Source organism: Camarhynchus parvulus, chromosome 6 (genome assembly GCF_901933205.1).
Source record: "Camarhynchus parvulus chromosome 6, STF_HiC, whole genome shotgun sequence".
Classification (NCBI taxonomy): domain Eukaryota; kingdom Metazoa; phylum Chordata; class Aves; order Passeriformes; family Thraupidae; genus Camarhynchus; species Camarhynchus parvulus.
In genome coordinates this window covers 31,969,662-32,020,938 of record NC_044576.1, presented here as the reverse complement: position 1 = coordinate 32,020,938, position 51,277 = coordinate 31,969,662, and the positions used below count along the sequence as shown (strand labels likewise).

Genomic DNA, 51,277 nt, shown 5'->3' with positions numbered 1-51,277 from the left:
CTCTGTCCCATCAGGAGAATATTCCTGCAAATCATTATTGAGAGCATCGTTGCAATGCATCACTGAGGCTGAAATAGCTGTTTGCATTATGGGCTCACCTTCTGGAATCCAAACCCACTGTTGCAACATCATTTCTGAAATCTGGGAAGAGCCAGCTGCCTTGATTGTATTATAGGATTTGAGGTGTTTAACACCTATAACAAAGGAGATTCAGGGTTGTGGGATTTTTTGTTTGTTTGTTTGTTTGTTTACTTTGTACTTTTCCAACCAATGTTAAAAAGGAGCTTTCAGATATTTGGGGTTTTAAACCTGCAGTTGCTGTTTACAGCAAAGCTCATTATACCTGGGTGAGGAAGTGCATGTCCCACCACACAGATCTCAGGTGTGATTCTCTGGAGAGCAAACAATGTTCTCTCATTGAATTTGTATCAGAATTATTTCAGTTCTACACTGGCTGTGAAATCTGTGAGCCCAAAGAGTCAAATGAATGGGCAAATGAGGGGATGAACTGAAATCCCTCACTTGGAACCACTGGGTTTGTTCCCAGGAGTGCAGGGTGAGGCCAGGTGTGCAGGGCACAGCAAACAGGTACCTGCAAAGCTGCACAGCTGAGCTGACACAGCCTCTTTGGAGTTATTTTTATGTAAGGACAAGTTCTTGAATAGCTTTTCTGGTGCATTAGGCACAGCAGGCTTCTCTCCATCGCTGACAGTGGCTTCCATGTATTTCTACATTCCAGGAATGCACTGGCAGCACTGTAGCCATTGTGAGGAAAATCTGCCTGTGCATATACTCTGCTGTGTCTGCTTTGCTGTGAGCCAGGGTGCCTGGTGTAAGGCTGCCAAATTTCCTGTTATTTCATACCAGACAAAATCTTTAAGCGTGGTATTTAGCAACATACAGCAAAATTTTCAGTGTTTTGGCACCGGGATTGCTTCCCTGATCTTAGCATGCCGAGAGGTGCAGAACATGGCTTGCTGCAACAATAACTGCTTCATTTTATTGGCCCTCCAAGCATTTTAATGTATGGAATCATCTCCTGTAAAATAGGAGAGCACAAAGAAAATAATTGGGCCAGGGCTTTGCAAAGCCATGTGGAGATCTGCCTTTGAATTCCTGTTGCTTGCTGCCTTTTGTGGGATGAGAGGAGGGGGAGGCTGCCCTGCACAGCCTCACCTGCTCTGGGTGGTGCACGGCTCTATCCCATGCTTTGGCTGCAAGTAGGTTGAGCATGACCTAACCCTTGTGGTAGCAGCTAAATTGAGGAGCAATTAATGGCTACCAAGGGCTTTCAGTGAAAGGGGATGAGGTGTTATAGCCTCCAGACAAAGGAGGAAAAGGAACACTGGCCTGTTTTGTTTAACACAAATAAGGGAAAAGCCAACCTGCAGCTTAATTTCCATTTGTTAGGTAACAGTATAGCTTGAAATGAGCCCATTTCTCTGTTACTGGAAATTAAGCTGAGTGCTGTCAGGCAAACCAGCTGCTGCCAGGTAACACATAAATTCTGGGTAATCACAAGGGCATGAGCCCGTGCTGGAGAAGCAGAGCTAATAGAGCCCAGTGAGGGAACAGACACAAACCTCAGCACAGTCACTGCAGCAGCCAGGTATGCATGGACAGTGTCATGTGTCAAGCAGAGGTGAGGACAGTGTGCTTATATAAAGAAATTCTAGCTGTTGATAGGGCTGAGAACTGAAATTCAAGCAGAAGGATCTTTCACCCAAGTTTTCAGTAGTGATTAGCCTTGCTGGGTGCTGCCCTACCCCAGGGCTCATCAGCTCCATGGGTGCTGCACTGCTGCTTATCCAAGGTAGGGCGATGCTTTGGGGCATGTCTGCAGCTGCCTCTGGCTTTCTGGATGATGGACAAATAACTCTGGGCTTATATTAAACCAATTGAGACCCAAATGTGGCTGACAAAGTGATGAACACATCCAGGCTCCCTTATGTATTTCATGGCCTATTTATTTTATCCATCAATGTTTCCATTGCTCCCAGTCTGGGGCACCCAGATCAGGTGTCACACCCTCTGCCAAGGCAGGGAGGGAGGCAGCAAGCACAAAGCTGTTGCATGTGTGCAGCAAATGGCCTGTGACATAAAAAAGGGATTTTTAAGTTTGGTGGAAATCCCACAGTATGCCAAATGTAGTCAGAACTACACTCCTCATCTCAGCCCTCTGCACAGCAATGCTTCACGTGTTTAGGGCATCTGTGATTCAGGTACTTCGTGACACAGAGCACATTGATCATATTACAGAGATAAGCTCATTCCCTGGCTGTGAAATAGTAAAAATACTTCTGCTTGCTGTTATAAGGATTTTGTGGACTTGAGGATTTCCCCTGAAACTGAAGGGTGTTCCTGGAGACCTTTGGGGTAGCCAACACGTCCCTGTAAGTATGTGGCTCCCAGCACAGCTGGGTGACTGGGACATCAGCCTGTGGCTGGGACACTCTGACTCTCTGGCCCTGGGCAAGCCCTTACCTGTGTTCTTTGCCTGCCAGGAGAAGCAGGATAGACACATAAATAACTGGGATGGCTCAGGTGCTTGGAAGGACAGCTCAGAGTCCTTGTGAAAGGCACAAACTTCTGAAATTGTTGCTAACCTTGGTGCATACGACATGAATAACAACAAACTGGAGAGACAGTGAAGCATTGGAAAGGCTACATGGAAAGAAGGCTGTAACTGCAGCCAGATCCTGTGTACAGAGAGTGAAGGAAATGCTGTCTACCCACAGGGCTTAGCACTGCTACATTGACATGTCTTAATGGCTTGGGCCCCAGAATCACTTCAGAAGGACCGTGGGGATCATTAGATTTTTTCCTATCCACTGTTTCCATCCCCATCGGGAAGGCTCCCAGTCAGTGGGTAGCAAAGGCACTGACATCTGAGACAAAACCACAAATTAAATCAGCTCACAAATGAACTGAATGAATTTTCTCTCCATGAAGACTAAACTCTCTTGGTCAGTTCTCTAAAGCTTGAAAGTTATTTATTTTCTTTTCCCCCCTTCTGACAAAGGGAAGAAGCACTGTCCGGAACCAGGGCCTTTGGGCAGCCAGTTATTTGAACAACATTACTGAAAATACTGTCTGTGCAAAACAGGTTTGTGCTTCAGCAACAGGCTTTCACATGTGCTGGGAATTCTCCACAGCCAGCTCATCTGCTGGGAAGCACAGAGGATGAGAGGCAGAAAATGCTGGGTTTGGAGCGAGCTGCAGAAGCAGACAGAAAACAACTTTCTGCTTGAGTCTTGGAGCCCAAGGCTGCCACGGGAATGGATTCAATTACGCTCTGAGCTTTATTGCTGAAATATTCCACTGGGAAACCATAAAAAAACATTTTCAGACTTGATTCCCGAAGTTCTGGAAAAGGAGTTAGCAAGTGTTTTATTGCTACCAGTCTCAACACGTGATAAGAAAAGCAAATACTGAGTGGGATGGAGGAACATGATGCAAAAGCCCCTTCACATCATCAAACCCTTCTCCCTGTTCATCACCCACTCAGACTGGCCACTTCTGCTTAATTTTATGTGTACTGAGCACGGAGCCACTTTTTTTGAGATCAGCCCTCACTGTGTTGGTGGGAGCTGCTCCTTTGTTAAGTATCTGCCCGCTACTTCTGCTTGCCTCTCTCTTTCTTCACTGCATTAAATACTAAGTGACAAATCTTCCTCGACAGTAATTTGTTGTCCTGGGCAGTGCTCAGCAGGGCAGGACACCCGGAGCCCTGCTGAGCTCACAGCCACAGCCTCTCTTGCCATTCATGCCCTTACTTGTCCCTCACTTGTCCCTGCATGCCGTCCCCAGCACCGTGCCCGGCCATCCAGCCGGGTGGATGAAATTCAGCCCCAGATTCATTCCTGATGGCATCTGTGTTGTCTGCTCGCATATGTTTAAGATTAATGTTTGGGCTCTGTTTTGTAATGAGTCCTAAATCTTCCTTTTAGCTGTCATGTCGTTTCCTTGTTCGCTCGTTACGCTCGCTCTCGGAAGGAGCCCGCATGCTGTGCGTGGTGCAGCCTGGGTGGATGGAAAATGTCACTGAGAGCTCAGTGCTGCTGAAGGCCATTCCCACGTGAAGCCAAGCAGATGTACCTCTCCTCTCAGCACTGCAGGGGACCCATGGCCCCTTCCTAAACAGGCTTCAAGGGAACTGAAGAGGGACTTGGGACAAGGGGCTGGACTGACAGGACAAGGGGGAACAGCTTCAAACTGACAGAAAGTGGGGTTGGATGGGATATTGGGAAGGAATTATTCCCTCTGAGGCTGGGGAGGCCCTGGCACAGGGTGCCCAGAAAAACTGCGGCTGCCCCTGGATCCCTGGAAGTGTCCAAGGCCAGGTTGGATGGGGCTTGGAGCAGCCTGGGATAGTGGAAGGCATCCCTGCCCATGTCAGGGATGTGGAACTACATGATCTTTAAAGGTCTTTTCCAACCCAAACCATTCAATGATTCTATGAAAGGGTGAGAAAAATTAAGGAGCGGGATTTTTATTCACTGGTGGGTGCAGGGGCGCATGGTGTCCATCTGTGATGCGCCAAAACTTCAGCGCTACTTCTCGCGGGGACCCTTCAATGAGCTGCTGGTGCGTCCGCTTCTCCTGCTCCTGCCCGGGCCGGCCGTGCCACCAGGAGTCACTCTCGGCCTCCGAACGGGCGGCGGAGCCCCACGCGAGCCGCGCCCGCAGCATCCCGGGCTGCGGGGCCGAATGCGGGCGCTGATGCCGCTGCCAGCTCCAGCCCGCGGCTCCCCGTCGGGCAGCGCCGGCCGAATCCCCCTTTTTTATTATTTTTGGACTCGCCCCCCCTCCACACACGCTCTTTCTGGCGATGTTTACCCCGGGAATGCCGGTTCGGGGCGGCAGCCGAGGGTCTCCCCCGCCTCCCCTCGCAGCGGGCGCTCCGGTGCGCGGCTCCCGGGGCGGGCGCTCCGCAGGTGCGGGCCGGGCTCTGCCGGCGCTGGCTCCGCTCAGGAAGTGACAAGCACATTTCCTCCTCCTCCTCCTCCTCCTCCTCCTCCTCCTTCTCCTCCTCCTCCTCCTCCTCGCTCCCTCCCTCCGCCCGCCCCGCCCGCAGCACGGCGGCGGCGGCGGCAGCGGAGCGCGGTCGGAGCGGCGCCCACAGCCGGCCCGGCCGGGCCGCTCCGCCGCCCCCGCGGGACGCGCTCGGTAAGCGATGCTCGGAGCGCAGCGGGGCCGTGCAGCCCCGGGGGGTGCCGGGGGGAGCGGACAAAGGGCGGCGGTGCGCCCTGCCCGGGCACGGGGCGGCTCGGAGGGGATGGGGTAGGAGGGTGGTACCCCCCGCCGCCGCCGCATCCCCGCGGAACGGGCTGGGGATGTTCGCCTTTGTGCCGTCGGGGCTCACCCCGCCCCGGGGTGAGCGGGGGGCACGGCGGAGGAGCCGCCCGGGCGGCCGGAGGGAGCGTGCGGCGGTGGGATGTGTGTCCGGAGCGGCGGGGGTGCGGGATGCTGAGCCCGACGTGCGGGGATGGGCGGCTCGCCGGAGTTTGGGAGCGGGCAGCGAGCGGTCCTCACCCGCTCCGAGCCCTCTGCCTTTGCCACTGGAATTATTTCCTGCGAAAGGATCAACACGTGCTTTCCTTTCTCCGGGCTCGGTGCTGCTCCGGGGGGGCTGAAGCTCGGGTGCCGCCGGGCTCGGTGCAGCCCTGCCCGGGTTCGGGGTCTCACGGGGGCTGAGCCGTGCCTGAGCATCCCCGCGGAGATGCTCCAGCTCTCCCAGGGCCGGCGCTCACTTCCCACCGTGCCGTGCCTCGCGTTTCACTCCTGGCACGTGTGAGGTGGCTCGGGGCAGCCGGACAGACGGACAGGCCGGTCCCCCGGGTGCCTCCAGCCCCCGAAGCTGCTGCGGTGGGACGCGGCAGCGCCTTGCAGTGTGCAGTGCCCTGGCAGGGGGGCTGTCCTGGAAAGCCTGAAAGTCTTGTTTCTCCATTCAGTGACGTCAGGTTGATCGGGTTCTAAGGTACGTGAAGGTTTCACGTACAGCTGTACGCAGAGATTTCACGGCTAAGGGGCTTTTCCTCAATAATTTTAATTTACTTGACACAGAGAGAGTTTGTAACAGCGCGGTGCCTGTCACTGAGCTGTGCCGCTGCCTCTCGGTGCCGTGCGGTCTCCACAGACGCTGGTGTACCTTGGCAGCTCATCCCCTCCTTAGGAAATCCTCTGGAGTGAAAAGTGAGCGTAATTTGTTATGAAATAGGCTGATAGACAAAACTTCACTTGGCGATTGAAACCAGATGTGCATAGTTTCCTTTTGAATCCTCGAGCAATACTAAAAGTCTGTTTTGACAGATTAAAAACTACTTGCAAATTGCAGAGGTAGCAGTGTTTTGTGATAACCCAGTAAAAACACGGAGGGCTGCGAGCATCTCTGCCCAGTGTTGGGTATTTCCGAGCACAGGGGATGCTGCTGCCATCACAAAGCACAGATTCCTTTGGCCTGCCTCTATCGTGGGCAGAAATATTTACCAGGGCTTGGCTGAGGGCTGGAAAAAGAAATAAAGAAACCCCAAAACAGTGTAGATAATGTTTCTAGAGAAAATATTTGGGGTGGGTCATGAAACAGATTAATTAGAGTGATAGTGAAAAACATGAATTTCAGAGCGGTTTGCTCTGTCCGTACCTCTCGTGGCTCGGTGCAGGTTTGAAGTGAGCTTCTGATTTATTTCTTCATTTTTGAGAGTCCTGTGGAGCCTGAGGATGCTTGTGGCAGTGGATGTGTCACACCCAGCTGTGGCACGGCCCTGCTCAGGGGGGGCAGGATCGGGGCTGGAGGCACTTTGTCGGGAGAAGCAGTGCTTCCAAAAGTAGGGGGAAAAACCCAGCCAGAACAACCTGCCCTGGAATTGCTTCCTTCTCTCCACTTCACCACCCTGCCCAGCACAGCCACGTGGAGCACGGCCACGCGTGCTGCGTTTGCTGCTGGATCCCTGGCTCCAGCCCTGCTCACTCCCAGCCTCAGCCCAGAGGAGGGAGGGAGGGGAAACTTCTGTGACTTCCAGCTCTGCACAGGGCCGAGGTGTCCAGGAACCACAGTGGTTATAGAAAGCAGATGGCCTTTCGCTGTAAATGCAAAACTTTGCATAGAAAATCTGTGCAGATCAGTTCGGTGGATAATTGATTTGTGCGAGTGAGATCCAGATTTTTGTATATGGAGATCAGGCAGGCTGTGGGACAGAGCCAGCACCAATGTAGGTTAATTTTCAGCTATGGATACCTGCATAAATAAATACATGTGTGTATAAATATGCACACATGCAAATAGGCAAACATATACCAATAAAAATCCCCAAATCTGCATTGGTTAATTATATGCAATATTTTTTTTTCTAGTAGTAGCAAAGGATTGCTTCACTCTCAGCAAAAGTATAAGCAGAACAAGATACACAACTTTTTGCCAAAACACCTGTATTTGTGTGCAGAACTGACACCATGGGCTGTGTCCTGAGGGATGGGGAGGGGAATGAGCTTTATCCCACTTGTCTATTTATTATTGCTGGTAGATTTCTGATTTCTCAAATGGCAGCTGTATGGTTTGAGACTCTTCCTCCTTTTTTCTTTCTTTCTTATAATGTTGCATAGAATTTCTGCTTTTATTTGCCAGGACGGAGGTGGTTTGCACTTGCCTGGTAAAATCTCAGATGGAGAAGAGGACACCCCAAGCTGAAAGGGTGGTTTTGGTTTTGTTCCCTTCCCCCTCCCGTGTCACGTGGTTTGTCAAATGATGTTGCTGGGAAATAGTCCTAATGAACATTAATCTGTGGCAGGGCAGACTTTGGACCAGCGGGCTGGGACAGGGCGAGGTGCCAGAGATGCTCAGAGCTGTTTGGAGAGCTGGGTCCAGTCTCCTTCCCACATCCCAGGGGAGGGACAGGGCAGGCAGAGCCTTTGTGTCAGATCTGCACTCACCACAACTCTCTCCTGGAGTGAAAATCCCTTCAGAAAGACAAGTTTTATTCCCATGGCTGTGGGGGACCAGGGCAGCAGAGGAGCTGGGATGTTGCTCCTCTGCAGCTCCTCATGCAAACTCTCTCCTTGGCTGACATTTTTTGCTCCTTTCTCTCCCAAAACGGGAGGAGGAGGAAGAGGAAGCAAGCCTGCTGACTCGGGGAAACAGAACTAAACAAAACAAAACAAAAAAAGAAAAATAAAAGCAGGTCTGCCGAGCAGCAGAGAGCTGTGGGTGCCATGGGTCTCACGTGTGGTGGGAGCCACAGCTCCCTTTGCAGGGGTCCCTGCAGGGCTGGGCAAAAATATCACCAAAACAACAGCCTGCTCCTCAGAGAGCTAAATATAAACTCAGAGGGCGAAGAGGAGGGAATTTTCCACCGTGCTACTCCTCTGTGCCTGCCAGCCTGCCCAGTATGAAGCCTGTGGCTGCTCCCCCAGGGAAGCTCCTGTCCCTGATCCCCAGCATGTCATGGAGTGAGTGCCACCACTTTCTGCAGGGATGAGGCCTTCTGTGAATTCCTTGGAATTGGTCAGGACACGGGCAGACCTGAGCCCTGGAGCTCTGGTGCTGCCCACAGGTCTCCCCACGAGCAGTGGCCGTGTTGAGGTTGTGAAAAAGGATTTCTCCAAGGTCACACTGTGTGCCTGCAGCTGCAGCCTGGCTGCCCATGACCCTGCTATTTCTGCAGAGCAGCGATGCAGAACGTGGCTCTGCTACAGGGAGCACATCCATGGCCTGGTTTGTTTTTCCAAACTTTTCTGAGCTGGCTGCCTTTAGGGAGACAAAAATTCCCAAGCAAGAGCCTGGCTGGGATGGTGCATCTCAGTGCGGGCTGTGGATGTGTGGGGGTCTTTTGTCATCGACAGGTGAGGTGGGGATTGAAAATTAAGAAGTGTGGTGAAATTCCAGCCAGAATTTCTCCTGGCTTCAGGTGGTTTATCCATGAATTTTGTAGCCTGTGGTGTTGGATATGTGTGATATTGCATCTTGTGCATCTGACATATGCTGTGTAAGATAAATAAGATTTGATGTTTGAAGTTTCTTTGAAGTGCAGGGAGGAGTGAACTGCACTAGACTGACCTGGAGGAGCAGCAGCAAACCCCGTGTAAAGCAAGCCTGCTTCCAGCACTGCTTGCTGTGGGTCCCTGCATGGATGGGTGGGAAGTACCAGGCCAGTTTGCCTCAGTAATCACTTCATTTGAGTAATATTTTAAGAACTGGTTGAGTGAGTGTAAAAAATCTGTTCTGGTGCGTTGAGTTTCTGTACCTCCCCCCCTAAAAGTGTACCCAAGGGAGACTTGGTCATGGTTTTTGCTTTTAGAGGATTAAATATAGCAGCATCATTGGTGTCACTCCTCTGTAGTCCATTTGAAGTATCCCTTGGGCCACATCATTCCCTGGATTTGTGGCTGCTGGCCATGGCTTTTGCTTTCAGCAGCCAGGGCTCGGGGCTGGCTGTGCGGTAGGTACGGCACCGTGCTGAAAGAGGAGTTTGACTTTTGTGCTTACAAATCCTTACCTCTCCTAGGGTTTGTAAAAAATGGGATCTGGCAAGCTCTGATCCAGCAGCTGGAAAACCTGCTCTCCCTCTGTCTGCTCAGAACCAGCCCCTGACAGGAAGGAGCAGGGGTTCTTTGGATGGCTGAAGAGGAGCAGGGCTGGGGAGGACGTGGTGCAGGAGGATGTGGCTGCCCAAGAGACTCACCCCTCATCCTGCTCCTAAAGCCAAGGGCATGAGTTAAAGTGTGTTACTTACTTTTGCCTTAAGGTATCTTTTTTGTGCTTTACCACAGCCCTTGCAGTGACCCCAGAGAAGCTTCGTGCTCATCTGCCCCAGTTGTGCAAGTGCCATCATCACTGTTCTGCACCAATGGGAAATGTTAATTATAAGGAAAAGGAGTTAATGCAGACAACTGGTCTTCTCTGCTTAGGGCAGCCTGGCAGCACAGTTAGGCCAGGTGGAGCTGGCCATTTCTCGTTTCAAGTGATGTGGGAAAGTCACAATAACTGTGATTTTTGTGTTTCTGTGACTGCCTTAACCTTACTGAGAGCAGCCTTCTGGTGTGCTGGGCAATAGTTGTCAATGCTATGAAATGATTTCAAGTGTATATATTATTATCCCAGTTACCAAGTGCTTTGGGGTTTTTTTGTCCCAGCTGGTACAAATGAATATTGTATAATATTTTCGAAAGGACAAGTTTTAATATTATGAACTAGGTGCCAAAAGCTACAATTGTGTGCCAAAGCTGAAGAGCCATTATAATTATAAAGATACAGAAAGCATTGGAAATATCCATTTTTGGGTTTGTAGACTCTCTGTTAACTCAGAAAAACAGTAAAGCCTAGAGAAGCTGTGGCTGCCCCAGGATCTCTGGAAGTGTCCAAGGCCAGGTTGGACAGGGCTTGGAGCAGCCTGGTTTGGTGGAATTTGTCCCTGGCCACGGCAGGGGGTTAGAATGAGATGCTCTTTAAGGTCCCTTCCAGTCCAGGCCATTCTGTGATTATTGGGCTGTCAGTTGTGCTGTAAATGAGATGCAGTGCAATGGATGGTACTTCTCAGAGTGAAAGCATCCTGAATGAAGATGTACATTGCCAAAATATAAATGTTTCATTTAGAAACTCTCACCCACATTTTCGGTCGTGCATGGTTTGTGTTGTTGGTAGAAATTATTTTTCTTGTGGTGGTTTCAGATGTAAGTATTTGAAACTTCATTTAAAGAAAATTTCCAGCCCTGCAGTGTGATGGGTTGTGCTGTCCATGCCCCCCCTGTGCCTGTCTAGTGAACCCCATCATACACCAGCAAGGTGGCAGCTTCCAGAGGAGCTGGACAAGAGCCAGGCCAGCCTGTGGAGGAGCTGCTCTGTCAGGCCACCCCCCTGACCCCTGCACATCCCACCCTGGGACACGGGACTGCTCTGTGCATCACCATTTCTAGTAATCTTATGAGTTAATTCTTGCTAGAGCACGGACTCAGTGATCTTAAAGGTCTTTCCAACCTAATGATTCTGTGATTCAGTGTCTTTCAGAAAGGCCCCCAGTGCAGAGATAAAGCTGTAGCACTGGCTGAGAGCCTCTGTACAGCCATTTGTGATGCTGTAGTTTATTGCAATGATTACTGGCTGTGTTGTTCAGGAAAGAATTGCGCTTTGCCCTTGTCTGGATCTGCATAGCTCCATCTTCCTGCTGTGCTGGGAGGTGTCCCACTGCTGGTCTGAGGGAGCTGCTCAGCTTCTCCTGCCCTCTCTGAGGCAGCCAGGTCACCCTCAGCAGTTACCACTGTTCCCCCTGTCTTGTGCTGTACCTGAGTCTTGATGCCCCCCAGTTACTCCTGGAGTCCCCTCCAGACCTTGGGTAGAGGTGGGGGAGGCTCCATGGAGTGCAGAGCACAGAGGCTGTGCCATCCCTTCTCCTGGAGACCCCAAATTTATCCAACCTCTGGACACATCCCTGCATGCCTGGGTGATCTACTGCACCATGCAGGAGCCTGGGCTCGTGCCCCTGCCTTTGAGGTGAGTGGCTTTTAAGCGATTTAATTTTTTGGGGCGTACCTTAACATCTCTGTCACCAACTGTGCTGGTTGCTTCTCTCTGTTCTGTACCACCACGCTGTTCTCTGTATTTAGCACTTTGCTGGTCTCAGTCACTTACAGAGCACTGGTTTTCCTGTTTCCTTCCCAATTACTGCCAGAAATATTGCATGGCATAGGGTGGCAGTGCAGTTTCTGCTGCAGCCAGTGTCACCAGTTACCTGCAGCTCTGTTTGGGATGTGCCAGTAAAGGGTTATCAGTAGCTGTCATCCACTCCTGTGCCCTTTAATGAGGTGTTTTATACCAGTGCTCCCTTTCACCTGCACAAAGGCTCCAGGTGAGGGGAGAGCTCTTTGCTTGGTGCTGTAATTGTGATTCCTGACTCCCTGACCTTGCTCTGAAACCAGAGCCTTGCTGGGCTCGAGGTCTCACCCCCACTTTTACCAGGCTGCTTGTGCCTGTGCTCAGGCACCATCCGTGCTGATGGCTCAGAGGACTTTTTGGCATGATCTTATAAAACTGAAGGTGTAAATTTATTTGGAGCTGTTGTTTAAGAAGGATCTATATTTAGTGCCTGCTGTTTAATATCATCCCAGGTTACTCCTGACAAATGTGACTGTGTTGTTTTCCTTTCTGCTCAGGACAGTGATGTTTATATTGTCTATTTCTTCCTTTAATGATTCTACCATTCTTTCTGTTGTTGTCAGTGTGACTTCTTATTGTCCTTAACATCTATAAAATCCCCTGTATCTTGTTTTCTAAGAGAACCTGCTGTTTAACTAGCAGTCTCATTCATTTAAGGTGCTGCCCTTATTTGAGGCACTTCATAATGATTTACAAATTCCAGGATTCATTAATCCTGTCGCTCATTAGGGTTGCAAGCTGATACATGTTTTTTCCATGTGATGAAGGTGGACATTTTTGCTGCCCTATTTGTCCTGGGCAATCATTCACGTTTGTGCACTGACAGAATACCTGGCTTGGTTCCCTTCCTGGCAGCTTTGGAGCAGGGATGGGATGCAGCATTTAGGTCAGTTCTCCTCGGGATGCTGTTTCAGGAGTGGCTTTTGTGCTCCACACCACACTGGTGCTGGGGCCAGCCCATCTGTCCTTTGGGCTTCCCCTTTCTGTGGCACAAGGGAATCTGTTTCTCTCCTGATTTTCACCCATGGTGTGAGGGAAAGAGGGATACTTGGAGACTATCCAGAGATAGGGTGCAAAATGCAGATTTTTAATTTCTTTTCCCCCTTTAATACTGCCTATTCACGCTGTCATAAATGAGCTCAAGGAGTGAAGGACAGAACTGTGTTCCTGCCAGCCCAAATAAAACCAGGGGCTGTTTGCATTTCCACTTACTTCTTAAAATTTTTCCTCACCTGCAAAATGGGCTGCAAAACCTGGGCTTTTATGGCTGCTAAGCTGCAGTGGAGCTCATCCTGCCCTGCTCTATGGGAATCCTCTGTGCATTACTTCTCTGGCTGGGCAGTCCCCCGGTGGGTACCTTGTGTGCCAAAGCTGAAGAGCCATTATAATTATAAAGATACAGAAAGCATTAGAAATATCCATTTTTGGGTTTGTAGACTCTCTGTTAACTCAGAAAAACAGTAAAGCCTAGAGCAGCTGTGGCTGCTTCTGGATCTCTGCAAGTGTCCAAGGCCAGGTTGGACAGGGCTTGGAGCAACCAGGTTGGTACCTCAGGCTTGCTGGAGCTGTTCCCCATGGGAAGCATCTCATTGCTGGCCCTCAGGGACCCCTGATGGAGCCAAACCTGCAGAAGGTTTGGGCTCTACGTGCTGCTGACACCTCTCAGGAGCCCTGAGTGTGTTACAGCAACAGATTCCGTATTGTCCCAGCCTCGCAAGCGTCTCCCTGGATATTAAAAACACCAGCTGAAAGCCAAGTCCAAGCTCTCCATGAATGACTCTGTGGAAATGCTGTTGGGCACGTTTCAGTGCTGCTTTGGCTTTGATTTAGGCAGGTAAACACCGTGAGTGGGTGTTTGCTTTGACTTCTCCCTCGTAGCCAAAGACTTCCTTTGAGGGCAGGCGCAGCCTCCAGTGCTGTTCCCCATCACAGCAGCAGCCCAGTCTGCCTGTGGCTGGCTCTTGGCAGGGCCTTCCCTGCATGCCTGGGCCTCGTGCTGCCCAGCAGCAGTGGGAACCCCCAGGATTTCCTCAGGATCAGCGATGCCCCCTGCCCAGGGCTCTGCAGAGCCTGGTGCCTCCATCTGGACGCATCCCAGTTGGGATGATTCTGCAGGGTGACATCCCTGGCTGGCATCTCCTGCTTGTCCCACACTCTCTCTGCTCTGTTCCCCTTGAATCTACCCAAAATCACCTGCAGGGTGGCTCTGACACCACAGATAACCTTTACCACGTGGCAGGTGGTCGCTGGGGGAGGCAGGGTGGGTGCAGCCCGTCCTCTCCTTGCCCTGCTGCACCAAGAACTGTGCTCATCACACATTCCCCATCTCCACCAGAGTTACAAACCCGGCTCCTTGGCAGCCCCTGCACGTAGGAAGCATCTTCTGGTAACAGATTGTTGTGTATTTAATGAACCCAAGGAAAACAAGGCAGGCGAAGGCTGCGGGGCGAGGCGAGTTTGCTCCTCAGTCTGCCAAATTCCCCCTCCTTCAGACAACCCACAGATGTTTGGCTGCTCCTGCCCTAAAGAGATTTATAGAAGATGCAGGGCTTGGAAATTTATGGAAGTGACAGTGTGGGCAAAGGTTTGCTGACCCCATAGGGCTCCTTCCCTCCCTGCCCTGGACCTTCCCCTGGCTGGTGTTGGTGGCAACGGGTGGACAAACAGCATGGAAAGTGCCTTTGGGTCGCTAGGAGGATTAATAAAGGCTCCAGGTTTGTCTTTCAGGAGCCCAGGAGCTCTTTGAAAGCCATTTCTCAGCTGAGGAATGAACCCCCAGAGCCTGCCCAAGAGCCAAAGTATTTTGGCCTAATGCAAACAGTGTGGGGTATGCAGGTGACAGCAGGCACGTGTGTCACCCTGTGTGGGCACAGACACCATCCACTGAAATTCTTTTTATACTGCCTGCTGAGTTCAGGGAAAAAAAATCAATTTTTGGAAGGTTCTAAGTGATCATTTTGTTTGGCTTCACACGAGGGTTCTGCAGTTGCACTCTCATGAAGGGGAGGTGGTAGAAGATAACATGGACTCTGGCAGGTGATCCACGCATCCAGGATTTTCCTGCTTTAGATCCAGGCATGTCCATAAGGGCTGTCAGCCTCTACCTGATTGCCATCTCAGCCTTGCAGAAGGGAGGAATCTGACTTACGAGCAGCATCCAGACTGGCTCTGACAGCGATGGTGGTGTTGTGGGTCTTGGCAAGTGTTCCCCAATTGCTCAGTGAGATGTCCCAGATCCTGCTCCTGCTTCAGCTGGGTGGGTTTTCAGTGGTCACTGCTGAGCAGCAGCGTTACAGTCGGTGCTGCAGCGCTGAACTCGCTTTGCATCTCCAGGATCTGCTTCTCACAGGGACCCTGAGAGCTCTGGAGCCAGCAGGGAAGCCTGGGCTGGCTGAGAATTCCCCTAATTGAGGGTGGGAGGCCCTGGCACAGGGTGCCCAGAGCAGCTGTGGCTGCCCCTGGATCCCTGGCAGTGCCCAAGGTCAGGCTGGACAGGGCTTGGAGCAACCTGGACACATGGAAGGTGTCCCTCTCCATGGCTGGGGTTTGGAATGAGATGAGATTTAAGGTCCCTTCCAAGCCAAACCATTCAGTGATTCTAGCCCTGAGAGCATTATTACGTGCCTGTAAGCAGATGGAGGTTGTTTGACAGAGACAGGTACTCTGAGGGGTTCAGGAGCTATTTGAAGTTGTTTATGCTTGAGAAGTGAGTCAGTAACAGCAGTGTGGTGGGGCTGACTCCAGCTCTGACATCTCAGGCTGTGTAAGGGAAAAGAATATAAGGAAGGAACAAGAATTGGTTTTTGTGTCTGTTTACTAGAGCAGCATGCTCTGAGCAGTAATTAAAAGTAAACCCAGACCGTGCTGCCTTGTTCAGCATCCCTACTTGTTGAGATTAAGCAGCCAAAGCAATTCTCAATTCAGCAATTCCTCAGCTTTTGGGAGCGTGGCCAACGCTCACAGTGTCTCACAGACCACTGCAAATTCTTGTAATAAATCTCACAACTGGGCCGGCGGGGGAAACCCACAGAAAGGTGAGATGGACCAGCAGGCTGGACTGCTGCTGCTGCTGCTTCAGCTGCTCTTCTCCAGGGACAACTCTCCCAGGGACAATACTTCCATGGAAATACCACTCAAAGGTAGCAGTGGAATAATGAGCGGAATAGACAACAATTGCTCACAGAAAATGTGTAATTTCTGTGGTCATTGGGACTGGGATCAGCAGTAGGCTCTGTCTGCACAGCCTCCACTTCCAGGGATGGGGCAGCCACAACTTCTCTGGGTAGCCTGTGCCAGAGCCTCACCACTCTCACAGGGAAGAATTTTTGTTAATATCTAATCCAAGCCTACTCTCTTTCAGTTTGTCCTGCTGCTTCCCAGGGCTCCTGGCTTGCACCCCTCTCTTGCTGGTGGCTGTTTTGCAATGACTAATTTTGCTTTCTTCTTTTCCTTTTCAGTTGCCAGGGAGGAAAAGGCAAAGTCACTGCCAGCACCATTTCCTTCGAGCTAAAGATGTTGAGACAAAGCACCTCTGCCCCTGCCCTGTCCTTTCAGTCCTTCTGCTGCTGGTGTGCCCAGGACTCCCTCCCCTGCCACTCCTGTTCCCTAAGAGCACGGGGGCAATAAACCTGTTACCCAGGTAGTTGCTGTGTAATTTTCCTTAATTCCTTATTCCTTTTCTTGTGAGTGCTTGTTTGCAGTTGAGGCTCAACCCAAGCACGTAGATCTGGGCATGAGCTTGGACTTGAGGCTCTCCCTGGGGATTTGGGGGTGTTTGGATGTGTGGTTTGGGGCTTGGAGTGCAGGGGACCCTCTGCCTTGTGTGACTTTGGTGTCAGGCTGAGGCAGTGCCCAGACACGTGGAGCAGGGGATGGGGCTGAAACAAGAGTTTTGTTTGCTCGGTAATTCATTTATGGCTGTGGGCAGGACCCTGGTGTGGCTGTGGTTCCTGGTAGTGAGGGTTAGCTCAGGCTCCATCTGTGGTGGCTGCACGTGGCAGTTTTGGTTGCTAATGTGGCTCCATGGGATGGGCGCTGTCCTGGGAGACCTCGAGCTCCTTCTGGCTATGGATTTCCTAGTGTGGCTGTAGTTCAGGGAGACAATTTCAATTTTTGGAAGGTTCTAAGTGGTCATTTTGTTGGGCTTCACATGAGGGTTCTGCAGTCTAAAAGGTTTTGTCCATCCAGGCTGTCCCACCCTGGCAGGGCAGGTGAGCTCTGGGTTGTGCTGGTGAGATCCTGTGTTCCTGTGCTGCTCCTCACGGGCACTGAGGTGATGAAGGTTCCTGAGGCTGTGCAACCCATGGAGCCATGCTCACCTCCCACACTGCTCCCCCTTTGCTGTGTTACATGCAGGCAAGTCCTTTACTTGCTAATTAGTGCTGAAAGTGTGTCCTTGCCTTGTTAGCCCTGGAGAAGTCCAGCCTGGGTGCAAGCAGGAGGCAGAGGAAGCCGTTTCCTTGCTCCTTTTCTTTGGCTGGCAGTCTCTGAGTGCCTGGAGCATGGGGCAGCCCAAGGTTTTCCAGGCAGGAGTTGGGCAGGAGTGGAGCGCTGTGTGAGAGCCATGGTGTCCTGGATGGTGTTTGTCCTTCCAGCACCCTGTGGAGCAGCGGGAACTGACTGCAGGCTCAGGGTGGCATGGGCAGGGCTGCAGCCTTTCTCCTCCCAAGGCTGGGCATCCTGGGGCAGCTCTCTGCTCTTGTCAGAGTCCCAAGGGACAATCCTGAAGCAGCTGCCTCCATGGAAATTCCATCCTTTGAAAGCCACGTGGGCTGACTCGTGATCCTGTTTGCTCAGGACTAGTCCGTGGGGCATCTCCAGAGTGTAAAGATTTCTTCTCAGGCCCTGAATGGCATCTTTCACATTTATTGGAGGTTTTCACCCCATGAATGAATTCAATATTCTCTAATGACATAGACTCAAGCAAGGGGAACAAACTGCCCAGAGCTGAGCCTGCTCAGCCCTGTTGCAGAAGACAAATTATTGCCTGAGTGAGGAAATAAACCCTGACTGAGCTACATGCAAATAATAGACTTCATGAATTTTTTCCAAATTCTTAAGACAATAAATCAAGAAATTGAAGATGTACTCCTTGGCATTGTCCAAAGCCCTGAGGGTGAGACAGGCTGTGCCGTGAGGAGATTCAGTGTAGCCCAAATCACTTCTAAGAAGTGGAAGGGGAGGCATGATTTTTATTTTGGGTGAATATTGTCGTGTTATGCTTGCAGAGAGCCTTAAACCCCACAATTTTCAATTACAGTCGCCAGTTTTGGCTTTTGGGAGGGGATGACCAGATCTGCTGTGCCTGGTCTGACTGCACAGAGAAATCAAGGTGTGCATCGTGGAGGGAATTTCTGTGTCACTGGTGGCAGTGGGATGGTGGTGGAGCCCTAGAATCGTGCTCAGAGTTTGGCCCAGAGGGATTCTGTGGGAAATGGATTTGTAGAAAACGTTAAAAATTCGACAGAAGTTTTACATAGTGTATATTTGTATGTAAACTTTGAGATAAGAAATGTTGACTTAGAAATACTATAGTATAGGACAGACATTAAGAGAAAAATTGAACTAAAAACAAATTTCAAAGGATGGCTTTGTAAATAAGATAAGATACTTTAGAGAAATAGAACCATAAAAATGCTATTGTAGTGGGACTTATTTGTAGTAGGACTACACTTATAGTGTATTGTAGTTAGAAAATAGCTTCTGATTGTGATAGTGTGAATTATAACATCTGTATTGTCTCACCCTTCTCATGAGACTGAAAATGGAATAAAATTTTTAAAACACCTCTCAGTTATCCCATCTCTGGTCACAAAAGAGCAGAAAATCCAACAGGATTAGCTTTGGTTCTTCAGACATGTGGGTCTAACCTGCATTGAATAAACTCCAGAAATCTCAGTGGCTCCTTGCTCAGCCATTTTCTTCCAGCACAGCACAGGGAATGGTGCTGGGGCAGGGCCAGGGAGTGGGGTCCTGCTTGGGTCATGGCTTCCTCACTTTGATCAGCATTAAAAATTCAGCAGGGGCAGGTGATTTATATTCTGAGAGAATTCTCACTGTTCTGCTTGTGAGGTGTATCAGTATGCAAAACACAGCTCCAGCTCCTCGTTCCCTGTGCCCTTTCCACTGTAAATAGGTTTTATGTCAGTGTCTGTGGCTGGAGATGGATTATTGAGCTGGACAGGGGTTGAATGTGTTCTGTGCAGAGGGTGGTGATCCCACAGCAAGTGGAAATCTGCGTGATGCTGGTCCTCAGTCATCTCCACAAGGAGCATTTCTGGGGGTCAGACCATGGAATCATGGAGTTGGTAGGGTTGGAAAACACCTCTGAGATCATGGAGTCCAACTGTTTCCCCAGCACAGGCAAGGCCACCACTAACCCATGTCCCCAAGTGCCACATGCCCAGGGCTTTTAAATCCCTCCAGGGATGGGCACTCCAGGCTTGTAACCCTTCCTGTGGGGAGGTTTTTCATCGTTTGCATGGGGATGTGACGCTGGTCACTGCTCATGCTCCCTCCAGCTGTGGCAGAGCATCTGGCAGACAGTTTGCTGAATCCTGAGGTGTTTTCCATGCAGTTCAGCGTAGCAGGTGAGCAGGGCATGGCTCTGTGTGGTGCTGTGTTACCAGTCATGTGTGAGACCTCCCTGCAGGGAAGGGCTGTTTATCCCCCATGAGCAGCTCTCAGGCTGTGCTTGTGCCTCACAAGGAGCATGTTTGTTCCCTAGAATTTATCTTTCAAGCCTGTGGATGAGAGTTGGATGAGAATTAAGTTAATTTAACTTAATTCTTTTCCAAGCCAAACACTCCATAGGTGTGATACTGTCTAGAAAGCAGCTCTGAGAGAAACCTCTTCCCACCTCTGCCTCTGCAAAGATCACGTGAGGTTTCTGCTTGGTCTGTGCTTTGAACCATGTAGAAAGCAGGGTTTGCTAAAATTTGGGGATTTCTGTGCCCTGGAGTTTCTTGGGGGCTTTTCATAAAGCTCAGGAGGTTGTGTCAATCCCAGTGGCCGTGGCTCGAGTCTAAACTTAACCTTGACATCATGATGAAGATAGTTCCTTTATCTGATTGCAAATGAGGAAATACATTTCTTAAAGTAATTAATGGTCCCTGCAGAGCATCTTTTTATTACCATGTGTGTGTGTGTGTGAAAGCATGCAGTCTATAAATACACAGTGGTTTCCTCCTCAGCATCAATAGGGTCCATCCTGGCCCTGCAGTTTGTGTCCCATGGCACTGGTTTGCATGGAGAGGATGTGACAGGGCAGGGCCGTGCGTCAGGAGCCCTGGGAGGCAGGATGGGGAGCCAGAGATCACATTGCACTGGAAAGTTTCCCTTTTTTTACTGCAGTTTCTCCATGGGGATGGTTCCAAAACCCAGCCAAGCAGTGGCTGAAGTTGCTGATACCTGCAAACGCCTCGGCCCCGACGTTGGGGGTGGTGGTGGCTGCCAGCTCGGCAGCACTTTGCTGTGTTGCCTGTCATTAGGGCTGTGTTAATTGCAGGGCTTGCAGAGGAGCAGGGAGGTGTGATGGTGTGTGCTGCATCCTGGCCAGGGCAGGGAGCCTCTGCCTGTACTTGCTGCTGCTCCTGCCTGGGTGTGTACCCGAGCCTGCTGCTGCAGCATTAACCATCACCTCAGGGAAGGGCAATTATTCCTGAAGAAATCATACCTGGTGAATGTGCTTAGCTGCTTTCATGCTGCTCTGAACCCTTGTTTGATCTTTGTGCCAACAGTGCCCCAGTGTCCTCCCAGCACAGAGTTTGTCACTGCAGCCAGCACTCCTGGCTGTGTCAGGGTCAGGGACAGCTGAGGTTGTCATAGATGGAAATCACAGAGTCACACAATAATGTGTTCAGAATGCACCTTAAAGACCATCTCATTCCACCCCCTGCCAGGGACACCTCCCACCATCCCAGGCTGCTCCAAGCCCTGTCCCACCTGGCCTTGGGCACTGCCAGGGATCCAGGGGCAGCCACAGCTGCTCTGGGCACCCTGTGCCAGGGCCTGCCCACCCTCAGCCAAGAATTCCTTCCCAGTGTCCCATCCAACCCTGCTCACAAATTTTATGTCATTTTGACACTCTGAAATGTTTGCTTTTCTATCTGACAGTTTTCACTTGGTCACTGGGCTGCCCAGAGGTTTATGATGAAGTTACCAGTAAGCTGTAAACTATGATTCCATTGATATCCCACAGAAAGCTGGAGACTGGACCAGGCACCCTTGGGAACAGTAAATCTTCAGAAAATGTATTGATTCCCAATCTTGGCTTTGCACTCTGCATGAACTTTGTCCTCATAACATAATAGAAGGTGATTTTTCTTTACCAGCCAGCTGGCCTTTAAATGAGCTACTCTTAACACCACTGCAAGCTCTAATCCAAGTAAACATGGACAGGATGATTCAGGAGCTGGGAAGAGCAGCCATATCAGTTCAGAATAAGGGTTAATACCTAGTGGAATATTTTCATCTGTCATCCTTAAACATCACAATTGGCTTTGACTGGATGGTACCAGATCAGTGTTTTGTGCTCTTTGGATTGTGCAAATGGTGAGTTTGGTTGTTTGCATTAACAAGCAAAGCAGCAAAATAGAGAAACAGGATTAGGGGAGTGATTTGGGGAAAACGCTGATTTCGGTAATCAGATTTCAGTTGCAATCTGTCTGCTTTACAAGGGAATAAATCTGCTGGGGAGGATGCCAGGGGCTGAGGCAGGGCTCATGGTCAGAGCTGGCTTGCAGTTTTCATTTCAGGAGCCTCCTTGTTGTCCAGCCTTAGCTTTTCTTAGCTAAGGAATAGGTGGCGATCAAGAGGCATGGTGTGGCTTTTAGGGTTTCAGGGCAAGGAGCTGTCCCTCCTTCCTTGCAGGCAACTCTTTGCCTCGTGTTTCTCCCTAAAGGGCCCTCCATAGATTGGGAATCATGGAGTGACTGGGTGGGATAGGGGCATCCAGGGGATTTCACAGCCATAATGACGCTGGAGAGGGTTTTTCTGCTGGACATCTGCTCCCAGCTGGTCTGGGGGCAAAGGGTTTCTGTGAGATCAACCCTGGAGCTCTAATGAGCTCTTCTTTCAGTGCCTCTTCTATCTTCAGTATAGGGGATGCCAGTCCCCTCTTCAAATGGAGAATTCACAGGAAACTTTATTAATTTGACTGCAATTCAGAGGAAACTTTATTAATTTGGCTGCAATTCTTGTGTCCCTGTGTAGACCTTGTGTACCTTGTGTGCTTCCAACAGCTCCTGTGAGTGCCCCATCCTGTGCTGGTGGGGAGCAGAGGGACACCAACAAGGTTTAAGATCCTAAAATAAACACATCCCTCAAGCAGCCACCATCAGGCTGTTTTTTGGGCAGTGCTTGCCCCTTGCCCAGTGCATCCACCCCCTAAAGCTGTTGCTGTCTCTCTCTTTGTGCAGGGAGCTTTCCCCACCCCGAGGCTGTCCCTGCACATCCCCTGAGGAGCTGGCAGGGCCCAGCCTCTCCTGGGGGATCATGGACTGACAGAGGAGCTTTGCCAGCCCCCAGCTGCCAGCAGCCTTTGCCTGGACCCTGATGGACTCGGAGGCAGGACTGCATTACCATGGTGATGATCTTAACCAAAACTCGGGAAAACAAAGGTGCTGACTCCATAACATGCAGGACTGAGCTGGTAAGCTTTGTGAAATCTCTGCTCAGAACTCTTTCACTGCCAAGAACTTTGCTGTAGCTTTGTAATAAGGGTTTTCTTTCCTGCAGGTTCTTTAGGTGGTTTGTTGCACTGATTTCTACAAAGCTGCATTAATATCCAAGGAGCAGGTGATTAGTAAATGATTGGAGTGCTGTGGCTTTTGCATATGTGGATTTCAGTAAGCACCAAAGGGGATAAACAGCACAAAAAAAAATCAAATCAATGCTGTGAATAACACAGGTGAGAAGCTGCTTCACCGACAGAGAACAGATGCTGATCATTAATAGGAGGATGAGCAAGTGGGAAGCAGGATTAAGTGGGAGATGGTGAAGGGCAGTGCTGTGGTACTTAATTTCTCTGGGAGCTTGGAGAGGTGCAAATCCACCATGCTAAATGAGCTGGCAACAACAAATGAGGGGTGGCAAACAAACTAAAGGATGCTGTGAGGGCCGAGTGTACCTGTAGTAGGGGAAAATAAGGGGCAACATGGCTGGAGGCAGGGTCAGAGCAAATGAGGAGGTGCAGGGCGATGGAAAGCCATCAGAGCAAGGCTGGCTGTGGCCATTTGCCCCCCTGTTCTCCTAGGGAGATGGGCATGGTCTGAGGAGAAACTGGACCAAAGGCTCTGAGAGTCCCAGATAAGGGTGTGCAGGAAGCTTCTGGCAGGATGAGCCATAAATGGGCATTCTGAACATTAAAGAGATAGAAATGCCTGAGTTTGCTGAGGATGACAGAGTGTCCAGCTGGGTCCCCAGGCAGAGAGCACACTGTGCTGGGGTGAAGGCAGGCTGCCCTGGCAGGGAAAGGCAGAGGAGAAGGTGAGCAAGCCAGAGGCAGTGGAAAATACTGCCTTAAAAGGGTGAGATTTGGGAAGGGTATTGATTCATTAAAAAATACCCTTGCTGTAGTGTTAGCTCCTGCTGGGCAGGCAGCATCTCCCATGGCTGCTGCTCAGGGTGGGGAGGGAGAAGCCTGAACTTCCAATGCCAGCTGTGCTCTGGGCACTGTGTGGGGCAGGTGAAGGGGAGCTGGCTGCAGAGAGGCAGGTGAGAGCAACTTCTTCTACTCCTCAGAGAAGGGCTGGGTGCTCAGGGTGACTGGTGGTAGCGATGCAGAGCTGTAACACAAAACTTTGCCCTCGTGTGTTTGCCCAGTGCTTCCCACAGCTCTGGGGCTGGGTCAGGAGTGCAGGGACAGCCCTGGGTACACAAGGAGAATTGCTGGGTTGCCTGGGTTGTTAAATTGGAGCAGACAATCACAAGAAGGCTGATCCACTGAAGAAAGCAAGAGTTTTTCTGTTGACTTCACGGGGAAGGCCAAAAAGGGAAACCCAAAGGAAATAAATGTCTGAGCACTGGGGCAGTGTCTCCTGCCAACAGCCAGTGGGCTCCTTTGGTTCAGCTCCCAATTTGGTATGAAAATTCTTACAAAATGGTAATTATCCTTGATATGGGACATATGTCAGGCTCCTCTCCCTCCTGCCTTGCAGGCAGTGCCTGCTCTCTGGGGCTGGCACACAGATGTGCACTGGCACAGCCCCTGCCTTCTCTGGGGCTTGTCCCACTTCCATCTCTGCTCCACTTTGGCTGCTCCTTGGAGACAGCTGCCTGTCCTCTCTGCCTCCTCATTAACTCTGCTGATGGATCATAAGGTGGGGCTTGACAGATGGAGATATCCTCACTTCACCTAGAAAAGTGGCACACGCCCCAGAAGTGACTGACCCTTATTTACCTTCTCCACATCTACACCCTGTGGTTGTTTAATGCCTCCCTTTCCCTCTGGACTCAGTATTTCCAACATTCTGCATAGGAAGTGGGAGCCTTTATTGGATTGCTCAGGTGCCATCATTTGGTACATTGTTGTTGTTGTTGTTGTGTTGTTATTATTATTATTATTATTATTATTATTATTATTATTATTATTATTATTATTATTATTATTATTATTATTTTATATAATTATATAATCTCTAGTCCTCATGATGCACTGGAGATTCTGGCACAGAGAAGCTCTGGCTTCTCCATCCCTGGAAGTGTCCAAGGCCAGGTTGGATGGGACTTGGAGCAACCTGGACACATGGAAAGTGTCCTTGCCCAGGTGGAACTGGATGTCTTTAAGGTCCTTTCCAACCCAAACCATTGTGAGATTCCATAGTTATGTGAGCAGGCAACGTGTGAAACGTGGATCAGGAGGGAAGGTGTGAGTGCCGTGGCCTAATGCCAGATCAAACACAATTATGGCAGTGCAGATGGACGTGGGGGCTGTGCTGGTGCTTCCCTCAGATGATGTAAAGCCCCAGTCAGATGGGATGGTGTTGCCAGGATAGACACTTCAGAAGCCAGAATATGGATATTTTTAGGGATAATAAAGGAACAATTAGTATGGAAGTGTATTTTTGCAGGCATAGCTGAAATGGCATGCAGCTGTGGGTAACATATTGATTTATTACATGTGAACCCATCCATGCTCATTTTTAGAAGTCTGATGGTGTCTCTTACGCTGTCAAGAGGAAAATTCTTGGGAAAAAAAACGAGTGTGAAAAGCAACCAGGATTATTTTGTACCCATGCAGTGGCATTTCCCCCTATTTTTAGTGCAAATCAGCACAATCTGAGTGCAGACTCCCCAGAAGTGCTGAGGTGAGGATACCTTGCCTTAGAAACACTTTATATGCTTGAGAAAGCTAAATAGCTGCTTTGTACCTTGGTGGGGAGGCCTTAATGGGCTTGGATGAGGTTCGAGATACCACTTTTGCTCCTTTCTTGCCCAATCCAGGATTACCACTGAATTGCAGCTCCCATTTTAGTTTCTCCAGAGTTTTGGGACCTCACTGCAGCTCTTCCCTGAGGTAAGGGCTGGCTGCAGGACCCCTGATCTGCAAGCTGAGGCCTTGTCAAGGACTCTGCACAGAGTTTAATTAAAGTTGATTTCCTTGAGGAAAGGTGGCTGGGTCTGTCCCCTGGTCCCTGCTGGAACAGGGCCATGGAAGGCTTTGCCCAGGCTGGAGGCTGGTGTTTGGTGCCCAGGTTGAGTCTGTGAGAAGTGAATAGTTTTTCTGGTTGTTTGCAGCACACTCCAAAGATGAGTCAAGGACCTACCCTCTTCTCCTGCGGCGTGATGGGTAAGTACAGGAACTTCTCTCTGTGTTTCCTCTGCTCCTGCTTCCTCACAGTGATGGGTGGGAAGCTGTCCTGGCTTTTGGATGTCTCCAAAGCCAGTCCCCTGCAGCCCACCCCACCACACCTGTGCCCCTCTCCTCCCCAGAGGTGGTTGTTGTGCCCTGTTGCCATTGCTGAGTGGATTGCTTATCTCCTTTCCCCTCCCCTTTGATGCATCTGCTTATTTTCAGAGCTACTCTTAGAGCTGGGACTATAAACATTTGGGGTCTGGGGTTGTGTTTGAGTATCCAGCCCAAGACTGTGGTTCTTGGTTCTGTTTGCATGATGCAAGCAATAAATAACAGCATTATCACTGAGATGTTCTACCACCTGGCACAGAGTGGTTGGGCAGGCCTCAAACAATAAGGAAAATGTCTCATTTTTGCTGTTGACAGTAACCATGATATGTTTGAGACCTTTTATGACAGACCTTGCTATCAGTTTTTATGCTGAACAGCCACCAAAATGGATGGAGGGTTGGCGCCTTGGCTGATGATGCTGAAACACTGATAGTGCCAGAGGATGTGCTGCTGTGCTCTTCTCTTTGGCCTCCCTAGCAGGGAGCCAATCACTGGGCCAGGCCTCAAAACCCAATTAAAATTGTAGGTCAAGTTTGAGCCAAGCTCCTTGCTGTGAGAGCCAATCCTCCACAGACAAAGAGGCTGCCCCTGTTGCTCATGGACACAGCTCTCATTAGTGTTAATGAGAGCACATGCACTGACAGGAGATGTCCCCCAAGCTCTCTGATAGCTCCTGCCATTGGCAGTCTGGGGAGATGGACAGCATTTGTGGGGTTTTTCAGACGAAAATCAAAGTCAAGAAGGGATAGAGACAGCCCCTTCCCTCTCCCCTGCCTTTCAAACATGAGTGAGGAACAAAGAACCCAAATCAGATGGTTTTGTCTTGCACTGTGGCACTGGCAGGCTCTTCAGCAGATACAGAGACTCTGCCTAATTGAGGAGCATCCTGTCTTTGGGAGCTTTTACAGAGCCTTCTGCCAAATTATCCTCCTTCTGAGGGAACTCAATGTCACCTCCTTGACCTCAGCTTGCCCTGCTGTGGTCCCTGGCATGCCCAGTCAAGAGGAGCCCATCCTTCCCTCCTGTGAGGGCATTGCTTGGCTTGGGTTTCATTTTAGTTGTTTTCCCTGAGAGTTCTTGATGTCCCCAAATGCAGGCCACAATCACAGACTAACCCAGGATGAAAACTTAATTGACTTTTTAAATAAATTAGTGTCAAAATGCAAAACTTGGGGAATATTTTAGTTCAAAGGGCCAAGTCCCTGTTGGTGGAAAGCACTGAGATAAACAAACACAGTGAAGTTTGGACTGGTAGCCCAGACAACACGAGGCAAAGACTCACAGTCCTACCTATGTTGGAGATTTGGAGGGAAGCTGGCTGATTTTTTTGGGTTTTAGATAAAAGAGAATCTTAGAAAATAATCTTTCTGATACCTTTGAGGTGAGGGCAGCTTTGGGCAGGAAGGCAGTTTATTTCAGGACCCTGTGGCCATGGGGCAGCAGGGCAGAGGGAAGCTCAGCCTCTGCCAGGGAGAGCATCATCCAAACCCTGGAGCTTTTCTTGTAAGGTACCAAACACTGCAAGAATCTGAAAAAAGATTACAGATTGTAACCAAACTCAGTATATTGAGCAAACCTTCTTAAAGACTTGATATGCTGGATGATGGATGGTTAGATCCAATTCTCAGGGTGACCTAAATAATCTTTTGGCTTGTAGATTTATGAGAAATATTTCTGCCAATGAAATGATAATATTACTAAAAAGATTGGGGTTTATCTCTATATATTTATATGTATTCTCTATATATTTATATAGGTTTATCTCTATATATTAATATGGGCTGTATTCCTACAGCCCTTTGCCTGTGGGAAGATTAAAGGTGAAATGCCTAAAATTATAAATTCAACAACCACTTCTTTCCCTTCTCCTTGATGGGTCCTTGAAACACCCATGAGTATAAGAATTGTCCTGTTGATGGATAGTTTGCTGGTTTGGTTTTTTTCTCTTCCTTTTTTTCCCTTTTCCTTCCTCAGCAGTCCCTGAGGCAGGTCCCCAGCGAAAATATCTGTGCTAGAAAAAGGTGGAATATTGGAAAATTGTGGCATTAGGGTGGTGAGGGCCTGGCACAGGCTGCCCAGAGCAGCTGTGGATGCCCCATCCCTGGAAATGTTCAAAATCAGGTTGGATGGGGCTTGGAGAGTGGAAGGTGTCCCTGCCCTTGCCTTTTGCTATCCACCCAAAGACAGAAAAATTCCAATACAGGAAGTCAAAAGTAACAGATCCCCAGAATGGTTTGAATTGGAAGGGACATTAAAGATGATCTCGCTCCACCTCTGGCCATGGCAGGGACACCTTCCACTGTGCCAGGTTGCTCCAAGCCCTGTCCAACCTGACCCAGTAAGAGAAGCTCAATAGGTGTGTGCTGACAGCTGGGATCTCCTGTGTAAGCAAGAAATTATCTCTGAGGGAAGCTGCAGGCAGGCTTTTATTGAGGCAGTGACAAGGTGCTTGTGCATGCAGGATCCCATGATTGGAAAAGGCAGCAGGAGGAGGAGGATGGCTTTGAGCCACTGGGACAGATCCTGCACTCATCCTCTGGGAAATGCTCTTTTCAGAGCAGCCATCATTTCCATTTTCCCTTGGAGGGCTCTCTGAGTTTGCACTCCTTGGGTGCTGCAGCAGAGCAGGGTGAGGGATGGGGCACTCAGGTCAGTTTGTCTGTCCTTTGGCACTCTCACATCACTCCTCCACCACGTTTGGCAGCATCATTGTTCTGAGCATGCCAGGGCAAGGCTGCAGCCTTGGGCTCACTGTTGCACAGCTCTTTCTTGGAAGTGGCTTTTCACCATCCTTGGATGACAGAGGAGAGCCAAGAAACCAGGAGAAAAGCCAGCTCATGGAATCATGAAGCCTGGAAAAGGCCTCCAAGATCATCAACTCCAACCTTGAACCTTGAATTCAAGGGGGTGACGGCCCTTGAATGCCTCCTGAAAGCACCTGCCAGGCTTGCATGCCTCCTCTTTCTGAACCAGGGCTTTCTGGATTCTGGGGTTTTTTTGGAAAGGCCATCAGTGGTGCACATTCAAACATAGTCACCCTGCAGGGAGAAAAAGCTGCTGGGGGAATTGTGCTGAGGTGTATCTGGAGCAGGCTCACCTCTCCAGAGGATCCCACTGAAGAGCTGGGCACGTTTCACTGTCAAGGTTGGGATTTCCCTCCCCCATGCAGGCTGTTGGCACACGGAGCCCACAGGTGTGTTTAATCTCCAGAGCAGATTTTGGGGCTGTTGTTTTAATTTCCCGTTGAAGCACAGCTCTGCCCATTGTATTTTGATCTTATTTCTGCACTAGGAAAGCTCCCTGGCACTGCCATCAGCTAATTACAAGCATTAAATGTGTCCCACACTTAGGAATTATCTCCTGAAAATAAACAGGGGGCAATGGAAAATGCAGGCTGCCTTTTCCCCTGTGCAGGGGGACTGTGAGACCAAAATTCCACTCGAACAACACGGAAAAAAAGGGAATTGGATGTGCACCTGTGCCCAGACAAATGTTTGGGTTAGGTTCCAAACAGAATTTATCTGCCAAAAAGGATAAGGAAAATTGATTGAAACCTCTAATTGCTTTACAAGTTGCCATAATAAATTATGTATTAATGTAAATTATTTCATGGGAAAAGAACGTAGAGGAAACTTGAGCAGAAGGATCATGCATTATGTATAAAAAGGAACTGTAAAAATATTATAGCAGCACATTTGTGTCGCTGTAGTTAAAGTTGTGTCAGCGTTTTGGTTTTACACCCTTCTCTGTGGTTATGAGTGGCCAGTAAAATTTACTCTGTGTCACCAGAGGGGCACAGCAGTCATTTAAAAAGCCCAGGGCCATCACTGAGCTGCCTGATGTGTCTGTGGGTGCTCCTGGAGCTCAGCCTTTGGAAACCTGGCTGTGGTGCTCTGAGGGCGGATCCTGTTCTCTGTGGGGCAGTGCAGAGCTCTCAAGGAGGGAGGACAACACCCATGTCCCCAGTTTTGGGCTGTGACTCCAGTCCATGTGCACCACGAGGATTTGTTTGATGCAGTGAAGGTTTTGTGAGAGAACAGCTGGGTTTTGTTGAGGTGTCAGTGTTTATTTTTGCAGTTTTAAGTCAAAATCCAGAAGTAAGATGCTGTTTCATCCAGGGACACTAACAGCCAAGAAGGACCTGTTTAAGCAGGGCAAGAGCCCCTCAGGCTGCACTTACAGCGTGCTCTGGTTGTCCCTTTGTTCTCCAATAGGCAAAAGAGAGTTTTCCAGCCAGGCAGCTCACTTGCAGACCAAGGGGTTCTTGTGGTGGGTTTTATCCTGGAACAAATTGCTGCCTCAGGGTAAACCAGGCTGAGGTTTGTAGTTTAAGAAAATTAATACATGTTTAACTGCAGCAGAATTAATGGCTCCAGTGCAATTATTGTTATCAATGTGCACAGGATGGGACTCTTAGTCTTTAAAAACTGAGCAGAAAACCAGCTGCTTTTCCTCACTAAGGCTTTCCAGAGTTCTTTAATTATACCCTCGGCCCTTAGACTACTCCATTTCCAATTTTTTCAGGGCAACCTGCTTCCTACTTGCACCAAAAACCCATTTTCTGGGCTATCTGGAATTTTGGGACTGGTCAGTGATGGCTGAGGACTCGGAGGAGCCAGCTTGTGCCAGCTCACATTGTGCAAGGGGAAAAGCAAATAACCCCAAGCTGGGGCTGGGGGTAGTGGTGCTTGTACCATTTTCTTGGCCAGGTTTGGAAGATTTATAGCTGTTTGTGCTGAAGCAGGGGTGAAAGAGGAAGGTGTCCCGTATCCTCCTCACCAAGGCCTTTTGTACAGTCTCCGGCCAGAGGATCGTGGCAGCTTGCCATGAAAAATCGGCTTCTATTTCTGTTTCTTTTGTCTGCTGACCTGACCCAAGAAATCTCTCTGCTGGCAGCATAGTACAGAGGAAAAATAATAAAGATCTAAACATAGATGGAGTTGTCTAGAGCAGATTTCTCACTTTTCATTGTGTTTATTAAAATGAGGAGAGCAACAGTTGAAATGCTGTGCGGTTACTGCGGGCAGAGCCAGGCTGTTTGTGGCTGGAGCTGTTATGGCAGCAGCTGGAGAAGGGAAAAATGGAAAAATCGGCCCAGGGTGGTGCAAGGGGCCCCAAATCTGACCTCCTGACCTGAAACCTTAGTCAGAAGTGTTCTGCACTGTTGCATCTTCCCTACCAGGCTGGTACCTGCAGCTGCGGGCTAGGCACGGCTTTTAATTCATCCTTCAGTTGCCTGAGTGGAAATACCCAAAAAGCCCCCAAAATATTGCCTGGTTTAGATACAATCATGTGAAACTTGGCAGTGACGGTTCTCCAGCGCGGCTGGGCTCTGTGTGCAGCAACCAACGACACAAACAGGCACTGGGGAGAGGCTGTTGGCTGATGACTTTTTTCCACTGCAGCAGCTGGCGGGGTTGTCCTGCCATGGTTTTCCTGCTGAGCGTTGAAGGTGTATCTGCAAAGAGCCCCGTCCTTTGCAGGGCAGCCCAGCCCTGAGGGTGCTTTGCTTTCTTCTTTTGCTGTCAGTGGGATGTGTGTGGGAACGAGATCGTCCTCCTCAATCCTCTCTTCCGCCATGGCTGTCCATGGGAAGCTGGGGCAGGGTCTGGAGGACAAATCTGATAAAAACAGCTGAGGGAGCTGAGGGGGCTCAGCCTGGAGAAAAGGAGGCTCAGGGCCACCTTCTTACTCTGCACAACTCCCTGACAGGAGGGTGCAGCCAGGTGGGGATCTCCTTCCGCGTATAAAAGTAATAAAACAAGAGGAAACTGCCTGAAGTTGCAGCAAGGGAGGTTTAGATTGGATTTTAGGGAAAGGGCTGTCCAACCCTGGGCAGTGGTGGAGTCCCCATCCCTGGGGACTTATAAGCCATGTGGACATGGCCCTTGGGGACATGGGGCAGTGGTGGCGTTGGCAGTGCTGGGTTAGTGATTGGACTCAATGATCCTAGAAGGCTTTTCCAACCTCAGCGATTCTGTGATTCCATGTTTTTTAAATTCAGCTGTAAATTCAGGCAATTGTCAGTTGTGGAGCCCAGGACAAACCACACACATCTGAGACATGATTTAGCACAGAGATAACCAATAGCCACAACATTTTGCACCACTGAATTCCCCTTAGCTAGTGGAACCTGGAACATTCAGAGGCGTGTTTTTTTCTTCTTCTAGCAGTTTTGCTCCTGCTGGGACTGTCACTTTGTCTCTCTCTCCATCTACACCATGCAGCCCACTCTGCTGGCAGTTCAGGAAACCATATTCCAAGAGTTAATTAATTTGTACTGGAAAACGTCCCATATGCTACTCTTTTTGTTTATGGACGTAGAAAGCGAGTCGCGGAATTAATTAACGCTAATGCCTGTGCGTGTGTGTTGTTTTGGTTTTTTTTTCCCCCTTTCTTTTCTCCTTTCTGAACCAGAAAATGACAGATGGAGAGATCTCAGCAGGAAATGTCCACTCCAGCTCGAGCAGCCGGGCGCCAGCATCTGGGACTGCCTGTCGGACAAGGGCGAGGAGGGCTCGCGCTGGCCCAGGGACACGGCCGGCACCTGCTCCGTCACCAACCTGATCAAGGAGCTGAGCCTCAGCGACCCCCACGGCCACCCCTCCGCCCCTCCCAGCAAGCGCCAGTGCCGCTCTCTGTCCTTCTCGGATGAGATGTCGGGCTGTGGGACCTCGTGGAGGCCCCTGGGCTCCAAGGTGTGGACGCCGGTGGAGAAGAGGCGCTGCTACAGCGGTGGCAGCGTGCAGCGCTACTCCAACGGCTTCGCCACCATGCAGAGGAGCTCCAGCTTCAGCCTGCCCGCCCGCTCCAACCCATTGTGCGGTGGGCAGCCCAGGAGATCGGCTGCTGGAGGGCACGGGGGAGACAGGGTGGACATCCAGAGGTCCCTGTCCTGCTCACACGAGCGCTTCTCGTGCTCGGAGTACGGCGCGCCCTCGGCCTGCAGCACGCCCGCCTCCACGCCCGAGCTGGGCCGCCGCGCCGCCGGCCTGGCCCGCAGCCGCTCCCAGCCCTGCGTCCTCAACGACAAAAAGGTGGGCGTCAAGCGCAGGAGGCCCGAGGAGGTCCAGGAGGAGCGGCCCTCGCTGGACCTCGCCAAGATGACCCAGGTGAGAGGCGGCGGGGCTGTCCCTGCCAGGGGCTCAGGTGTTCTCAAGAGCCTTCAGCGTCCTCCAGGGTGGGTGGGTGGCATGAAGAGTGATGTGGGTGTTATGGGGAAGCACATCCTGCTGTCCAGGCAGAATAATCCCTTCCCTTCTGAATGGATTTCTTTGGCAAATCCATGCGTTTCTCTTCTCTTTGCACGCCAGGTGCACCATGTTGTCACTTCCTCCTGGCACAGGTTTTGAGCAGGAATATGTTAAACCCCACATTTTTGAGTTCAGGGGAGAGGAGCCTTGGGCCAGCCATGGTGAGATGAAGGCAGCACCCCAAGGCCCCCAGCCCTGGCTCTGTCAGGTGCTGAATTCTTACTGCTACAGGCTTTACTTGCACTTAGGCTCTGTAATTTTCCACTCTAGAGATGTTATCACGTTTCATTTTCAGTTGCAAACACAGAGCACAACCTCCCTCTTCGATCTGCTGCTCAGAGCCAGATAACAGACCTGAAGCACAAATCAGGGAGGGTTTTGCTCCTTGGTCCTCTCCCTGCTGGACCAAGTGACTGGACATTAGCAAGAGACAGAGCAAGAGGCTGCATTGAAGGACAATGTTTCCCTTCCACACTCATAAGATTTCCTGCAGTTTTATGATTTGACATTTCCCACATCAATGTTTTTCAGTCACGAATTCAATGACACCATCAGCTTGGTGTGGAACGGAGATAATGGGGGGTGTGAAGGTCCCAGGGCTCTCACTGTGGGAGCAGGGGTGCCCTGGCCACCTCCCAGGGTGGGATATCACCTTCTGCTGGCCTTAAAAATTCCCCCATGATTTCAGTTCCATGTGATTGCCTGCTGTGCTTCATCCCAGAGTTACCTGTGTTGGGTGTGTTTGCCCTAGAGGTTTTTTGTAGTGCTGGGGCCAGCACAGCCTGTGTGGTGCAAGGCATCCCCTTGTCTGCAGGGAAACTGCTGGGTGAAATTCACCCAACTGCTGAAACTGGGTGAAATTCACCCAATTCCAACTGTTGTCTGCAGGGAAACTGCTGGGTGAAATTCACCATATGGGTGAGATCCAACATTATATGTGCATTTTCGCCTTACAAGAACATGATATTTTATGGTATTCTCTGCTTGGCAGTGCAGAGGGTGTTTGAAGAAGCGCAATGGTATTGGAGGAAGAGGGCATCTTTTCCTCCTCCAGAGGAGCTTGCAGGATAAAAAGGGTGAAGGAGTCACATATTTGGGTGAAATCAGGCAAAAAACATGAGGATTGCTCTTGTCTTTTCATAAATCACAGCAACAACGTTTATTATGCCAAGCTTATTTTATTAGATAATAAGCTGGATGGACAGTCAAAACCACGTACATGTATTGCTATATTTACTGGCCACATGGTGGAATAGCACAACTGCCCCCTGGTTCTCTCTGTACAAGCAGACAAGCATCATTTCACTTCCCTGGAAGTGTTCAAGGCCTCGTTGGATGGGGCTTGGGACAACCCAATCCAGTGGAAGGCATTCCTGTCCATGGCAGAGGGTGGAATGAGATGGGCTTTAGGGACCTTTTTAGTCCAGACCATTCTGTGGTTGTCTGGCATGATGGAAGGGAGGGAAGAAACTCTCCAGGCTCTGGCTGGACAGACCTTTGTTGCCCTCTGAGGATGTTCTGAGGCAGCTTCTCTGTTGCATCAGCCCCATGTTTGTTGGCTGATTTGAAAAAATGGGCTTGGCCTAGGAGATCCTGAGGGTCAGCAGGAGCTTCCCTTTCCCTCCAATGGATGCTGAGGCCAGGCACATGTTTATAATTTGGATGGCCATGGCTTGGACATGGGTGGGTGATCCAAGGATGACAAAAAATCCAATCACTTGGATGTCCAAAAGCAGCTCAGTCCATGTTCCTGGAAAACCCTCAGCTTGAGGAATAGTTGTGTTTTCTCTGGCTGCTGTCCCTCACATCAAAACACCTTCCAAAGTGAGAAAGCAACGCCTGAATGCTCAGCATCGCTCCGTGTTGGGGTGGTTCATCCTCTGGGAGAAGTGATACCACAAGGGAAGGCTCGGGAGCTCCTCACTGTGTGGCACAAGCTCCGTGGCAATGGGGAAGGGGTTGCCTGGTGCAGCATCTCTCCTAATGTCCGTGGGCAGCCCATCTCCCAGCCCCTGCTGTCCCTCTGCTCCAGGCTGGGTGGCCGGAGCCGCTGCCGAACGCCCGGCGGTTGCTACAACCAACAACCAACAACAGCATCACTAAGGAACTCCCCAGTGGGATCCAGTCCAAGCAGCTCCCATGGATATTTTCAGTTTCCAGGCAGGAAACCCAGCCAGGCTCAGGTGCCCATGGCAGAGGGTGAATCCCCAAGGCAGGGCTGTGCTGCTGGGTGTGGGGCGGCAGGGCTGGAGCAGAGTGGGAAGAAAGGGGTTGGGCTCAATGATCTTGAAGGTCTCTTCCAACCTTGTGATTCTGTGAAAGCAGAGCTGTACAAGGGCCAGGGTTTCAGAGCTGAGGGCTTGTGGAGAGCAGCACTGGCAGGCAGCTCTTGGCGTGGGAGGACTGGCACAGAGGGACGAGCAGGATGAGGCAAGTCACAGGGAGCATTCTTGCTTTTGGTGGGGCACGGTCAGAGCCCTCCCCGGGATGGGAATGCCAGGAAAACCAACTAATTCCTGGTGGGCAATAAATGTGCTGGAGAAAACCCTGCACATTTGGGCATCCCCCAGGCTGCTTTTAATGCTTCCAGCCCAGGAGACTGCAAAGTTGGGTGATTTCAGAGGAAGAGCTGAAATAATGACAAGTGTCTGTTTGGCTGCACATGTGCTCAAGTCTGGGTTTGTATGGGGTAGAAACACCTCATGTGCAGTGGGCAAAGCATAGGACAGCCAAAGTGTCCAGACTGGACTTTCCAAATATCCACAAAGCACTCACTTTCCAGATGGGGAAGCTGAGACATGGGGCTTTCCCTGAGTCCTTGGGTGCTAATGTCAAAGTGGGAACTGAGCTTTGAGGTGCTGGGTACTGGATCAGCATCTGGCTCTGGCAACAGATTGGTTAATTTTTCACTTGTGCTGGTAACCATGTGTGTTTGTAGGCCTGAAACCTGGTACCATAATCAAAATAAAAATAATTTGACCTGAAAGAAATGTTTTCTTCATACTGGGAGGGATATTTAGGCCAGGCAGGAGAGGAGGGAGCTGCTCCTGGAAGCAATTACATGGCTACATAACTGGGCTAATTAAGAGAGAAAACTAAATGTTGAAGTTAAGCTGGCAGGGAAAATACTTAGGAAAATATTGCCTTTCATTCCTCAAAATCCTGGTTGTGTCTCTTCTGTCTGCAATTCCCATAGCCCAGAGAGAGAAGGTGAGTCCATATCCCTCCCTTTATTATTTGCTCATACGGCACCAAACCAGACAGGCTTCAGCTTTGGGCAGAAACCAAACCCAGCACATGGTTGTCATTGAAATAGCAACAATTTTAAAAAGCCACAGGCACCAGGACGATCCTTCTGCTCCTTTTAAATGCACATGAACTCTTTGCCTTGTGCCTCTTTGCCTTCAGACTGGGAGTGATCAGGGGGGTCTCGGTCAGGTGAGTGGGTGACGATGAGGTGTCATTTAATTATCCCAAGTCCAGAGGCAGGTGAGGTGGGAAGAAGCTGGTTTCTATCTTCACCCCAATCAAGGACAGTTTGGGTGCCTGGCTTGGCATCTCTGACCTCCTTAACATGAGGATATGAACCATCCTCTCATTTCAGTGTAGGGTTTGGGCTTGCTTTCCATCCTCAGCTTTTATTCCTTCTTTCCACATGAAGCACAAGCCCAAGGAGGGCACATCCCACCTCCCTGATCCCAGCAGTTGTTCTGGCAGAGTGCTAATGAATCTCCTCACATCTTGCTCTCCTTTCCTGGAACAGTGCTTTGGCCTCACAGCCCCAGGGACTGCGTCTGTAGTGGCAGGCCAGGATCAGAAATGATTGGGATCAGATTTTTCCATGAATTGTGAGGTTTTTCAAAGAGCTGGTTTTCCTTTTTCTGATGTGGGTGCATCTAAAATAAATGGGAAATGAGAAGTGTCACAAAGGTGATAGGAGGTTTCTTAGACCCCAGGAGTCCTCCTGGGCTGATTTTGGCAGCAATGAGTGGTTTTACCCTTTGCAAGTCACTCAGAGAAGCATCTGGGTGAATTAGGTGAGAAGATGGATTTTCTGAAATAAAATCACACTCTGCCAGGGATGCTGTGTGGTGAAGAGACACCCGCTGGGTTTTCCTCCCCTGTGGTGTGGTGGATTCTTCTCCAGAGGAACTTGACATGTCCCACCTCCACATCTGCTGCTTTCTGACATCTTGGTGTGAACATTTCCTGGGATCTCGGGCATTGTATGCTGAAACATCTCGTGGCAGCACAAACATTGGGTTTGGTGGCTTGGCTGAGTCATTGACGGGAAGCTGAGCCATAGGCCAGCCCTGATCTTGGTGTGTGCAGATTGCCTTCCTTCACACAGGCTCTGGGCAGCTGCAGGGGACACATGACATGTCCCCCACACCAGGGACTTCCACCCTCAGTGGGAATTTGCAATAATCCCCAGCTGTGGCCACGCAAGCCCTCGCTATCTCTTCCCCGTTCTGCTTCCTGCTGTCTGAAATTTTGACGTGGTGGTCACTGAGAGATTTCAATTTGTGTTAGGATGGTTCCAAACACAGCTATCCTTGATACAGATGTGGTTTTTAAATGGATAATTTATTTTTGTATATGTGTTTATATATAAATATATAAAAGAATATATGTAAATGTTTAAGGGCAGGTTAGATACAGCTTGGAGCAGCCTGGTCTAGGAGAAAGTGTCCCTGCCCAAGTCAGAGGTTGGAATGTGATGGTTTTGAAGTTCCTTCCAAGTCAAACCATTCTATTTTTCTAATTTTTAATGTATATATGTATTTGTTCAACCCAGCCATGTTCCCTGCAGCACAAACCCCAGACAGGAGTAGCCCTGGCTGGAAATGGAGGGTGGTGCTGGAGAGTTTGAAAATACAACTTTCCATGAAAAGAAAGGCACAAATATCTCAGTGGCACGTAAAGCTTCGCACTGCTGACAGGAATTGTCAGATGTGATGAGATACTGGTTCCTCCCAGTTGCAGGATCTTTGTATTGGTAGTAAATCAAGGCTTGGAGGTGGCTCTTGTGCCCCATTTCTGATGGCTCTTCAAGGTTTTAGTCCCTCCGTGAGCCTTCAGAGAAGTTGCAGTTTGAAGAGCTACTTCTCTCCTAACAAATGCTGTACTCCTGGTCTTTTGCTCCTGAGTTTTCTCCAAAATCCATTTAATTTTCTACAAAGGTTGTACCCATGGACACTGAGGATTCCCAGGCAGCTGTCAAAGCATTTCTCCTCTGTGAAGCTCTGTATTATGTAATGTCTTGCAGTATATGAGACAGAGAGTAGCGACTCTAGAATAAAGAAAGCAATTAGAATACAATATTCCTCTGCATCTTCATGGCTTATGGAGAGCATCTTGTGGGCATGACTTCATAACTTCTTCCCTGTGAGGGATGGGTGGGTGAGAGGGTGCTGGCAGCAGTGGGCACAGCTGAGGAGGAGGTGAGGGTGAAGCCCTGGGTGTGCCTGCTGAGGGTGAGCTACAGAGAGGACTTTGTGCCTGTTGTGGGAAGAGTCTGGGCACAAGGGGACCATTGATGTTGTCCCCTGGACAGACAGAGCCTTTCATGGGTGACTTCACTGCCCTGCGAGGAGCACGTGCCTTCAGAGGATGGAGTCATCTGCACCAGGCATCACAGGAGCATCCCCTGAAATGAGGATGTGTGCTCCCTGTGGTTTGCAGCTAAAATCAGTTAAAATTAGCTCCAGCCTGGGCTAGGGACCCAGAGGGTCTCCAGACATAGTGCAGAGTGTAATGCTTGTCGTGGTTGGGAGCCTGGCTGGCCCCTCTGCCTTGTTTTCCCTTCCAAACTTAGGAATGCTGGCAGTTTCCATGAGGATCCAGGCACAAAGGAGTTTGTACACTCCCAGGGCTGAAGCAAGCAACCCACCAGTTTGAAATGATTCAGACTGGTCTTGACACTGAGTGGGAAGAAATTTCAAACTGCAGGGTGGGAGAAGGGACCTCTCCTCTCTGAGCACCCAGGTTTTCCCTTGAGGGGTAAAAATCTCTAATTTTCACATAAGAAGATTTTCTGTTTAAGTTTTGGCACCTTTCAGGCTTGCTGGAGAGGGCAGGAGAGGTGCCAGTGATCTTGGTTGGCGTCAGCACCCACTTGAGCCGGTGACAAATATTTCCAAATGCAGTGATAGGCAAAAAACTGGAGGTTTTAAATTCCATACGTATCCCAGGAAATAGTTTGCTATTGATGTAACTTCTGAGAGAGATTCCAGCTTCCAAGCCCCAGTGTTTTCTAAATAAACAGGAATGAGAGTCTGCAAAGGTCAGTTTGTGGCTTGGTGGGAAAAAGCCTTTGGGTAAGGATCAAAAGAAACTAGTTTGAAGGTGGGAGGGACACCTTCCACTGTCCCAGGCTGCTCCAAGCCCTGTCCAGCCTGGCCTTGGGCACTTCCAGGGATCCAGGGGCAGCCACAGCTGCTCTGGGCACCCTGTGCCAGGGTCTCACCACCCTCACGGGGAACAATTCCTTCCCAAAATCACATTTAACCCTGCCCTATGGGAGTATGAAGGCATTCCTCCTTATCCTGTCACTAAAGTTCCTCTCCAGCTCCAGTTCAGCACCTTCAGGCACAGGAAGGGGCTCTAAGGTCTCTCCCAGTTCCATCCCATTCCCTCTCCTGCTGCTGGCTGTATCTTCTGGTCCTGCCTCCATCCTCCATCCCCTGCTCCATCCCACCACGAGGCTCAGGGATGCAGGGCTGAGTGCTGCACTCACAAGGGATGACAGGGCTGGGAACACAAACAAAGCTTGGCAGTGTCTGTCCCAAAGATGGACAAAATCCAATTGTATCCCGAGGATGCCCATCTGATTCACCACGTGCTCATTAACCCTCCATCCCCAGGCTTGTGTGCTCTGTGACTCCGAAAAACAGCTTTTGGAAAGCACAGGGATTCACCCTTGAAGGAGTCAGCATGCTCAAAAGTGGCATTTTGGCTCAAAAAAGCCAAAAGGGATTTTTCATGATGGTTTACAAAAAAACCCCAGCACTCTCGGAGCTACTGGGAGTTACTTGGAACCACTTGCCTTGCAAAAACCTCCCAAAGCATTTGAGGAAGGCAAAGCATTTCAGGAAATGGTGCTAAATAAGTAAATAATAAATAAATAAATAAACAAGGGCCTTTAATTTTTCCTTTCCAGAGAGAGATGCTCAGGGCTAGCCCGAGGCTGAGGCTGTGACAGAAAAATGAGGTGTGTTTTGAGTCTGCATTGCATTTGCAGGAGGTCTTGGCAGGTGGGGGCAGTGGGTGCAGGTGCCACACACTCTGGATTTTTAGTCATCCACAGTGTGATTTTATCCCTTTACTTGCTGGTATTCTCTTTTCACTGTTGCTGAAACTGTGACATGAAGTTTGGTTTTAAATTTTATAAGGTCCTGCTGTATCATTTAGGCCCTGAAGTGAGAACTACAGTGGCATAAGAGAAATGTTACTTCTGTGCTGAAAATGATGAAGTATGGAAAAGGAATATGGCTGAGAAAAAAGAATAATTCCATGTTAGTGATGTTTTGTCCTACTCTGGGACAAATCAAATCACTGAATTTCCCCAAAGATGAGCCACTCCAAATCCTGGGGTTTTGGCAGCTCTGGGGACAGGTCAAGTTCAGGTTTCCACTTTTCCACTGAAATCCATGGCACTGCAAAGCCATCACTGGGAGAGCAGCCCTGCCACTGTCCCCCCTGGGCTCCTGGCACTGCTGAGTGTGTTGGCAGGAGGGGCCTTGTTGGTTTTTGGGGTTTTTTTTTAATTTTTTTAAGGTTGGGATTGAAGTGTTAGAGATGGTATTTTTTAGGTTTAGATGTTTATTATTTTTATTTATGTTATAAGTTGTGAGTTTTATAGTATTTTATTAATAAGTTATAAAATGGTTAGCTATTTTTATATAAGGGTTTTTAAGGTTAAATGATTTAATTAATAAACGATACTTAAATTATTTTAATTTTAATTTCATAATTATTTGAAGTTTGTAATGTGGATTTTTTTGTTTAATTATAAAATGCTATTTAAACTTATGAAGAAGAAGGTAAAGAAGAAGGATTAGTTAGTGTTTTAAAATTTTTATTTTAGTTTTATATATAATACTATATTTTAAAACTTTAAACTTTAAGTTTTCTATTTAGTGATATTATATACTTCAAATTAAACTATACACTTGTAATCTTAGTGTTATTAGTTAATTTTGGAAGTTTTCTCTATAGCTTTAGGTCAAATGTAGTGTTTTCTTGGGGGGTAGAGTCTGTAAGTACAGAAAGTTTAAAATCTTGGACTCTAACAGGGCCTGCAGTGCCTCAGGGATCTGGATCCCCAGAGGATGCAGAGGAGGAGGCAGAGGTGAAAGGCTGGGAAGGGCAACCTGTAAATAAATAAATACACAGTGATCACTAATGACCTGTCTGAGCAAATGGATTTTTCCAGCTCATAGCAAAGGGTTTGGTGTCTGTTAGGGAAAATATTTGCTCTTGGCAGGAAATGAGGGTTTCCTCCAATTATTATTATGAATAGGAAAGGGCTGGGAGGCTGTGCTGGGCCTGGGTCCCCACGTGGGGATGCTGTGGGAGGCTGTGCTCAGGTGGGACAGTGGAACCCCTGAGAGGTGTTCAGTGCTCTCTGATTCCCTGCATTGCTGTATTTCTCTGTGACTGCTGGGATTTGTCTCTCCAGCCTCTCCCTGGGGCTCTGTAGCACCAGAGGGATTCCCACTGGTGGGTCACACATCAGCTTTTGCTTTTGCACTTATGGAATCTCCCTGAACATCCTCAGTATCACTGAGACAGCTACATACTCCAGAGACAGAGCAGAACTGTGAGTAAACCCAAATTATCTCCATAGGCTCCAAAGACAGCATCAGACTAATGGCTTAAAGCCTCCTTCTTGCTTTTTTGGATTTGTTTGTTTAATACTGTGGTCTGAAGTGACTTGGGAGGAGAACAGACACTTCTGAGCCTGCTCGTGAAAGCTGGTTTTCACACCAAACATAATTAAAGCAAAATTATCTGCTAAAACTTTGAATGCACCAATGGTGCCTGTTGCAAAATGAGGACTGGGGCTGAGTAAAGGTTTAGTGAGTGAGAAGGGAAAAGCTGGGAAGGCAGACCCTGAAGATCAGGGCAGGGATGTGGTACCCACCAGGAGCAGGGCAGGGAGCCATCCCCTGCTCCGGGATGCTGCTGCAGGCACGTTCTGTAGCACCTGGGCCTGGTGGAGGTTGTGGGGCTGCCTGTGAACTACTCAATGCCTCCAGAGATACAATTTTTAAAGAAAATAGAGCAGCAGACGAGTTTGAACTCCCTGACATGGCAGCACTGTGCCTAACCCAGCTCTGCCCTGCACCAGGCACACGGGCTCCTTTTGCTTCTCACACCCCCATCATTGCCTCCTGTGTTTTCCTTCCTCAGCTATTCCAGCATTTCTTTCCCAACACTTCATCACTCAGAGGAGTGAAACACTTCTGTGGGAGGATGGGTCGGTGCAAGCCCCCTGACCAACCTTCCCCCAGAGGCAATGTTGATTTTGGAAGCCACATGGGGTAGTGGTCACCAGTGCTTCTTGGGGCAGGGTGGCTGTGTCTCCCTCTTTTTGGGGTGGCCAAAATGCAGCAAGGGAGGTGCTGGTGAGACTGGGGCATCACTGAGAACGTGCTTGTGCCAGTGATGGGACAAGCTGGCAAAGCTGCTGAGATCCTCCTTTGTTATAAAGAGGAGAACTGGTTATTGGTGCCTCAGGATTAAGCCATGGGCCTGCTGGCAAAGCTGCTGAGATCCTCCTTTGTTATAGAGAAGAGAATTGGTTATTGGAGACTCAGGATTAAGCCATGCTTGCTGCAGCTCCCTCCCCGCATCCCTTACATCTCCACTCCCCAGGAAACCAGCCTGGGGATGGAGTTGGAGAAGATTGTGGGTGCCTCAAAGGCAGTGCAGAGCTTCAAACCCCAGTGATGTGTTTGTGTGTGTGTGTGTGTGTGTGCACGGCCCAAATCACAGCAGCTGCCATCATGAAGTTCTGCAGAGCTTAAAAACCAACTCAAGCCCATTTTCCAGTCTCATTTTCCAGTCCCAAGCACCTCTCCCTCCTCCTCAGCAGCACGGATGAGTGCTTTCCCTGGCACAAATGCCAGGCAGGATTTACCGTGATGAAACAACCAAAGCATTTATGTATAACGATATAAAGATAACAACCCAGGCTGGAGGTGTTTTACAGGAGATGTTTGCCTCAGAGAGTGATTTAAACCCGAGCCAGGCAGAGAATCCCCCAGTGGAGGTGACTTTGCTGGCTCGGGAGGGCTGGCAGAGGCTCATCATTCCCGCATGGAGCTCACTGCCCGCTTCCCCCTTCCCTTCTGGCACCGGGTTATTTTCAGCTTTCTGAAGCAACTGTAGCCCAGTGTGCTAACAGGAGGTGATGACAGCTTGGGAGGTAGGGCCAGTGCTGCTGACAGCTTGTAATGTTACACCTTTCTCGGGAAAATTGTGGCAATCACCTGGCAGGGTGAGGGGAAAAAAGAAAATGAAGGTGTTTGAGCAAAAGCTGTGATCCCTGCAGGGATCACAGTCCTGCTGATGTTTGTTCTGGTAGAGCCACCACGTTTGCCGGGATGTGTTTTGGGGAAGAGCTCACAGCTGGGTGTTTCACCATGGGAAAGTCAGACAGGGGAATGTTGCTGAGGGATTTCTCTAGCTTGTTGTTGGGGGTCTGCAGCCAAGAGCCCCACCCCTGATGGGGAGGGAAAACCTGAGGAAGAGGATGGATGCGAGGGGTGAGTATCTCCCTGAAGCCTTCTCTGATTGTAGCCTTGGTCCCTGCACAATGTGGAGCATCACAAGACCCTGTGGGAAGGAGAAGTAGCCTGAGCTTGGTCACCAGTTGATCTGGAGCAAGCCTGCAGCTTATTCCAAGTGACCAAGAATTTCTTATGTATTTTTAGATGATTTTTCAAGTACTTCCACTAGCAACGCCTCATTTTCTCTCTGAGGGCTTGCCCAGTGTGCTGGATTAAGGCAGCTTTGGGACGGGTTGAAGAAGAGTTCTTTAAGAAGAAGAAGAAGTTTCTTTGGGAAGAAAAACCAGCACCACAAATGGTCAAAAATGGGTCCTTGTGGTCAGTAAATGTGGTTTTGGTGTAAGGTGTGTTACAGATGCTCGCTGGGTGAAGTCAGGATGGCCAGAATCATCTCCCAAAATCCATCTGTGTTGGATTCCCACAGTTTCCCTGAGACCAACAGGATTTGAGGTGCCTGATACCCCTTTTTGTCTGGCACTGGAGGCCAAGGTTGTGGAGAGGCTTGGAGGGGCCCAGGGCTGCCTGGCCACGGGGAACAAGCACCACATTGTGCCACCAAACCTGCTCTTTTCTGGCATCAATAGAGACCTGACTGCCTGGTTTCTCCAGCTCAGCACCTCAGCACGTGCTAAATTCACCCCATAAATAAAAATTAAGCAAAGAACTCTGGAAGGGCTGCAGACAGACACTGCATTGATGGTGGTGGCTGATCCACTGCTGCTCCACAGCCAGCCCATGGAATGCTGGCTTGGTGATCACCGTCCTGGGGGGAACCTCCTGACCCCAGCCACTGGCAAGGTGAGCTGTGGCATTTTGTGGACCTGTGAGAACTTGCTTTCTGAGCTGCCAAACCTGCCTCAGAGGGAGTGTCTCTGCCCAGAGAGCACCCTCTGCACGTGGCCTTCCTCCACCAGCAGCTGCTGCAGCACCAGGACCATCAGAAGGGGTTTTCCATCCTCTTGCATTCCCTGCAATGACTCAAGGGTTGCAGTGTGTGGATTTGAGCAGGGAAAATGAGCCCGTTGGCTTGCTTGCCCGCCCAAGTCCCATAAAATGCAAAATTTCACTGAAAGTTCAAGTAACTTCATGGCTGTTCCCTGAGATGTGTCCAAGCTTGGAAATGCTTTTCTTTTGGATGGGAAGAATGTGCTGTGGACCTGTTGAGTTACTCTCCAGTCTTCATCCTCCTTCATCCACCACCCCAGGAATCACTCATCTCCTCTCCCACCCTCTCAGGATGCTCTATCCCACCTATAGCAGCCCAGCATGTCCACACCTGGGTACCAAACCCTGGGAAGGGCCTGATCCAGGAGATGAGCTCGATTAAGAAGGAAAAAAAGTAACATTCCCAAAAGTGCCAGAGTTTTGTTTGTAGGAGGGATTTGCCCTTCTGAGAGGGCTGTTGACTTTCAGGAGACCTAGGCTGTTCAAGTGCCTAAATCACTGTTGGAAATATGCTTACAAATTTTGTGAAGTGCTTAGAAAATATTTCTACTATGTCCTCGGGCCTTCTGCAGTGGTAATTATGAGTTGTCCATTAACCACAGTGTGCAGCTCTCTGCTTGAAGCTGCTGCATGCTCAGCACCCAGAAGACAGAGCATGGTTGGGATTAAAAAAAAATATGACCAGGATGACGTGAGGGCTGGGTGCAATTGCATACTTAGAGAACAAATGTCCTTTTTTTCACACGGGCTTGGGGTTTGTGGGTTTTTGAGGGTTTCAGAGACTGAAGGCCATGTGAAATGTAGCTTCCCCCAGCTTGGGCAGTGGCCAACTCCTCCTGGGGCAGCAGGAACTTCTCTGTTTAGATAGAGCAGCCTCTGCAATGACTCTTTTTACTGCGTGCATGGGGCAGTGCAGCACCCAAAGCCTCTAGTCCATGGGTCCAACTCAGCACAAGGCCCTTTGGTTTGTTAAGAACTGGTTGGGGTGTGATGCAGAGCCCCTGCATCTCCTTTAGGGGCTCTGTAAATGGGTGATCTTCCTTTGTTTACAGTCTGGGGTAGGTTATTGTGGTGGAGTTTCTCCCAGCTCACCTGGATTTGAATGAAAAACCCTCAAGCAAAACGTGCCTAATTCCCTGGGAATGCCAGTGGGGATGTTATGGAGCAAGGTTGTGTCTCAGGCTGTGTGTTTGGTCCTGAATTGGGCCAGCCAGAGCAGATGGAGGCAGCAGCTCTGTCACTCTGTGTCACCAATGCTCTGTTGGGCACTGAAGTTCTCCTGGCTCCCTCAGCTGCTCCTGGTGCTCCAGACCCTTCCCTTGCTCCATTCCTTCCTCTGGACACTCTCCAGCCCCTCTTTCTTGTCGTGAAAAACTGACCAGTAACAGGTGAACATCTCTAGCTAGTGAGGGGGCTGTCTTCCTCCCAGGGATTTATGGAATTCCCATTCAGGCCTATCCCATGGGATGTGTCCAGGCCAAATGTCTGAGAAATGAACGCTCCATCACTCACTGGCTTGATGAGAGGCTCCACAAGCTGCTGAGATCCTCCTCAGCCTCCTCCTGCTCAGAGCACGCACTCTGCCATTGGCATGGCCTCGTTATTTCCATTGGCATTCAGTCATGAGGGTTTAGTTTGTTCTTTTAAAAACCAACCCGGGCTAAAGGCATTCCCTGGCAGGTGAGCACGCTCGTGGCCAGGCTGCATCCCTGGGAGGTTCTGCGTGCTCTGCTCCAGAGGGTTTGGAATGCCTGCATGCTCCTTGTCATTCTCAAGAGCTTGAAACTGTTTAGAAGGCATGACAGTACATAAACTGAATCAAGTTTCTGGCCACGGTAACCAGGCGTGGAGACTCAGGGAGCAGACAACTGTGCTCGCCTGGTCTCTGGTGAGGGGAACAGGAACAGCCATGAGCCATCACAGAGGAGGGTTTAGCAGGACACAAGCCCCAGCTACTGAAAGAAAGTGCTGAAGTTTCTCTTGGCTAATAAGGGGAGTTGTTGGAAATGTTCATTCATTTTTGGTGAGCTCTGTTCTGCCTTACACATGGAACTGGGCGACGCATGGGGTGGAGATGGTGATGGGACCGATCCAGAGCAGGCTGGGGCTGGTTTTGATGCCGTTGCCTTTTTGCAGGGGCAGAGGGCCACAGGACCTGCCATGGATGGGGAGATGGAGGGTTGCAGCATCTCTCCATCTCCCGGGGACCTGCTGAGTCTTCCTGCTGCTCTGCTTGTTTCCTGTTGGGCTGAGGGAGCTCAGATTTGGGGTCGGGAACACTCCTAGCTCATCGGATTATCGGACCGGATTATCCCGGTCTCTATCTCAGCTGCCTCTCTCCCCTTCCTCTGCAGAACCGCCAGACTTTCAACAGCCTCACCTGCCTCAGCAGCACGGCCGAGGACGGCTCCCAGCGGCTGCCGGGCCCTCAGGCGTGGGCGGCGGCCCCGGAGGTGATGCCGGGCCGGACCCCCGCCTGCACCCCGGTCCCGGAGCCGCCCCGGGCCCGGCCCTGTGAGCACCGGGCCAGCAGGGACGACCTGTCCTGTGAGGAGGAGGAGGAGGGCACCGCCAAGGAGGAGCACACGGCGGCCTGGCGGAGCACCGAGAGCCTCTTCCAGCTGGATGGTGAGCTAGACATCGAGCAGATCGAGAACAACTGAGGAGGGAGCAGCTCTTCCCGCCCGGGGCTCTGAGGGCTGCCAGCAGAGCCAGGGAGGGCTCCTGGCTGGCGGCAAGTTTGTGGGATCCTGTCACTGCTCCCCTCCTGCCAGCTGGAGGGGACCAAGCAGCTTTGCCAAAATTTCATCAGGTATTTAGAGGAATTCGTGTGCATGCGTGTGTAAATCTTGAAATTCTTTGTAACTACTGTAGCCAGAGATCAGCCAGGCCGAGGAAAGTGCCTGTCCCACAGGGAAACCAGGCACGGGGATCGCCAAAAACTCAGAATCCACGAGTAAATGGCTTTTGCCAGGATAGGGGTGGAGCTGATGGAGCTGGCCATGCTCCCACAGGCCCTGCCTGTGCTAGTTCAGAAAGGAGAAACCACCACCCCTGGGACTGGAGAAAAGGGGGGGGAAAGCAGAATATTGAGATTTGCAAAGCGAGCACTGGCTGGTGGCCCCGGGATGGCCACGGTTCCTTTCCTCCGGCCGCATCCCGTGTGGCCTCAGCACCCCCTCGCTCCCCATGTCCCTGGCAGTGCCGTGAGGAGGAAATCACAAGTGAAGTGTTTTCCTTAAATTTAATAATGGCAAGAGCTGGATTTTTACTCCTTTATTTTTAGTTTTCCTTTTCCTGATGAGGAATTAAACAGATCCCTGGCCCATGTGGGGCAGCATCCACAGCAGTGCTTCTCGGCGCTGAATGGGGATGCTCAAATGCCTTCCTTCCCTATTTTTTTCCTTCCCAGCCCCCCTCTCTCAACTCCTTTGGGAAAAAAAACCCTACTCAGGCTCTGTGCCACCCTCATCTGGGTTCCCAACACCCTGTTTTGAGCAGGGCTGGGCTGTTTACCCATTTACCAGCAGCTGTGCCCACTTTGCTACCCAGGGCATTGCTGCCACCCTCTTTTTTTTGGCTTTACTGTGAAGGGCTGCCTGCCCGAGGCACGTCGTGGAGGGGTTACTTGACAAAGTCAGCTGGCAAAAGGCTGAAAATCCAGGTAGCAGCACTGAAAGCTTTTCCTCTTCCTGTGCCTTTTTAAAGCACAGATAAAGTGGTGACCATTATGTTTGTACGATATGAATTCTCTTTGCTAAAAATAAGCTGTCCACTTGCTAACAGGTTTAGAAGGACACATATTTCTTTTTTATCCCTCTGGTGGTTTTTTTTATTATTTGTTTGTTTGTTGAAAGCTCTAGGAAAGCTGTATAAATGGCTTACAGCATCTTCTGGATTCCTTCTGCTGGTTCCTTCAAGCTCAGGGGGTCACTTCCTGAGCTTTGCAAACCTGAGAAAGGAAAAAAATCATTGATACCAACAGCAGCTGAAGACAGGACATTTTTAATGGGGTTCAGCAGCCCCACTGGCAATGCCTTGAGGGTCCATAACTCAGAAAGGCTGAGAGCTGCTGGTACAGGTTTCATTCATCATTTCTGGTTATGTTAGTGCACTTTTTTCCACAGTGGTTTGGGATGTGTGTGGCATCTCGCACCACAGTGGAACCCATTGGTTGTTACCCCTGTCCTGGCACTGCTGAGGATTTGCTGGTGGCTGTGGCTGTGTCCACTCCCTCCAGGCAAGCAGGACAAGCCCCAGATATTCAGGGAGAGGATGACAGGGATGTCTTTTCATTTTGGGGAACCCTCCAGCTCTTTTAAAAGTGTCACTTTATGCATCACTTAGAAGAAAATATATCCTGGGTTAATTTTTATCCCTCCTGTTGTGGAGGGTCCAGCCACGCCAGTGTTTTCCCAGGCTGCTGCCCCTCTGTCTGTGCCCCTGCAGTGACACCCTCACAGCAAAGTTCTTGGCTTTGAGTCTTCCTGATGCTCCATCCATCCCTCCCTCCCCACCACTGACAGGTCCTGGTCTCGGGGCACACAGCTCCTGCTGGCCACAGGCACCTCCTCAGCTGAGCAACAAAGGGCAAATTCACCCCAACCCACGTCCAGCTCTCACCTGGGCATCCCCAGGGCTGGAATTCCTAAGGGCTTCTGTTTTCTTTCCAAGGGCTGCTCCTGGTGCCACGCTAACCCCCCAGAGTGGGAAGGTGGCCAAGGGACCACGGCCCAGCTGTCCTGGACCTGGTGGCCGACGGGCCACGGCCCTGCTGTCCTGGACGTAGCCGTAGCATTCAGTTTACATTCAGCACAACCCGTTTGCCTTACTAAAAATGCTTCTCCAATGAGTCATGGCCTTAGACTGGGCACGTTGGCGTAGGCACAGACTACAGTTAGCGACAGTTTTGAGGCCACAGTGGTGTTCTGTTGGGTATTTCTTGTTGGGTTTGTATGATTTCATGTACTTATTCTCAGTTTAAGAAAGCCTTACTTTTTAAAATTTTTTTTCTCTCTCTCTCTCTCTCTCTCTGTAGAGGTAAAACATTTGTGGATTTATATATATATAAATATATATATAAATAAAGTAATTAAAAATATTAAATATAATATAGTATGTGCCTCAGATTCAGGGGACATCCTGTTGATTGTAAAGTCAGAAGTGGTGTTGCTCCCCTGGTGTCAGGAGATCTGTCCCCTAGGCAGTGGGAGAGCAGGGCATCCCCTGGGGGTCTTGCTCTTGGTTTGTAAAGGACTTCACCTATTACACAGATGTTTTGGGAGCCCCCCAAACCCCCAGCAAACCCCTGCTGGCTGCCAGAATGTGATACTAAAGTAATATGCAGACAAGGGATGTTATTCCTTGCTAGGTAGCTAAAATAGGTTCATTATTGTGAAGGGACTCAGTGGCTTGTCCAAGGTGTGACCCAGTCTGGGCAGCAGCTGTTTTGGGATGACACCAAAGCTGTGGCAGCAGCAATAAAGGTTCTTCATCCTGAAAAAAAAAAATAGGATTTTAACACAGAAAGTCTTAGCAGGCACACAGGAATTTTGCTGTGTGTTTTGCAGATGTAGCTCTTTGAGCCTGTCCTATGAAAGAATACATGAAAAAAAGAGAAACCAACGAAAAGAAGCGTTTGTAAAATAGATTGTAATTTTTCCACGTGCTAGCATAGCCTGTTTGGCCAATAAAATTGTCTTTCAAGTGCATTGTTTGAAGCTCCTGGCTGCCCAGGCAAACAGACTGACGTAGGATGTTCTAGGATTGTAGCAGTGCTTTGCGGCGTGTGTGGGTTCCGTGTTTGAGAAAGAAAAAGAAGAGGATGGCCAAATAAAAAAATACACAAAACAAAACAAAACAAAGCAGAAAGATGGGAAGAAGAATAAAAACAAAGCCTTCTGAAGCTATGACCTGTAGTAGCCAAGTCTCGCTGGCAATTGCACAAGCGCCGCGGGCCGAGCGTGTCCGGGAGGGGCTGCCCCAGGTGTCCCCTCCCCGGGCGGGCCAGGAGGCTGCTCCTGCCCCCTCCATGACTTGATTGCACTAGAGCAGCTCAATCTCAGGAAATTGCTTGTTACTTTTACTGTGTAAATAAAGCTTCCTGGTTCAATAAGCCGTGTCTGGACTCTCTGTGCTGTCCCTGCGGCCGGGCACGGCTGTGGGGTCCAGGGAGGTTGGGGACATGGGGACATTGCTGACCCTCAGAGTTGTGGCACTGGTTGGAGTTTGATGGGCTTGGAGTTTGATGGAGACCCCTCCTCTACTCCCCTGGCTGCAGCTCCTTGACATCTCTATAGGTGCTGGGAAGGGATGTCCCAAAAAATGGGTGGGGGTCAGGAAAGCCCTCAACCAGGAGTCTCCCTTGGGGTGTCTGTGGAGGAAGGGTGTCCCAGCCATGGGGTGCACAAGAAAATGGACATTTTGTGATATTCACATGCAGACAGACACAATGCAACCTCCCCATTGCAGGGGGACATCTCCCATGCCTCCCCACCAGCCTGTCATTGAGCTGTAACACAGCCAAAGATATAAACAACAAAATGCAAACTGAAGTGCCAAGTAGCACCTCCTTCTTTGTGTTTAGGGACAAACATAATATCCTGCCTCTTAAAATCTAAACTCAAATCTAAACTCAGGGCCCACAGCAGGCCAAGGGCACATGGGGGTTTTAAAGAAGTTCTTGGGGAAACAGGGCAGTATCTCCCTGCAGCCTTTGCAACCTGAAAAG

At 49.9% G+C, this 51,277-nt stretch overlaps 1 protein-coding gene across 2 annotated transcripts; it reads left to right on the top strand.

The window, feature by feature from the left end:
• The first annotated feature begins 5,097 nt into the window (after positions 1-5,097).
• Positions 5,098-50,631, top strand: FAM53B (family with sequence similarity 53 member B). 2 transcript variants are annotated; one of them, XM_030951489.1, is made up of 6 exons: positions 5,098-5,169; positions 16,102-16,283; positions 22,063-22,295; positions 25,382-25,433; positions 31,968-32,662; positions 46,902-50,631. In XM_030951489.1, exons 3-6 carry the CDS (start codon positions 22,227-22,229, stop codon positions 47,208-47,210), a joined length of 1,125 nt encoding a protein of 374 aa, XP_030807349.1. In that variant the 5' UTR covers positions 5,098-5,169; positions 16,102-16,283; positions 22,063-22,226; the 3' UTR covers positions 47,211-50,631. The 2 variants fall into 2 exon arrangements, with proteins under 2 accessions (XP_030807349.1, XP_030807350.1); XM_030951490.1 differs by lacking the exon at positions 16,102-16,283 and having other exon boundaries at positions 5,099-5,169.
• Positions 50,632-51,277: the final 646 nt, after the last annotated feature.

Coding starts and splice junctions, on each gene's coding strand:
- FAM53B (XM_030951489.1), top strand. CDS start 22,227: ATGGTGATGATCTTAACCAAAACTCGGGAAAACAAAGGTGCTGACTCC. Junction 22,296..25,381: donor TAACATGCAGGACTGAGCTG/GTAAGCTTTGTG, acceptor GGTTGTTTGCAG/CACACTCCAAAGATGAGTCA. Junction 32,663..46,901: donor ACCTCGCCAAGATGACCCAG/GTGAGAGGCGGC, acceptor CTTCCTCTGCAG/AACCGCCAGACTTTCAACAG.